The sequence below is a fragment of the Equus quagga genome, chromosome 19 (genome assembly GCF_021613505.1).
Source record: "Equus quagga isolate Etosha38 chromosome 19, UCLA_HA_Equagga_1.0, whole genome shotgun sequence".
Lineage (NCBI taxonomy): Eukaryota > Metazoa > Chordata > Mammalia > Perissodactyla > Equidae > Equus > Equus quagga.
In genome coordinates, this window is record NC_060285.1 from 10171399 (window position 1) to 10241126 (window position 69728).

Sequence of the window (69728 nt, forward strand, 5' to 3'; positions counted from 1 at the left end):
TCTTACTAAGTCATTTCCCATAGTATGGATGTCCCACCGTTTATGTAACCATTCGTTGAAGGACATCTGGGTTGGTTCCAGCTTTCGGCTATTACGAATAAAGTTGCTCTAAACATCCTGGTGCAGGTGTGTGTGAACAGAAGTCTTTGTTTCTCTGGGATAAATGCTCAGGAGTGCAATTGCTGGGTTGTGTGGTAGTTGCGTGTTTAATTTTTAAAGAAACCGCCCAACTGTTTTCCAGAGTGGCTGTACCACGTTATGTTCCCACCAGCTGTGCATAAGTGATCCAGTTTCTCTGCATCCTCACCAACGTTTGGTGTTTTGACTCTTTTTTTTATTTTAGCCATTCTCTTAGGTGTGTGATAATACCTCATTGTGGAAATCTGCATTTCACTGATGGTTAATGATGTTGAACATATTTCCATGTGCTTATCTACCATCTGTAGATCCTCTTTGATGAAATGTCTCTCCATGTGTTTTGCCCATTTTCTAATTGGATTTTTTTTCTTTTTTGACTGTTGAATTTTGAGAGTTCTTTATATGTTCTAGACACTGGTTCTTTGTCAGATAAGTGGTTTGCAAATATTTCCTCCCAGTCTGTGTACGTCTTTTCATCCTCTTAACAAGCTCTTTCACAAAGGAAAAGTTCTAAATTTTAATGAGGCCCAATTTATCAATCTCTCATTCTGTGGATCATGTTTTTGGTGTCAAGTGTAAGAACTGTATGCTGAGCCCTAGATCTTAAAAATTTTCTCCGGGGTTTTTACCAAAAGTTTTATAGTTTTATGTTTTACATTTAGGCCCATGGTTCATTTTGAATTAACTTTTGTATAAGGTGTGAGACTTAGGTTGAGGGTTTTTTTGTTTTTTGTTTTTGCCTATTGGTGTCCAATTGCTCCAACAACATTTATTTAAATGTCTGTCTTCCTTCATTGAATTGCTTTTGCATTCTTGTAAAAGCTCAGTCAGGCATATTTTTGTCGTCCAAATCTGGGTTCTCTAATCTATTCAGTAGACCTGTGTGTCATTTGCTCTGCCGATACTATAGTCTTGATTATGTAGGTAAATAATACGTCTTATATAACTTATATGAAAGATTTACAATAGATCAAGTAGACTGATTCCTCTTGTTTGTTCTTCTTTTTCAAAGCCGTTTCAATGATTCTATTCCTTTGCCTTTCCATGTATATTTTAGAATAATCTTGTCTTTATCAACAAGAAATCTCGCTGGGGTTTTTGTAGGAATTGCATTAAATCTGTTCATCAATTTTCGGAGAATTTACATCTTTATTATGCTGAGTCTTCCAATTCATGAACATAGTATGTCTCTCCATTTATTTCTCTTCTTTGACTTCTTTCATCAGCATTTTGTAGGTTTCAGCCTACAAGTCCTGTGTATGTGTTTTGTTAGATTTACATCTAAGCATTTTATTATTATTTTTTTTAGCAATTGTAAATGGTGTTTTAAATTTTGGTGACAACATGCTCATTGCTAGGCTATAGAAATGCGGTTGATTTTTGCACATTTATCTTGTATTCTGCCACCTTGCTGAACTCACTTACTAGTTCTAGGAGTTTTTTTGGTAGATTCTTTGGGATTTTCCATGTAGACAATCATGTCATCTGTAAAAATAGGGACAGTTTTATTTCTTCCTTTCTAAACTGTATGTCTTTTATTTCTTTTTCTTGCCTTATTGCACAGGTTAGAACTGCTACCACTATGTTGAATAAGAGTGTGAAAGTGCATATCCTTGCCTATTTCCTGATCTCAGGGGAAAAGCATTTAGTCTTTTATCATTAAGTATGAAGTTGCCTATAGGGTTTTTGTAGATACTCTATCAATTTAAGGAAGTTCCCCCATCTATTTCTATTTTTATCTAAGCATTTTATTCATAAATTGGATTTTGTCAAATGATTTTCTCCACTGATTGATATGATCATGTGATTTTTCTTCTTTAGCCTGTTAGCATAGTGGATTATATTGGTTGTTTTTCAAATATTGAATTGGTCTCGCATCCCTGGTATAAATCTCACTTGGTCATGGTGTATAATTCTTTTCATTTATTGCTGAATTCTATTTTCTCATATTTTGTTAAGAATTTTTGCACCTATATTCATGAAAGAAATTAGCTCAGAGTTTTCCTTTTTTGTGCTCTCTTTGTCTGGTTTTGGTATAAGGATAATACCAGCTTCATAAAATAAATTGGGAAGTGTTTCCTTCTCTTCTATTTTCTAGAAGAGATCGTGGAGAGTTGGTATTAATTTTCTGTTAAACATTTGGTAGAATTCTCTGGTGAAACCATCTGGGCTTGAAGACTTCTTTTCAGGGAGTTTTAAAATTACAAATTCAATTTCCTTAGTAGTTATAGGATTATTCAAATTATTTATTTCATATTGAGGGATTGTGGTAGTTTGTGTTTTTCTAGAATTTGGTACATTTTATGTGAGTTGTCAAATTGATGTGTGTAAGTTGTTCATAGAATTTCCTTATTATCCTTTTGATGTTTGTAGGGTCTGTAGTGCTATCAGCTGTTTCATTCCTGATATTGGTAATTTGTGTCTTTTTTATTTCTGTTTTTTCTTTCTTTCTTTGTCCGTCTTGCTAGAAGGCTGTCAATTTTATTGAACTTTTCAAAGAACTAGCTCTTTATTTCATTTATTTTTCTCTCTCTCTTTTTTTTTTTAATTTCATTGATTTCTGCTTTTATCTCTGTTACTCCCCTGCTTTTTTTTTTAGTTTATTTTATTCCTCTTTTTCTGGGTTCTTGAGATGAGAAATTTCCCTCTTTTCTGATGTGTGCATCTAGTGCTATAAGTTTCCCTCTCGGCATTGCCTTCGCCATGCCCTACAAATTTTGTGATGCTGTATTTTTATTTTCATTCAGTTTGATGCGTTTTGGGAATTCCTTTGAGATTTCGTTGGTCTGGGGATTATGTAGAAGTGTTTTGCTTAGTTTCCAAGTGTTTGGAAATTTTTCTGTTACTTTTCTGTTATTGATTTCTAGTTCAATTCCATTGTATTCAGAGATCAACTCTGTATGATTTCAATCATTTAAAATTTACTGAGGGGTTTTTTTTCCTTTATGGTCTGGGGTATGGTCTATCTTGGTGTTTGTTCCAAAGGCACTTGAAAAGAATGTGTCTTCTGTTGTCACTGGGTGGAGTGTCTCATAATGTTTATCAGACCGTGTTGGGTGACGGTGTTGTCAAGTCCTTCTGTATCCTTGCTGGTATTCTGTGTATTTGTTCTATGACTTTATTGAGAGAGGGCGTTGAAGTCTCCAGCTATAACTGGGGATTTGTCTCTTTCTCCTTTTAGTTCTTTAAGTTCTGCTTCACATATTTTGCAGTCCTATTGTTTGGTGCATGCATCTTTAGGATTGCTATGACTTCTTGGCGGATTCACCCTTTTATATATATAATGTTTCTTTCTGCATCCAGTAGTTCTCTTTGCTTTGAAATCTACTTTTATCTGGTATTAATGTAGTTACCTCTGCTTTATTTTGATGAATGTTTACATGATATATCGTTTTCCATCCTTTTACTTTTGACCTGCCTATATTATTATATTTGAAGCAAATTTCTTGTAGACAGCATACAGCTGGGTAATATTTTTATTTATTTATTTAGCTTTTTTTTTTTGAGGAAGATTAGCCCTGAGCTAACATCTGCTGCCAATCCTCCTCTTTTTTTTTGCAGAGGAAGACTGGCCCTGAGCTAACATCCGTGCCTATCTTCCTCTACTTTATATGTGGGACGCCTGCCACAGCATGGCCTGCCAAGCAGTGCCATGTCTGCACCTGGCATCTGAACTGGTGAACCCCTGTCAGCCGAAGTGGAACGTGTGAACTTAACCACTGTGCCACCAGGCTGGCCCCTGGATTATAATTTTTAATCCACTCTACCAATATTTTCTTTAATTTGTATATTTAGACCATTAACATTTAATATAATTATTGAGATCTTGGGGCTTAATTTTGTCATTTTATTTTTTGGTTTTCTGTTTGTTCTGTCTTTCATTTCTCTGTTTTCTTTTCCTGCATTCCTGTGGGTTACTTGAATATTCTTTAGAATTCAACTTTGATTTATCTATGGCATTTTAAAGTGTATATCTCTGCATAGCTTTTTAGTAGTTTCTCTAAGTATTACATTATATATAAATAATATATCACGGTACACTGGTGTCATCATTTTACCAGTTTCAATGAAGTGTAGAAATCTTGCGTCTCTTTAAGTCTCCTTACTTTCTCCCACTTACCATATAATTATCTTAAATATTTCCTCTATGTACATTTAGAGTCCCAGCAGACAGTGTTAGAATTTTTGCTTCAGCTGTCAAATACAAGAATAGAAGGAAAGTCTAATGTATTTATCTCATATTTTTTGCTTGCTGTGTTCTTCTTCCTTTTTCACGTTCCAAGATAACTTCTTTTATCAGTTCCTTTCTGTTTAGGTAACTTCCTTTAGCTATTCTTTTGGAATAAGCTTGCTGGTGACAAATTCTCCTAGTTTTTCTTCCACTGAGGATGTCTGGATTTCTCCTTCATTCTCAAAGGATAGTCTCTGGATACAGGATTCTGAGTTGACAGTTCTTTTCTTTCAGCACTTGAAGAATCTTCTGGATTCCCTCGTTCCTGAAAGATAATCCACTGCCTTTCGAATTGTTTTCCCCCTGTAGGTAACACGTCAGTTCTCTTTTGCTGGCTTCAATACTTTGTTCTTTGTTTTCAGTTTTTCAAAAAGTTTGACCATGAAGTGTCTGTGTGTGAATTTCTTTGGATTTACCCTGTTTGAGGTTTGCTCACCCTCTTGAATCTGTAGACTTATGTCTTTTGCCAAATTTGAGACAGATTTTCAGTCCTTATTTCTCTGAGTACTTTTTCAGCCCTGATCTCCCTTTCTTCTCCTTCTGGGACTCCAGTGACACAAATGTTAGATCTTTTGTTATAGGCCCACAGCTCCCTGAGGCTCTTTTCATTTTTTTTCAGTCCATTTTCTCTTTGTTGTTCAGGTTAGGGAATTTCTATTGTTCTATATTCCAGTTTACTGATTCTTTCCTCTGTCCCCTCCATTCTGTAGTGGGGGTTCTTTTTTTATATCTTCTATTTCTTTGCTGAGACTTTCAATTTTTTCATTTGTTTCAAGTGTGTTTGTACCATTTCTGTTATCTTGGTGTTGGCATTTATTGATTTTCTTTTTTTCATTCAGTTAGAGATCTTCGTGGTTCTTGGCATGAGGAGTGATTTTCTGCTGAAAGCTGGACATTTAGGGTACAATGTTATGAGACTAATTTATTGAACCTTCTGCTTTATCTGGTTTCCTCTGACTTGGCTCCAGCAGGGGAAGCACGGGTGCCACCTCATTGCTGCCCGATAGGGTTAGAAGTCCAAGTTCCCCACCTGGCCTTTGTTGGTACACAAGGTGGTGGGCCCCTTATTATCGCTTAGGTGTGGAGGAAAGTCCCAGCTCCCTGCTCGGCCTTCCTGCTGGCAGAGAGACTGGAGCACCTTGTTATAACCTGTTGAGGGTGGAAGTCTGGGTTCCTCACATCAGTCTTGCTGGCACGCGTGGGGTCACAATTTGCTAAGGTGTCTGGCTGAAGTGGAGCAGTTATTGTCTAAAATTTTCCTGTCTTGCTAGGCTGCCTCTTTTCTGGGTCTTTGGCTGGAGAGAGTGGGCTTGGGGGGGACTTTTAATGTCTGGGCCTCTTGGTGTTTCCAGGATGTGGGCATCTTCAGCTCCAAGTCTGGGACAGGTGAGGCAAATTTTAAAAAAACTAAATCACCAGGCACCTCATGACTGTGCTGTCCTTGGGTCCTGGGACCCCTCGTTAATCTTCCTCCTCCTCCGTCCTTTCAGTCCCCTTACGGTTGTCTTCTATGTTATGTCCACAGTTTTTATGGTACTTAGTGAAAGAATAGGAAAAAGAGTATGTCTATTGCATCTTCCAGAAGCCGTAAACTTTTAAAATTTAAATTTTATTTTACTTTTTACCTCTAGTGGAGATTGTTGAGTTAATTCAAATCCATGGTTCTTAGTACACTTTCATCGTCCCTGCAAGGCCCTCTCTTGTTTCATATAAAGCATGTATGTGTGTGTGTATAAGAAATTTCCCCTTCATCACTGAACCAACCCCTGCCACCTTCCCCGCAGAGCCTCCCCTCTAACGTACTCAGGATGCGCCCTTAAACACATATGTACCCTCAACAAGTATATAGCTTGTGTGTGTGTGTTTTGAGGAAGATTAGCCCTGAGCTAACTGCCACCAATCCTCCTCTTTTTGCTGAGGAAGACTGGCTCTGAGCTAACATCCGTGCCCATCTTCTTCTCCTTTATATGTGGGACGCCTACCACAGCATGGCTTGTCAAGCGGTGCCATGTCCACACCCGGGATCTGAACCAGCGAAGCCGGGGCCACTAAAGCAGAACATGCGAACTTAACCGCTGTGCCACTGGACCGACCCCTGTGTGTGTGTTTTAAGCCAACACAAATGGTATCCTATCAGACATCCCATTTTATTTCTTTCTCTTTTTACTAAAAAGTAGATCTTTGGGCCTGAGCCGTGTTGTCCTACAGGTGGGCGACTTCTTTTCATCAGCACAGGCATCCACCACCTTTTCCTCACACATGTCCCCAGTGGGGGACGTCCGCGTTGCCTCCGCTCCGCAGCCGCTGCGAGCAGTGCTCCAGGAACAGCCTGGGCAGCCCGCCCCCGCATGCAGTGACCTGGGTGGATGGCTCCGAGGTTCACACCACGGAGCGGGGTCTCTGGGTCAGGGACACACGCTGTTGCAAGTGCTCCAAGTCTTGGCGTGTTGCTCCTGGGAGGGCAGTACCTGCTCATGCTCCTGCCAGCAGTGTCTGGGAACTCCTGCGGGGAAGACTAATTAAAACAGCCTCGGGAATTCTCTAGGAAAGCAGACATTATTTTGGCAAAGTGAACAACTGCCCCTAAATCGTGTTTGGGCTTGTAAATAACTAGGCAGTAGGGCCCAAGTTTCCCCTGGATTTCCCCTGGTGAAAGGGGAGACTCCTGCCTGGTCCAGCAGAGTGGAACTGAGGGTGTGGAAACATCCAGAAGCAGGGAGAGATGTGAACCCCCAGAGATCCCAGAAGTTGAAATAGCCGCTGGGAATTTGGCATGAATGGGAGGCAAAGGGGACAGCCGCTAGCACAGAGCCTGACAGGACGTGCTCAATTAATATGCATCAACTGAATGAATGAAGGAGTTACTGGCATGCGCCTCTGCACACTCGCTGGGGGAGGGGTCCGTGCTGCTGGAACCTCAACCTTTATTTCCCACATTGGCTCTGCCAGCTGGGGGTGCATGTTCAGGAAGGGGTAACCTGCATCCTCGAGGCCCCGAAACCCCTGCCTGCGATTGCCCTGCCCACATCTTTCTGCCTCCCATCATTCATTCATTCCTTCACTCATAAAATACTCCAGACACCTGACTGGACCAGGTCCTGTGCTAAAGTCCTGGGGTTGGGAGATGAATGGTGCCTTCAGAGTCTAGCACTCTCAGCCAGCATGGTGCCCTGTCTGGAGACTCTTCCCGCGTACTCTAGGCCCTGGCTCCTATTTGTTCTCTGGGTCTCCTTGCTGGACACCCTTCCTTGATCTTCCAGTATAAGCCAGCCCCTCTCACTCCCTCATCTCCTGCATTGTTCTCCGCTGATCGCCCAGACTTCCCTTTGGGGGCATTTATTGCAGTTTGTCAGAATCTATTTATTTCTGTGATTATTAAAATTTTTTTGTTTATCTAACCTGTTGACTTGTGACTGTTTTATTCACAAGTTTATGTGCCTGACACATAACCAGTGCTCAATAAATACTGTGGCGTGACTGTCAGATGAAATAAAGGTGCCTATGGCTCCCCAAAGAGGGAGTGACCACCTCTGTCTGGGGCCAGGAGGGAGGGCTTCCCGGCAGTGGTGACCTCAAAGCAGAGTGTTTGCCAACTGGATAAGGGAGTTCCAGGCAGAGAGAACTGCATGGCCTGTCCAGGGAACTGAGGACAAGCTGGTGGGAACCACCGCAGAGGGCCATGGGCAATGTGGACAGAGGGTTTTTTTTTAAACTTTTCATTGAAGGGTAATATATGTAAAGAAGAGTGCCCATATCGGAGGTGCCCAGCTAGGTGAATTTTCACAAGCTAAACACGCCTGTGCGACCAGTGCTCAGATCAAGAGACAGGACCTTGCCAGCAGCCAAGAAATCCCCTTGTGCCTCCCCAGGCATCATTCCTTCTTGCCCCCCCAAAGATAAGCCCCATCCTGACTTCCGTGTGGGCTCATCTGATTTTGAAGTCCATGTAAATGGGATCACACGGTGCACGCTCCTCTGTGTCCAGCTTCTTCCTCTCCATGCTGCGTGACTGCGTCCGTGTGGTTGTGGTACTTGGCCCTCATCCTTTCTCCTTCCTGACTACTGATGATGGACACCGGGGTTCTTTCCGGGTTTTGGCTGCTGTGAACAAAACTGGAACAAACGTTCTTGCACGTTCTTTAAGTGGACGTGCATGTGCATTTCTCTTGGGCATATGCCCCAGCATGGAATTGCTGGATGTGGGGCAGGCATACCTTCAGCTTTAGTAGACAATGCCAAACCACTTTCCAAAGTATTTGTCCCAAATTACGCTCCCATCAGCAGCAGTGTTCTGAGAGTTCCAGTTGCTCCAAATTCTCACCAACACTCAATATTTTCTACGACTTTTATTTTAGCCGTTTGGGTAGGTGTGCAGCGGTATCTCACTGTGGTTTTATTTTGTGTTCCCCTCATGACTAATCAAGCTCTCATGGATTTATAGGCCACTTAGAGAACCTCTTTTGTGAAGGGTCTGTTTACAGTCTCTTGCCTCTTCCCTATGGGTTACCTCTCTTTTTTCTTATTGATTTTCAGGAGTTCTTTATATATTCTGGATACGAGTCCCTGGTCAGGTATGTGTCTTACAAATATTCACTGAAGGACTCTAAACCAGGGACTCATGTCGTTGAACTGTGTTTCCCAATGCTCCCTCTGGCTGTGGATGCAGGACAGACTGACTGTGGATGCAGGACAGACTGACTCACTCTGAGACCGGGAAGAAGGGTGTGAGGATGGAGGTAACCAGGGCAGCAGCCGCCGTGCAGCTGGATGGCAGGGGCCAGAGTCTCAAAATACTTCAGCGGCAGAATTAACAAGCAACATCTGTCATGTCATATCATGACAAAAACAAGATGTGTGTGGTGACAGAGAGAGGGGACGACAAGGCTGACTTCCAGGTCTCTGGCTGGCTGACGAGCTGACGCACTCTGCCAGCCTGGCTGCCAGCAGCCAAAGGCGGCTTTGTCCTCCCAGGCCCCACCCAGGCCTGCTGGTCGGAGATGCTCTGGGGTCACCGTCGGGACACTGGAGAGAGTCCCCAGTGTAGAATCTGGGTCTCCCGTGGCAACTGGGTGACAAACACTCCCTCCAATACACACACAGACACACACGCACACACACAGCAGGGCTGGTCCAAGAAGACCCTGTGCCCCAGATGGGTCGGCAGCTGCAGGATCTGGGCCGAGCCAGAACGGACAATGACATGCTGTCTGTGGCCTCCTTGCCCCTGCCAAGCCCAGGCTCAAGGATGAGAGAGCCGCTCTGGTCCCTGGGGAGGGGGTAGACACAGCCCCTGCAGTGTCTGGGCTTCCACTGGGCATTGGGGGCAGACCTGGAATTGGACCCGCGTCCCTCCCAGAAATGGAAGACCCCCTGGTTAATTTCTGGACGATCGTCCCACCCCCGCTCTGTTTCTCTGTGTTTCCTTGGAAGAGCCCCCTACCCTCTCATCAGCGGACCGCAGCGTTTCTGCCACGGGATCATAATTAAACCTTGCACTTTCCTTCCGTTACAGGAGGAATGCGGTTCACCATGTGCTGCGCTGCGCTAGCCGCTTTACACATGTGATGTCAATCACTCCTCCCAGCGACCTCTGAGAGAGTGTTCGTGTCCTCATTTTGTAAGTGAGGACACTGACCTGCCCCAGTTCACACAAACGGGGCGGCAGAGGCAAGATCTGAACCTGAGCCGACCGGACCCTGCAGCCGCTCTCCTCTACCTCCCTGGAATCCCAGATGTTGGGGGCCACGGGGGGACTGGAATGCCCTCCCAGCCAGTGGCCTCATTGCCACGTTCACACGCTCGTCTAGTCCTTTCTCACCAGGTGACATTGGGGAGTCACTTTTCTCAGGGCCTTGGCCTCTGCATCGGAACGACGGGGTATCCACTGCCCAGGCCTGCTCCCGGGGTTCTGGTTCCAGCAAGGCATGGAAGTCCCGGCAGAGTGGAACCGACGGAAGGGGCGACTTGCTCTGTCACATGCTACTTGTTTGCACCCCTCCTGGTGCCTAAGCTGACATTTTCTGTTCCCTTTTTTGGTGTTAGGGAAGTGTCCCATCGCTTCCCCACGCCAGCCCTCTCCGGCCTGCACTTTTCCCAGCTTAATCAGTCTCCAGCTGCCCGAGTGTCCCAGACGGGCCCTGGGTTCCGGCCAGTGGTGGCCGCCCCCATCCCAGGGCTCCAGGCCGGCCAGATGGGCAGCTGGTACTGGAAATAGCCGTGATGGGAGATTCCCCGCTTTCCGGTGCTCAGCCACTTCCTCTCTGACAGCACGCAGTCTCCAGAAGGTTCTGCTGGGCGGACCCTGGAACACGCCTTGGGTCCCTGCCTGTTATTCTCGAGTGTGTCCTGTAGTAGCAGATTTTGGGGGGCTGCCTCCTTGGCATTCATTCCCTTTCCTCCCTCCTGACAGGACCCCATGTTTCCCCCATGCCTGGGTGGGTTGATGCTGCCCCCACTGATTGGTTTAAACCAATTACCATATCCCATCTCATGGCCTCCATGATTGGTTCAGAGATGGACACGTGACCCAAGTCAGGCCAATCAGAGCAAAGACTCTATCTGAAATCTCAGAGGCAGACTTTCTCTCTCCAGTGGATGTGAAGTGGAGGCAGACCCAGAGCTGGTTGGGAGCCATACTGAGACCCCCAGGGGAGGGCCAGTCTAGGAAAGGAGCAAACAAGAGAACACAGAGAAGGGAAGTGGCGGCAGAGAAACCAGGTCCTGTCACCCTGTTTGCATGGTTGGGTCAAGCTTCACCTGAAACCTCAAATGCCCTGTGTTTCTCAGTTATTCCACAGCCCATAGAACTCAGTTTTTAAAGCCACCTTGAGTAGGGTTTTCTGTTACTTGGAACCTGAAAGTCCTGAACAAGGGGAACAGCATAACAAGGGCCAGGCCTGCCGGCCTCTTCCTGCATCTCCAGCTTGCAGGACAGAGCCCAGGGCCCAGCCCAGCATCTGCCCTGACTGCAGGTAACGCTTGTGTGGAAACATGACCAAGAATGTCCCCGTCTGTCCTTAGTCTCAGAGCCAGAAGACCCCTCAGAGGCCTTACATGCAAGGCCCCCGGTTTGTCAGATGGCAGCACCGAGGCTCGCCGCTTTCCACCCCTCTCCTGGTCCACTGGCTGCATGGGCTTCAGGTGGGAAGGGGCTGAGGACCCCTTGTGCCCAGAGTCTCCAGGCCTCTGAGGAGACCCCTCGCCTCCCCCTGCCATAGGTCATCTGAGGATGGGAGCTGTATTCTCTATTGCTAAGCCCCGAGTGGGCCCAAATGTGCATGGAGGGTCAGTAACTCCACTGGGGTTCTCTCAGCGGCCTGCAGGGTCAAGTCCAAGCACCCCAGCCTGACAGCCAAGGCCCAATCCTCTCTACCTTTTCTCCTTCTCCCTCTCTACTCCTCCCTTGAGTCAAGGAAGGGAAACTTGGGGTGACTGCAGCCTTCCATTCCTGAAAATACGTTGGCTATCGCTGGGCCAAAGAGATGTGTCCTTTTAAATCCATGACCATGAATCTCAAGCTGGCCCTTAGTGTTCGTTCCAATTGGCTGTTTCTGCACCATAAAGCAAAGGCTTAAGACAAGAAGGCTTTCATGATCTTTCGTGGATTCCGTGGGCCGCGGATTTGGGAAGGGCTCGGCAGGGTTTTTGAGGGTCTCACAGAGTGGCGGTCGGATGGTGGCTGGGGCTGGAGCATGTGGGCGCTGGCGGGACGTCCTCTCCCTCGCCAGGACTCAGAGCCTCTCCATGCGGTCTCTCTGCAGGGGCTAGCCTGGGCTTCCTCACAGCATGGCGGCCCGGGGTGCGGCATGAGCATCTCCCAAGGTGGAAGCTTTTGTCACATAGCTTCAGACGTGTTACAGGGTCACTTCCGCCACATTCTATCAGCCATGAGTGAGTCCCGAGCTTGCCCAGGTGCAAGGGGAGGGCAATTAGACTCGACTTCTTGGTGGGGGAGTAGAAGGTTCCAGAAGAGCTTCTGGGGTGGGAGATGTTGTTACAGCCATCTTTGGAAAGTGCCATCTGCCAGATGTAGAGCTTTTCTCTGTTCTGGTCCAGTTGACTACTCCTTCTATTTGATGACTTTGGTTTTTGTATTGTCTTTCGTGATGGCATTGATATATTTCTACTAGTGGTCGTAGGACTTGTTTTGTATTGTTTTAGTAATTGATACCAACAAAAACTTTTACCACTTTTTTTTGTTGATCTTTGGAAAATCCAAGCTACTTTCGAAACCAAATGAAGTGTTATGGGGCCATGTCGCTACATTCCCCTGGTCCACTTGCTCCCCCTCCTTTCGAGAGGACACTTTGCCACCTTCTTCCTCTGCAGACCGCCAGAGCCTTCTTCCCTGCTTTGCTGCTTTTTCGCTGGAGTAACAGGAGGAATCCTGGGGGAGCGTCCACACGCTCCCAGCACCTGCCTGCCGGGCCTGCGCCATGTCCCCGCTCTCCTGGGTGGAGCGTCTGGAGTCTGGCTAAGGCGGCATGGGACCCCACGTGCCCTGCAATTCGCACCCGCTCCTGCGCCACCAATTTCCCCTCTCTGGGATCGTTCTTCAGGAGAAAATGCGAGTTCTTCTCCCGTCTTAAAAACAAAACAAAAACGGAACCAAAACTGAAAACAACCCTCTCTTCACCCCACCTCTCAAGCTCTCTGCTCCCAGGTCAGCTGAACCCCCGCACGGCCTGGGACAAGAGGACAGGTGAGGCCCACAGACTCCAAAGCTAAATATCAAAATGGTATAAACACGATAAGTAACTGTGAAACCAAATGCGTCCGCCCTCTCTCCCTGGTGAGTAGATCTTCTTCATGAAGGTCTGGATTCAGAATTGCCCACTCCCGGACCATGGCGGCATGGGGAGAGCCAGTCTCACTGCTGGCCTGGGCCCCAGCCCAGCTCCTTCTGTTCTCTCCCCCGGCTCCACGGCTCCTTGAACAACCTTGAGCAACTGTGTGTGGACACCCAGCCCAGACCAAGCTCTGTCCACCGTCCCCTACGCCCGCGGTGAACAGCTGCCCCTTGGCCACCGCGCGGAGGCAGCAGGCGCAGGCAGCGTGGGGCCTCTGACCTCTTGCCTGGGTTCCGGGGCAGCACGGGGAGAGTTGTCTCAACTCCCCCTTTTAACTCGTTCTCCTCTATTCTTTCCTGGATCCTCTCTCCAACCAGGCTTGTACCCACTGCTCTGCAGGACCTGCAACTGTCGTGTCTCCATCGACCTCCGTGCTGCTGAGGGCCGAGCACCTTGGCTGAGGACTCCCGATCCTCTGCTCCTCCCACCTCCCTGGGTTCTCCCCTCAGGCTCCTCTGCTGGTCCCTCCTCATCCCCCCAATTCCTAAATATTCCCGGGCTCAATCCTTGGACCTCCTCTTTGTCTACACCCATTCCCAGGGTGACCTCATCCTATCTCATGGGTTCATTGCCACTCATAATCCAATGACAAATGTGTGTCCCCAGCTGGGACCTGAGCTTCAGACTCCCGTGCCGGCTGCCTGCTCCGCTGCTCCCTGTGGATGTCTCAGACCTGCCTCTGGGCATCCCAACCCTCAGCTGTCCAACTTCAGCGCCTGCTCTACCTGCTCCCACCCATCCCAAACCTTCGTCGTCACCATTGTCCTCCTCCTCCTCCCGTCCACCCCCCACACCCCATCCCCGATCCAGGCTCCATCCTCCCAAGTGCTGCCCAGACCTTGGCCTTGACCTTCTCTCTCCTCTACCCCTCCCCCATCTAATCCTCTGCCAACACTGTCAGCTCCGCCTTTAAATACATTTAGATTCTCGCTCCTCCTCACCACCTCCATGCAGCCAGCCCAGCCTGGCCTCCACCTCTCCTCAGCCCCTCACTGCCCCCCAACCCCAGGCTGCAGCCACAGTGGGCTTGTTACCAGGTAAATGAGATCACACACTCCCCTGCTCCACCCCCCACAGCTCCCCCTCTTGCTCAGAGTAGATGCTTGGGTCCCCACAATGGCCCACAGGAACCCCCCACCCCACCCTGACCCTACTCTGCACCGCCTTCGGGCTCTTCATTTGTGGTCCCCGCTGCCAGGCTCCCCCTCCTCCAGACCCACAGCTCATTTCCTTTAGTCTCTGAGCAAATGCCGCACCAGGTGAGGCCTTGCTGACTGCTTCACAGGAAACGAACCCACCCGGTCCCCACGGCCTCCTCAGCTCCCCTACCCAGCGTGGTCTTTCCTCATCACGTGTCTTACCCCCCCCCCCCCCCATTTGCATGGAAGCTGCTCTGAGGATCCTCAGACAGTGCGTGACCCACAGTGGGTGCTCAAGCAAAATTTACGAATGAATGAATGAATGAATGAATTGCCAATCAGTCCTTGCATCCTTTCCCCAGGAATGCCCCCTGAGCTTCAGAGTCTCTCTCAACCCAGCACTGCAGACTTCTAGTGGGTTGAAGTTTGTCACACCGCTTGTCTTCCCTGCTCTGTAGTTAATCTGTACTCCAGACAAAGGCAGATCCCTAACCACCCACCGTAATTCCCTCCACTACTGCACGTCCTCCCTGAAACCCTCTTGATTTATCCCTGTCTCTCTTTGGTGCCCTTCGAGGGGGCCCGTATTGCGTTGTGTCTGCGTTATCCGTGACTGGTGACTGTCCTACCCTCCAGATGGACATTACACTCTGCACGGAGGGCTGGGTCCTGGGTATTTCTGTAACTCCGAGCTCAGCAGAGCCTCGACACACAGCAGGTGCTCACTCTGTTTTTGCCAACTCGAGTCCAACATTTGACTCAGGTTTATGTTGAATACCTTCTTTTTTTTTTTTTAAGATTTTATTTTTCCTTTTTCTTCCCAAAGCCCCCCAGTACACAGTTGTATATTTTTAGTTCTGGCTCCTTCTAGTTGTGGCATGTGGGACGCTGCCTCAGCATGGCCTAATGAGCGGTGCCATGTCCTCACCCGGGATCCGAACCAACAAAACCCTGGGCCGCCAAAGCAGAGTGCGCGAACTTAACCACTGGGCCACGGGGCCGGCACTTGGAATATTTTCTATTGGGGCTTTGTTTCTTTTATTTTAAGTCACGTTTATTTGTTTTCTAGTTCATCTTTAAATTTTTTGTGACATTTATTCTCCTTTCTGATTATAAAGCTAACATGTGCTCATTGTGGAAAACATGCAAGCGTATAAAGGAAAGACCAGACTACTCACGATTTAGCAATCCAGAGATAATCAGAGTTAATGATGATTATCTCCGCACTCAAAGTATTCACTTCAACTGCTTCTTCCGGGCGCACAGTTTTTCTTTTACTAAATCTTACGTCATGACCATTTCTTATGTCATCGCTGCTCTTCAGACATCACATTTAATGGCTGCATGATATTCCACTGTGTCAGCTTATCATAACCTATGTATCCGAGCATTCCACCACGAATGATCGTGACACGTGCACCGTTCCCCGTCCTCCACACACTTAAAAACCCCCACCCCCCAAGCACACCCCCACACACTCCCGTGGCCCCTGGTCTCCACGGATGGAGGTGATTGTCCTGCAGAGGGTGGACAGAGCGCTGGTCACGTGGACCCAGCAGCGTGGGTTCCAGCCTGCTCCTCCTCCTGTCCCTCAGACAGACAGATAGTGGGATGGACACAGACAGGACAGGCAGACAGGGAGAGTGTGCGGGAGGTAGAGGGCGCCAGGGGAAGGTGGAGGCGATAGCAGTAGAGGGCAGTGGACGGTCACAGAACTGGAAACTTGAACCTCACAATCCTGGGACCCACAGGGTCTGAGTGGGGCTGGCCCGGGGGGACCATCTTGTCCAGCCCTCCATGGGCGATAGAGGAGCTGAGGTCCAATGGTGGGGGCCTCTTCGGGCTCCTGACTCCAGGAAAGAAACCTTCTGAGTCCCTCTGTGGCCTGGGCCAGGTTCCCCTGGTCTCTGTCCCCAGCAGCAGAGTGAGATCTTGAACTGGGCAATGGGGCATTGAGTACAGACTGCTCTGGGGGGGGGGGGGGTGGTCTCTAGGACTGGGCAGAGGGGCTTGGCATGGTCCTTGAGCTGCAGAAGAGGAGAGGAAGGGAGTCCAGAGACTGGCACCCCAGGCTTGACCTCAGATGTGTCCATCCCAGCAAGCACCTCCTCTTCTCCCCCCTGGGTCCTGTGTGCCTCCTCCAGGCTCCTCGACTACAGAAGGCCGCGGAGAGAGGCAGGGCTGCCAGTGTCAGGGCTTCCCTGTGGAGAGGAGGTCTCTGAGGCAGTCCCCTGGGGAGCCGCCCTGCCCTGGCCCCTCCTCAGTCTGCTCTGGCTCTTGAGGATCTGAAACCAGAGACTCTTTGCAGAAAAACACGGAAAAGAAGGAACTCAGCTCTGGGTGGCTTTGTGGAGGAGCAGCAGATGTGTGGGGTCCGGAGTCAGCTGGACCTGGCTGCTGTGTGGTCCTGGACAAGTCATTTTCCTCCTAGGACCTCCAGGACATGCCGGGCAGGAGGCTCAGGAGCCTGACCCCACCCCCCAGGACTGCATTGTTTCCAGCTCTTTCCCGAGACTCAGAAGTCTGCAGACCATGGCTGCAGATGGAGTTGGCCCTAGACAGACGGTGGAAACCACTACAGCCTGCCTGGACCAGGCCAGGTGCAGAGGGGTCCTGGGTTTCTGCTCTCGGTCAGGGCAAGAGGCTCTGCAAAGGGATGATTACTAGATGGTGACACCACAGTGCAGCCGTGCTGAGGACGGAGACAAGCCTTCCAGTTTGGAGAAACTGAGTCCCAGAGAGGGGAAGAAACTGTCCCAGACACTGCAGACTGGAACCAGGAGCCCTCTGCCTCCCCCAGCCATCCATCCCTGCCCCTGACCACTCTCCAGAGCCTCCCTGGGGTGCGGGGCAGCTGGGGGCCCCCACAAGGTAGAACTGAAGGCAGAAAGCCCTCCCCTCTTGACTGACTGCCCCCCGACCCCCCCCCCCCCCCCCCCCCCCCAACCTCTCCTTCCAGGGTTGGGATTTGTCTGCTTCTGTGATAGCCTGGGGTGAGTGGGACTGGCCCAAGAGGGGTCCCCTGTCACCCCAAGTCCAAGCGGTACCTCAAGTGGGATGCTGTTCTGCCATGCCGGGACAGCGTGGCACGGGGCCAGTGCCCCCGGCAGCGGCAGCGAGAGGCAGCTGGACGGGGCTGCCGCCAAGAATGCCAGGAATGCGGAGCGGCTGTGTGCTTCCCGCTCCTCTTCCTCCCCCACGCCGAGAACAGGATATTCCCTGTCCAGGGAAGCCCGAGCCCGGCCCTCTTATGGGAAAACCGCAGAGCATGTCGTGGGCACCGTTCCTGCCCTGGGACCACACTCGGTACAGGGGAGCCTCGGGGTCTGGCACTGCTGGGCAGGACACAGCGGGTCTGTGTGTGTCCAGTGTGTGTTGAGGACCTACTCTGTGCTAAGTGATCCATATGGATTAACTCACTCAATCACACAGCACCCCTGGGAGGTTCTGTTTTACAGATTAGGAAATTGAGGCTCTGAGGGGCTGAGGGACCTGCCCGAGGGCACCAACTAGCAAGTGGCAAAGCCGGCCTTGATCCAGGCCAGTCTGACGCTGAAGTCCACGCTCGCAGCCACTAGCTGGGTGGCCTTAATGCCACTGTAGCTGCAGGCTGGCATCTCCTGGTGTCCCCCATGGCCCCTGCAGAGGATAGGGGTGCACTGCAGAGAGGCAGCCCCTTCTTGTCGGTAGCTAGTCTGTTTTGCAGCTGGCAAAGGGCCACTATGGGAGGTTTGTCTCTGAGATACAGGGGCTGGACACTCAGCCCCAACACCCACCCTGGCTGTTCCTGCAGAGTCCCAGGACCGGGGAACCCCAGTCTGACCAGGGGTCAGGCCACTGGCCCCAGGAGGGGCTCCTTGGGACCCTCTGTGATGGGCGGTGGGGGCTGTTGCTCCGGGCGGGGGGGGCAGAGTTGGAGGCGAGGCTCCAGGAAGGCTGAAGGGAGATGCAGGTGTGGGGGGAGAGCACTAGCTGCACCCGGATCCAGCCCTGATTCTCGAGGTGTCATCCCCGCAGGCCGTGCCCCCATGTCCTCCCTCCTGAGGGAGCTGGCTCCCAGCTCTTTGGCTAGACTGCGCCTCTGGGGCATCACTGTGTCTGGTTCAGGTGCAGCCCCCCTGCCCCCTGACCCGAGAGTCTACAGGAGGGTTGGGAGGGCCCAGCCCTGGCCCAGGCCCGTTGGCCAGTGGAGGGGACAGAGAGGACTGCAGAACCTTGGCTGTGCTGCAGGGGCTGCCCAGACCCGAAACCAGGCCCCCAGTGAGTGCAGAACAAGGGGCCATCTACACAAGGGGATCAACCCATTTGAAATTGGGGAAACCGAGACTCAGGGCGGCCAGGCGACCTGCCCAAAGTCACAGAGCTGTCACCCAGCAGAGCTGTGATTTGAATCCCGGTCTCTGGCGCCCACCCGCCCGCACGAGGGGGGTCTGGCTGGAGCCGCTGGACACACCTTCCCCTGGCCTTCCCGCCAGGTCCCCTAGCCCCTGAGGTCTGGCTGGTTCTGTTCCAGTGTGTTGTCCTGCACCGGCTCCTGGTCCCCCATGGGGCCGGGGTCAGGTAAACAGGATCCCAGCCGCACTCCTGACCTTGTTTACCTCCCGAAAGAATGTGAGGGCATTCTTCCCCTTCCCAGGCTGTGAGTCAGCCCTCAGCAATGCGCGCCCGCCGCTGCCTGCCCGGCCCGATCAACCCGCGCCGGACCCCGGCCCCTCGCCCGCTCGCCGGTGATGTCAGCCGTGTCACCCCCTCCCCACCCCTGCAGAGCCCACCGGGCCTCGAGTCGCCGTGGCGACAGCTCACAACAGGAAGCAAGGCCCCACGGAGGCCTGAGCCGGGGCAGAAACACAGGAAGCGGCGCTGAGCACTGCGCAGCATTGTCAGCCGTAAAAACAAAACAGGACAAAAAGATTTAATGAGAACAATTAGCCCAAAGAAAAAGGAGAAAAAAAAAAGGGCCCCAAAACCAAACAAAGCCAAACAGCCTGAAGGCAGGAGGCTGGCTGAACTCCAAGGACCCCACGTTCCCCTCCCAACACAATGTCCGTTAAATAATACTTCCTTCTCAGAAGAAGGCTCCTGGGGGGAAGAGGGGTCCTTCCCAGGGGCTCCTCTGCTGCGCCCCCAAACGTTGGCCTGGCTCCCCCCTGCCTCCCCCCGCAGCCCTGACGCAGGCCCAGCTCTGTAACCTCCCCTGAAGGCTGTGGGGGACCAGACTGGCTAGTCCCCCCCCACCCCCCACCCCCAGCATCATTACTCCCAGGTCCTGCAAGGGCGGCATCAGCTCAGTGGAGGAGAGAGCACGGCCCCTAGAGCCCTCCGATGCCCGACCTGAGACGCTGGGCGGTGACATCTCTCTTGAGCCTCAGTTTCTTCACTAGTTTCCCATCATCACCACTGTCACCATGGTCAGCATCACCCACCCCCCGCCCCCGCCCAGCTCACTGAGGTGTTGGGAAGCCTAAATGAGTTGGCATGTCAACCGCCTACAGTAGGCGCTCAATGTTTGTTGAATGAACTAGTGAGAGAACGAATGCACCAGGCAGAAGTTCCATGGAGGCACTTTTCAGCTCAGTGTGAACCAACAGTCGGAGACGGACAGGGTGCCCCATGAGGGACAGAGCTCCCCGTCAGGAGAGGTGGGCGAACAGAGGCTGGCAAGACTTGGCGGGAATTGCAGAGGGGACTGAGCCCTGGGGTTGGGGAGGGTGCAGCAGAGGACCCTCAAGCCTCCCTCCCTCCCGGTGGCTGAGGCCCCCGCCCGCCCAACCCCGTCCGTCCGGATAATGCAGTCTGCTCTGGTATGTGGCTGGTGCCCACGCCACAACTGTGGAGGGGAGCCTGTGGCTGGGGGTGCTGCTGGAGGTGGCGGGACCCCGGGCTCTCTCTCCATTACCTGGAAGGGGATTAGGACCTCAGACAAAGCTAAGCAGGCTCTGGGGCAGAGGAGGCCACCATTCAAATCCTTAGGAACGTGATGAGTATGAATGACAGCAGCTGGACGGTGGCAGAGTGCAGGCCGTCTGCTGCCATGCAGACCATCCAGCGCCTGCTGCTGGCCTAGCAGTGGGAGCAGCGTGGGGCCGAGGCTGGGGCACAGGGGATGGGACACTCAGTGAAGAGGCTGACCGAGCTTCAGAGCCCGGCCCTGGGCAGTCAGCGGGGCCACGCGGAGGAACTGGATCAGAAAAAGCTGACAGTTGTTTGGCAGTGATGAAAGGGGTTAGCTGTTCTACCCAGGGGCACAGCGTGTGCAAAGGTGTATTGATGAGAACGTCCAAAATGTGCTGGGCGTGGGAACCGGGCTCATGTGACCGCAGTGAGATCTGGTGTCGCAAAATAAGGGGAGACCTGATGGGAAAGAGAGGCTGGAGCCAGATTACTAAGGACCTTGAATGCCACACCCAGGAGATGGGGTCTGGTACTCCGGGCACCAGGAGCCAGGGCAGTGAGGTGTGCAATCAGGTAATTTAGGGAGATGCCTCAGGACAGATTAGGATGAGGGATACACCAGGAGAAAGCATAGGAAGATCAGGGCACCTGGGGTCTGCTGACTTAGTTTCTTTTCTTTTGAACTCAATAATAATGACATTTAATAGGTGCTCAATCAGTATTTAATAAAGGAATGAATGATAGCCACCTTATTCTGAGATATTTATTTTGCATACATTGTCTAATTCTCACTACAACCCTAAGAAGTAGGCTTCATTCTTCCCAATTTTTACAAATGAGAAAATGGAGGCTCAGAGAGGTTGAGGGACTTGCCCCAGGCTGCACAGCATGTAATGGCGGAGCCGAATTCCAGGCTGGCTGACTCCACCTGCCATCTCAGGCGTGCCACACTGCAGTATTTGCCCTGTGCCAGCTCCATGCCAGGTCTTGGGGACACACAGATGATCAAGCCTAAGCCATAGCTCTGAGGAGCCCCTGGGTTAATGGCCTCAGTTTCCCCAGCCATAGACTGGGAAGTGGTGGACAAAGGCCCAGGCCCCTCTGAGCTCTGCCACCCCCAGCCCCAGTGAGGAGCTGCAGCCCTGGAGAGCAGGGAGGCTGCCCCGGCCCAGCTGGAGGAAGGCTGAGACGGGGAGGGAAGGAGGGGGTATGAGGAGATCAGATCACTGCGGGGTGTCCCGCAGGAAAAGGAGCGGAGCCCAGGGCTTGGCGAGGGGGAGGAGAGGCAGACGTGGTGAGGGGCAGGAGCAGGTGCGGCCAGGGGCCCGGAGGAAGTGAGTCTTACTCCGGGGCCGTGGCCCTCAGGCCCTGGGCCTGCGCAGCCGGAAGCCAGCCCCAAACACAGCGAACGGTTTCAGGGCTGCACCTGAGGGCCTCAGGTGGGACCCGGAAAGGCCTGGCCTGCCCACACCCGTCCTCCTGCCTCTGCATCCGGCACCCCTCACGCACCTGCCCCAGGGTGGGGAGGGGCAAAGAGCTCTTCCGATCCCGGGGGACATCCTCGTGGGGGCTGGTGAAACGGGCTGCAGGAAAGGCAGGCGTGGGCGTCCTGAGTCTGGAGCAGGTGAGGGAGGCAAGCTGGCCGTGAAGGGTGGGGCTAGAGGGCCTGACGGGAACAGGGAGGGTCTCCCAGGGCAGGATGGGACAAAGGGTCGAGGACGGGGCACTGTCCTTGGAGCCACCAGGCCAGAGTCCTGTCTTGGTTCTGCTCCACACCAGGGGTAGGTCTCTGTAGACTTATTCCCTCTCTGGGCCTCAGTTTCCCCATCTGTGAAATGAGGGGCTCTGACTCTTGGGGAGCAGCAGGCCGACCGTTAGGAGTGTGGGTCAGCAACTGCACCGTCTGGGCTCAGGCCTGGCCCCACAGCCTCGTCAGACAGACCCAATAGTGGGGCGTTTTAATAACACAGGATGCGATATGGTCTGCAGTGTGGAAATGTTCTGGCTCCATCACTCGCTAGCTGTGTGACTTGGGCAAGATGCTCAATGTCTCTGTACCTGTTTTCCCGCCTACAGGAAGAGGATTGTCACAGCACCCTCCTCCTGGGGTGCTGGAGGACCCAGAGAGTTAGTACACCTACTAAGGCAGGCCAGCGCCGAGCAGGCTGTCAGTGCCCCGAGAGCCATCCTAAGATGCTTTCTAACTGGGACCCTGGGACAGCTCCACTTCCAGACCCTGTGCTCGCCTTGACCCCAGGACAGAGATGGGAACAGGCAGAGAAGCAGGGAGGGAAAGTGGGAAACTGTGACCCAGAGGTTGGGACCACTGTCTCCCTGGGCCTCTGTCTGCTGGCCCTGATCATGGTCACTGTGGGCTTGAGCCATTGGGCCTGGCTTTGCGGGTCTCCCTCCCTGGACTGGGCGGGGCTCAGCGCACAGCGGGAGAGGACCTGGCCTGGGCTTCTCAGCCATCACTTACCTGTCAAGCCGTCGGTGTGCTCCTCTGTAGCACGAGTTGGAAGTGCGAGGACCCGGGACACCACACTGCGGAGGTTCCTCACAGCCTGCGTCCAGGAGCGGCTCCTGTTCCTCTCTCCTGCCTGCCCCTTCCAGAATCACCAGCTCCTCCCCTTCCACAAGCCGCCCCTCTGCTGCTTCTCCCCCCACAGTCCAGACTCACCCTCAAGCCTCTGCCCCAAAACCCGACAGACAAGCCCCTTGAACCCCAGCTCCCACCGACCCTTCTCCCCCTCCTTTGTCCACACTGCCTCCCCACCTTCGCCCGGTGCCACACCTCTCAGCTGCCTTCAGCACCTTCCTTATCTCTCTCCCGCTTGGCTCTGTGGTTCTCCTCCTCTGTCTGGTTGGCTTCCCCTGCCAGCCTGGACCCTGGGGCCTCTGCCTCCACCCTCTTCTCTCCTCCTGGCCCCAGGCATTGCATCCACATTGAATCCCCTCCCAACACACACTCCCGGCAGGATCTCAGTGGACCAGGACCCAACCCCTAGCTATGTAACGTTTAGCTTGCTACTTAACTTCTCTGTGCTTCTGGTCCCTCATCTGTAAAATGGGGCTCATAGTGATTCCTGCATCCTAGGGTGGTGGACAGATTAACTGAGTAACAAAGGCAAAAGGCTCAGAAGGTGCCTGCACACAAGCCTCGGAGCCGCCAAGTCGCACAGCCACATGCCAGGGTGTGGACTTGGGCCCACGCCTCCTGGATCCGAGGCCCGCTCTCTTCCGTCTGTCTTGTGACACCCCATCACCAAGGTGCTCTTCCGCGCGGGGTTTTGCAGCCTAGAGCAGGCATCCATCTCTAGTGGCAGAATCTCAGGCACAGAAGAGCAGATGGGGAGGTCCCCTGAGGACCTGAGCTGACACCGGGGGCTGGCCCGAGGGACCCTCTCCCGTTGCTGCTCTGGGTCCTGCAGGTTCCCGCTCTGGCCTCCCTGGGGCTGCATCTCAGAGGAAAATTGGGGAGCCAGGGCAGGGCAGACACCTGGGAGCCTGGCGCCACCTGGTGGTCAGAGCGAGTCCCACGGTCCTCCAGGGCTCAGGCGGGGAGCTCTGGGCGCCCTGCATCCTGTAGTCAGCCCTCTGCAATTACGTTTTCAACCCCGCCTAGCTCTCTAACAGCCCTCCCACCTCCCACTGTGTAGCCTCCATCTTCTGCCCTCTTCGTGCCTTGCTGAAGGCCAGCCTCTCACTGAGCATTTATTTATTCACTCAACAAACACTAAACCTCTACTGCGTGCCTGGCCCTAGGCAGAGCACCAGGATGGTGAGATGAACCAGAAGTGTTCCCTGTCCTGGAGGAGCTCCCAGTATGATGGGGAGACGCACACAGACGACAGCAGGATCAGGGCTGTGACGGAGGGAAGCCCGGAGGTTTTCCCCGGGGCGGGGTGGGGGGGGGGGGCTGCAGACAGGGGGTAGCCCAGGGGGCTTCACAGAGGAGAAGACGCTCGTTCATTTTGAAGGATGGACGCAATCGCGACTGTTAGGGGCCCTTAGCAAATCAGAGGAGGGGTGGGGAGGGACCCCAATGAAGGGTACGGGGAGCAGAGAAAGGAGGCCCTGAGCTGAAGGGTGGTCCGGTGCGTGTTTTTTCCCACACCACCAAGCAATTAACTTAATTCTGACCCTCCCCACCTGGGGATAGTGTCGGATTCCCACATGTTAAGGGCTCAGGCCCGGGAGTCTGCTCCGCTGCCCCGCCCCCGCTTCAGCTGCCAGTTCCAAGTCCAGGTTGTCACCTGTGCTGCTGACCAACTGACCAGTGATCAATCGGAGGTTCCCACGAACTCTTCCTCGGATTCGACTAATTCACTAGAGCGGCTCGCAGAACTAAGGAAAACAGTCTACCTGCTAGATTACCGGTTTATTATAAAAGGATGCAGCTCAGGAACAGCCAGACGGGAGAGAGGGACGCGCTCTCCAGATGCGCCACTCTCCCAAGACCTCCAGGTGTTCCCCAGCCCGGAGGCTCTCTGAACCCCGTCCTTCGGGGTTTTATGGAGGCTTCATTACATGGGCACGATGGATTAAATCACCGGCCATTGGCTATTGATCCAACCTCCAGTCTGTCTCCCCTCCCAGAGGTCATACGGGGGTGGGGGTGGGGTGGGGTGGGGTGGTGGGGGGTGGTGACAGTTGGAACTTTGGACCACCTGGTTGGTTCCCTGGGCAACCAGCCCCCACCCTTCATTGCTTTCAAAGTCCCTTCATTAACATAAACTCAGAGGCGGTTGAAAGGGGTTTGTTGTGAATATCAAGACACCTGTAGAGCTCTGACTGCTTAGGAAATTCCAAGGGTTTTAGGAGTTCTGTGCCGGAAACGGGGAAGAGGACCAAATGTACATCTCTTGTTATAAATCGCAATCTCACAGATGATTACTAGTGACAAATAAAAATGGCAAGTAATAGGATATATTGGAGTATATGAGGAAGCCATTTGGTGTAAACCTAATTCGGCCTGACCTTGTCTTTCCAAGAAGGCCTGACCGAGGCCGTTGAGCATGCATTGTATATCTGCTTTAGATATTCCCTCTGGCAAGAGCAAAGGCCTTTGAGATAAAGGTGCAACTTCCCTCCCCCTCCCAACGTTGGCGTCTCCTTAAAGATTAAGCGTCTTTCTTTAGGCTGGGAACTGATTGCAGCACTCATCTGTGACCCCCCAGCCCAAGGCAACACACCTGCCAGCGTGCGGGGTTCACTGAGACAGCAGGCCTATCTGCTGTTTCCATCAATCGCTGTGCTGACAGAACAGCCTTGTGACTATTGTAAAAGGGACATTTCAATCATATGTGAAACATACTCTTTGAGGGTATGTAACCACCCTGTATACCCCCACTTATTTGGAGTGCTCTGTTTCTTTGTGGAAAGACTCTCCCAGGTTATAATCCTCAGATTTAAGCTCAGAATAAACTCACCCAAATTTTCATTTATAGATTGGTTATGGATTATTTTCATCGACACTAGGGAGTGAGGGGGTCACTCTGGCTGCCAGTGCTGGATGGAGGAAGTGGCAGGGGCCAAAGGGAGAGGTGCCGGTGGCTTGATCTGGGAGGGAGGGTGGTGGTGTGGTGGTGACCACAGGCGATGGGAGAAGTGGATGAAATTGAAAGGTGGGTGGGAGGTGAGCCAGAAGGGGGGTCTGGGACACCCCTCGGGGCCTGAGAGTCTGCATTGTTATGTTAAAAAATCAAACTTTAAAAAATATATTTAAGGGGCTGGCCTGGTGGCATAGTGTTTAAGTTCACGAGCACTCCTTCGGCGGCCCGGGTTTGCGGGTTCCAATCCCAGGAGCAGACCTACACGCTGCTCATCAAGCCATATTCTGGGGGTGACCCACATGCAAAATAGAGGAAGACTGGCACAGATGTTAGCTCAGCGACAATCTTCCTCACCAAAAAAAAAAAAAATTAACTATATTATTGATTTTAAAAATCAAATGTTAATACACCATATTAATTAACTAAAAAGAAAAACCAGATGATCATCCCACTAGATGCAGAAAAAACATTTGGCAAAATGTGGCAGTCTGATATAGTAAAAATTCTCAGCAAACTAGGAACTGAAGGAAACAGTCTAATAAAGGGTGTCTAAAAAAAATCTATAGCTGATATCATAAGTACTGGTAAAAATCTTAGTGTTCTCTCCCTAAGATCAGGAAAAAGGCAGAGATACTTAATACTTTGAGTCAGCATTGTGCTGGAGATCTTTGCCAGTGCAATAAAGCAAGAAAAACAAAGACATACAGGCTAGAAAGGAAGGAAAACTGCCTTTTTTTTTTCTTTTTTGGTGAGGAAGATTGGTCCTGAGCTAACATCTGTGCCCACCTTCCCCTATTTTGTACATGGCATGCCACCACAGCATGGCTTGATGAGCAGTGTGTAGGTCCCCACCCAGGATCCAAACTTGCCAAACCCGGGCCACTGTGCATGAACTTAACCACTACACCACCGGGTCGGCCTGAAGGAAAACTGTCTTTATTCAGAGCCATGATCATCTAACAGTGGATCATCATGGAAAAGTGGATGGAATTTCTAAAAACTGAATAGAGCTAACAAGTGAGTTTAGTGATGTTGAAGGATACAAGGTCAATATAAAAATCAGATTTAGTTCTATGTACTAGTCATGAACAATTGGAAACAAATTTAGAAATCAACTTACAAGAGGAGTGAAACACTTAGGGATAACAGACAAAGAGTGTAGCAACTGAGCATTGCTGAAAGTTTCAACATTGTTGAAAGAAACTGAACAGGAACTAAAGGTTAAATGTTGTTACATGGAGAGTTATAACATTTTCACGGATTGGAAAATTCAATATTGTTAAGATGCCAATCCTTTCCAAACTGGGCTACAGATTCAACATAATCCCAATAAAAATTCCATCACTCTTTTTTTTTTTTGTAGAAATCGACAAGATGGACAAAAATGGACATACGGATAAAAATGAACCTTGATCCTCACCTCACTTCATATGTAAAAATTTACTCATAAAGGATCATATACGTAAACGTAAGAACTTTTGTTCTTTGAAAGACAGCGTTAAGAAAATTAAAATACAAGCTACAGTCTGGGAGAAAATATTTGCAAAACATATATCTGATGAAAGACTTGGAATATATAAAGAATTCTTATAACTCAAAAATAAGAAGAAAATCTGATTTAAAAAATGGGCAAAAGATTTGAAAACACATTCTACCAAAGAGGATATACGAATGGCAATTCAGCACATGACAAGATGCTCAACATCATTAGTCATTAGACAAATGTGAATTCTTTACACTCCATCAATGCACGTGCAATAAACAGTGAAAATGGAAAAGATTGATGATGCCAAGTCTTGGCAAGGATGTGGAGCAACCGGAACTCTCAAACAGTGTTAGTGGGAATGTAAAATAGTCCAGCCATTGTAGGAAACAGTTTGACAGTTTCTTAAAAATGCGCCATTTAGAAGCCAGTGATCCCACTCCTGGGTTTGTACCCATGAGACATGGCAATTGCCTTCTAGGCTCCTGAGATTTCTTTCCAGTGGACTCCTGGATAAATCCCTTTGTTCTTATCACCCATCCCTTCCTCGTGGTTGGTTTCCACCTCTTACAGCGTCTGCAGGCGCTCACCAAGTCTGTGAGCTCCTCTGTTTCCTTGGCGCCGTGGGAGATGACGACCCAATTCCTTGCACCGTGTTGGGTGCGTGACTAGTTCTTGCCATTGAAATGTGCCTGGAGGGTGTGTTACTTCCATGGAAGTGACGGGTGCCTTCTTTCCTCTCTCTCTCTTCCCTTGTCCAGCAGACAGTGTTCCTGTGGGGGACTCTGAGACCCCAGGGGATGGCAGAACCACTAGATGGATGAAGTCTGGGTCCTGAATGACTTGTGTGGAGCAGCCGCCCCTGCCCTGGACCCCACTAGCCCGAACTGGACCCTAAGGTGGTCAAGAAATGAACCTTTAGTGTATTGAACTGCTAAGACTGTGTATGTGTGTGTGTATTTGGTGTAACAGCTAGCACTACTTACCCTGACTAATACATTGCCATTCTTGCTGAAGTGGATTCTCAGATAACTTCCTAAAGAAGGATGTTCAGGAGGTAAATTTTCAGAGCTCTTGCATGTCTGAAAAATGTCTTTATTTAGCCCTCACATTGGAGTTTGTCTAGTGAGTCTAACCTGCTAGTTGCCTACCTGATAGCCACCCCCTCACTTATTTATTGCTCACAGAACCCCTTTCCCATGTATGGGGCAGCAACATCAGCTGGCTAAATACTTGCTTTCTCTTTGGCAGCTGACGCATTTCTGGCAACTGAACCATAAGTACAAGTGTTCCTGGGTAAGCTCTGTTTTCCTGATAAAATCAGGATAAAAGGGAACATTTGTACGTGGCACCACCCTTCCTCCTCCTTCCTGAAAATAACATGGGTGTGATGTCTGGAGCTGTAGCATTTATCTTGTGACCATGTGGCAACAAATATACGGTAAAGTCTGTAGAATCAGAGAGATGCTAGCTCTGATCCACTGAAAAGCAAGCAATGCTTCCTCCAGATATCCGATTAGATGAGTGTCGTCTCCTATTTGTTTAAGGCACTGTAAGTCATATTTTCTGTTACATAGAACATTTTTAACTGGCTCAGAAGATATGTAATTTTAAGTTCAAAGTAGTTTTCCCTTAGAATTTGAAGACCTTTCTCTGCTGTCTTCTGGCCTCTGTTATTGGTGATGCCAGACTGATTCATGTTCCTTTCTCTGCAAATTTTTTTTAAACAGAAAGCTTTTAAATTAATGTTCTTTTTATCCTTGATGATCAGATATTTCTTAGTGTGTATAGGTGTTGGTTTTCTAAAAATCCATCCTGCTCATCACTTAACAAGCCTTTCAATTTGATGGCTGTGTCTCTGCTCAGCTCTGGGAAATTCTCTTCTATTTGCCCGTTTCCACCCCTTAGCTCTCCCCACTTCTCGTTCTGAAACTCCTGATAACAGATCTTGAGCCTGGACAGATCCTTTATATCTTTTCTTTCATATTCTCCATCTTTGTGTCTATGTTCTAGGATCCACTAACTCCTATTAATTTTTTAAATTTCAGCAATATTTTTAATGTTTAAGAATTCTTTCTTATTTTCTGATGGCCCCTCCTCAAAGCATCTTATTTTTGTTTTGCACATGTGGTATCTCCTAAAATATCTCCGAGGAGCTTTCATCCTAAAGTTATCTTTTATATCCTGAATTACTATTATTTTCTGAGTCCGTTTGTTCTATGACTCTTAGTCTTTCTCTTTCCTTCTACTATCTGGTACTTTTAGGAGAAGGACAAAAATCCCTAACACAGCCTAAAATACTCTGTACAGACCACAGCTTTAGAAACTTTGCTTTTCAATTTAATTTAATTTTTGCATTGTGATACATAATACATCCATAAGAGTGTATAAAACACACGGACGCTCGAAGAAGCGTAATCAAGCTAACACCCACATGGACAACTTCCAAATTAAGACAGGGCTCCTCGCCAGGACTGGGTGTCCCTCCGCATTCACGCCCACCTCCCTCCCCATGAGGAGATCTCATTCCGATCTCTGCAATCCTCATCTTCTTTTGCCTCATTAGTTTAACCGTCGACACAAGCATCCCTATGCAAAACAGTGTTTAGCTCTGCCCGGGTTTGAACTGTATAAAAGTGGCACCATGTGGTTTGTGTTCTCATTTCTTTTGCTAAACGTTATTTTGAAAGATTCATCTGAGTTGATGTGTATCACTGTAGCTCCTTCCATTTCAATGTGGGATGATAATCCAGTGTGTGAATATTCTAGACTTTATTAGCCCAGCCCACTGGGACTGGGGGCTGTTTCCAGTTTCCAGTTTTGACAAACATTGTTGCTACGAACATTTAAAAACAGGTTTTCTGGTGCACGTGTGTAAGACCTGCTCTAAGGTGTGTCCCTGGGAGACGGTTGCCGGCTCACAGCTTACGTGCAGGTTTAAATTTACTCAGTAGTGTCAAACTGATGCCAAAGTGGCTGAATCCACTTTTGTTCCTACGAGCAGTATCCGAGTGTTCACGTTGTTCGCATTCTTACCAGGACTTGCTATTATCAGACTTAAAAATTTTGGATAATCAAGTTGCAGTCGTATTTCACTGGGGGCTTGTGTTTGCGTTACTCACGAGGTTGGGCAACTTTTCATTCGATTGATCACTGTGGCTCTCTTCGTCAGGTGCCTGTTCAAGTCTTCTGCCCTTCTTCTCCACTCCTGTATTTTCGCTCCAATTCGTTCTCTATCCTCCTTATTGATTCACAGGAATTGGTCACATATTCTCCTTTGTGACTTTATGAGTGTTTTAAATACTTTCTATATCTTTTCACTCTCTATATCATCTTTTGATAAAGAGAGTTTGTAATTTTAATGTAGCCAAAGTTATCTTTTCCAGGAGACTTATGCTCTTTGTTTCCTGTGTAAGAATATTCCCTGCCTCATGTTAATAAAGATATTTCAAAACACCATCTTCTAAAAGTTTCAGAGTTTTGCCTTTCATGTTTAGGCTTTTAAGTCATGTGGAGTTAATTTTTGTGATGTAGCAGGACTCATTTTATTTTTTTCCCTTATGGATAACTGATAATCCCGGCACCATTTATTGAAAAGTTCATACCTACTGACCAGCAGACTCAGTCTCTCTCTCTCTTTTCTGGGATTTCATTTTTGTTCCGTTGTCCTACTTGCCTGTCTTCGTGTCAGTAACACATTGCCTTATTTGCTGTAGCTTTGTAATGTCTTGCTATCGACCGGGACTGATTCCATCATCACCCTCTCCCCGCCCTCCTCCTTCAAGGGTGCCTTGGCTGGTCTCAGCCCTTTGCACGTGCATGTAAATTTTACATTCAGCTTATCCAGTTCCAAAAAATGCCTGCGGTGATTTTGGTGAGGATTGCCTTGACTCTGTAGAGCAGTGTGGACGGAATCGGCATAGTTCTAGTACTGCGTCTTTCAATCCGTGATAGTGGCTCAACCGTGCAGTTTCAGATCTTCCTTAACGTCTCACAATAAAATTTTATGATTTTATTTCATAAGGACTTTGCACATTTTCATCAGATTTATTCCTAGCTAGTTTACATATTTTTATTATCTTACAAATGATATCTTGCTTTTCTTCATTTCCTAATTGTTTATTGCTTGCACAGAGAAACACAAAACAACAGAGTTTTGTATATTGATGTTTTTAATCCATCAGTTTTGCTAAATTCTTACTAATTCTGATAAACAATTTGAAGAATTTTTTGGATTTTCTGCATAAAATCTGGAAATAATGAGTCTTGTTGATTTATTTCTAATATTTTCACCTTTGTTTCATTAGACACTAGACAGCGCTGTCCAATAGAAAGCTGATGCGAATCACACATGCCAGCCACGGGCAGCATTTGAAATTTTCTAACAACTACATTAAAAACTTAGAAGAAGCAAATGAAATTAACTTTATAATGTATTTCATATAGCCCAATGTATCAAAAATACCATCGTTGCAATATGTAATCAATATATAAATTATTAACGAGACATTTTATGGTGGTTTTATTTTGTACTAAGTTTTTAAAATCCAGTGTGTATTTAACTTTGCTCTTCTATCTCAATTCAGACTAGTCACATTTCAAATTCTCAGTAGGCACAGGTGGCTAGTGGCCACCACATTGGGCAACTCGGCTCTAGGATGTCCCGTGCAGTGTTTAATGGAAATGGGAGTCCATTCATCCTTGCTTTGTGACCAGTCTCACGGGGAATGCTTTCAATGTTCACCTTTAATTAGGATATTTGCGGTGCGGTTTTTGCAGATACTTTTATGAGGATAAAGACATTCTCTTGTATTCCTAGTTTGCTACAAGTTTTAAAACATTAACAGATGGCAAATTTTTCCTTCTAAGGAGATGACCATGTCTTCCTCCTTTAACGTTTAATGTGGTGAATTACCTTAACTGATTTTCAAACGTTAAAACAACCTTGCATTTCTGGACAAGACCCGATTTTGTCACAAAGTATTATCATTTTTACATACTGCCAGATGTGGTTTGCTAAAGTTTTGTTTAGGATTTCTGTATCTCTATTCATGAGTGACACTGGCCTATAATTTTTTTATACTGTATTTGTCATAAAAAGAATTGGGAAGTATTCCCTCTTTTTCTATTATGTGGAAAAGTTGGGGTAAGACTGGAATTATTCCTCCGTTAAATAACTTCAAGGTGAAGCCCTCTGGCCTGAGTTTTCTTTGTGGGAACACTACTGATGAACAATTCAATTCCTTTAATGGCTGTGGGGAGGTCTGACATTTAGCCGATGCCACAGGACTTCAGGTTGCTGCAGTACCAAAATAGTTTCATACAAGTTGGTATACACCCACCACTCCCAACCTCCTAAGTGTAATAACCCCATCACGGCTGCCCCAGAGACCCTGGACCTTCCGATGACATATAGATCAAAGAGTTACTGCCTGGCATCGCCAGGGGCCTCTTGGACTCTGCTCAGTGCTAAGGCTGGCACCTGTTACGAATGGTCAGTGCCTGCTTGTTAAATATTTTGGTATTACGACCTGGGCTGGTGCTCATTCAAGTTTTCTCTTGAGTTAATTTTGGTAAATTATATTTTTCTTGGAATTTGTCTATTTCATTAAAAATTTCAAGCTATTGTAATAAAGTTATTCATAATATCCTTTATCTTTTCTTTTTCCAATGTCTGCAGACTCTTCAGCTTTTCATTCTTGATATTGGTTAATCATGCTTTCTCTCTTTTTTCTTGATCAGTTTCACCAGGGGGTTGTCAATACTTTTAGTCTCTTCAAAGAAATAATTTTTGTTTCTGTGGATCCTATTTCATTACTTTCTGCCTTATCTTTATCTCTCTTTTTGTTTTCTTTGGTTTACTTTACTGCTCTTTTTCTGGCTTCTTGAGATGGGCATTTACTTATTACTTTCAGCCTTTCTCTTCTCTAATATAAGTGTTAAAGGCCATAAACTTCCCTTTAAGTCCTGTTGGAGCTGTATGCCACAATTTTTTATATGTAATATTTCCATTCTCATTCAGTTAAAAATATCTTATAATTTCCATAATCATTTTTTGATCCATCAGTTATTTAGAAATGTACTTTTTAATTTCCAGACCTATGGGGCTTTTGAAGTTATCTTTTCGTTATCGATCTCTGGCTTATTTGTGTTGTGGTTGGAGAATGTACTCTATATGATTTCTGACTTTTGAAATTTCTTGATATTTACTGTTTTTTGTAAATATTCCAAATGTCTTGAAAAGGAGAGTATTCTGCAATTGTAGCCGCAGTGTTTCTATAGAGGTCCATTAGTCAAGGTTCTACATCATATCCTTACTGAATATATTTCTGCTTGTTCTATCAATTACAGAGGGACGTGTTTTAAAATCTCCCACTATAATTGTGGATCTATTTTTCTGTGTAGTTCGCTTCATGTTTCTTATATTTTAAGACTATGGTATTTGCAAACACATTTGAAATTGTTCTATCTTTCCAGTAAATTGGACCATTTTCATTATAAAGTGACCTCCTTTATCTCTAGTGAGGTTTTCCGATATTAAAATAGCTTCACTGGCCTTCTTTTCGTTAGCCTTTGCATCCTATATTACTGTCACCCTTTCAGTCCCCTTATGTTTTGGAAAGGTCTCTTGGGGATGTCTCTTGTAAATTGCATGTAGTTGGATTTTTATCTAGTCTGATAATCTTTGTATTATAATTTGGATAAATACACACTGCATTTCCATTCTTTTAGCGTTTACCCTGGTAACGACAGCTTGTACTCTTAACTCATCAAAGTCTACATGTATTTGGTATCTATCTTTACTTTCCTTCTGAACAATATAAGGATCTTAGAATACTTTAACTCCACTCACAATGGCAAGTTATGTGCCATTGTTGTTGTGTGTTTTAATTCCATTTTTATCTGGAAGACATTGTTATTGTTTTATATCATCATCGTCCATTGTTCTTTATTCCCTGTGGCATCAGACCTCTCTGTGATCATCTTCCTCCCGCTTGAAGTTCCTCCCTTGGAATTTCCTTTAGGGAGTGTCTGCTAGTGGCAAAGGCTGAGTTTTTGTCTTTGTAAATGTTATTATTTCACCTCGTTCTGGAAAGATATTTTCACTGGGTACATAATTCTTGAAAGAAATTTTCACTGGATATTTAATTCTAAGATGATGGCTATTTCTTTTTTCGGGACACTGGATAGTCATTCCACTGCCTCTGGCTTCAGTTGTTCCCGACAAAAAGTCAAGTGTAAATCTATCACTTCTTTTTTCTGTGCGCCAGACAGAAGCCTTTGGACTCTACTCCGAGGGAAACAGGGAGGCATGGAAGGTTTTTAAGCACTAGGGTGACCGGTCCTGTCTGCATTTTAGAAAGCGCACTGTGGCCCTGCGTGGACACTGGCTGGGAGGGGATGGCGGCTCAGTGAGAAGGTTGCTGCAATCCAGAGAAAGGACGGGGGATGTGTCGGGGAGATCAGAGAGGCCGAGCTTGGGATCAATGCAGCGAGGCGGTGGGCGCGGGAGAGGCACAGATGGCTCCGGGTTTCCAGCGAGGATGAATGGAGGCGCCGTAGACACGGACGGGGGTCGGGGTAGGTGAGGATGAGTTCGCCTGGGACCTCAAGATCCATTCATTGCACAAATGGTCGAACACCTACTAAGTGTCCAGCCCCAAGCGCGTGTGTGGGGGGACTCGGGGCAGCGCGGCAGCAAACCCCGCGCCGGTGAGCACTTGTCCCCGCCGCCGCCACACCGGCCGAGGATTACTGTCGAGCGGGGGCCCCGGAGGCAGCGGACAGACGGACGGATGGACGTGGAGGCGTCTGCTCCGAACCGGCCAATCCGCGCCGCTCCGCAGCCCGGATCCAGAGAGACCTAGGTCCCCTGACCCCCGACAGGGTGGGAAACCGGGCCGTCCGCGCCCTCCCGCGGCTGGAGGTCCGCGCCCCGGCCCTGGTCGCTCCCTGGTGGGAGGCAGGGCGAGCGGCCTCCCGGCTCTGCCTCTTTCCTTATCTGCCCAGCCCCAGCCATGCCGCTTCCGCCCCGCAGAGTCACCGGGAGGATTTTAGGAAACGCGTCTGGGTGTTGGGATCCGGGATCGTCCCGGCGCAGCGGCGCCCGCGCCAAATAAGTCCCGCGGGCCCGCGGCTCGGCTCCCGGCGGGGGCGGGGCTCCTGGGGGCGGGGCCGAGGCCGGCGGGGGCGGGGCCTGGAGAGGGAGGTCGGGAGGGAGGCGCGTGACCTGCCGGGCGCGAGCCGAGCCCCCGCCCCGCCCCCTCCCGCGCGCCCGCTCGCTCGCTCGCGCCGAGGAAAACGTTGCGCAGGTTCAAAAATGGAACGTCGGCGGCGTGAGGGAGCGCGAGGGGGTGTGCGCGCGTGCGCGTGCGCGTGCGCGCCCGGGCGAGGGTGACGGGGACCCCGCCGGCCCGAGCATCGCGCGCCGCAGCCGCGGCCCCGCAGCTCCGCCCCCGGCCCGGCCCGGCCCCGGGCCCGCTCGCCCGCCGCCCCGCATGGAGCTGTCAGCCATCGGCGAGCAGGTGTTCGCCGTGGAGAGCATCCGGAAGAAGCGCGTGCGGAAGGTGAGGCTGCCCGGGGGCGGCTCCCAGGACCCCTGTGGGGTCCCCTCCTGTTCCCAGCACCGTCCCTTCCACGCTGGGGGCGGGGGAGAAAGTGGGGCGGGGGGCCCCAGGCAGCCCCGCGCTGCTGGGCTCGTCTCCCCAGTCCGTGCCTCAGTTTCCCCCGCCACCTCGTAGGGCGAGTAGAATAAAAGTTGTCGCCCCCGGATGTTGGGGCATCTGAGCCCGCCAGAGCTGGAGATTCGGATCGGACTGTAGGGATCCCAAATGCCTTGCTTCCTCATCCTCCCTTCATTCTAAATTTGGGGAGACTGAGGCCCAAGTTGAGGAAACGGCTTGCCTAGTGTGTTAGCGTCGGACTGGGTCTCGAACTCAGAACTCTGGACTTTTGGTACCAAGACCTGTGAAGATGGAGGCGGAGCTGTGGAACAAGCTCCTGCCTCTGATGTCTAATTGCTGGACTTGGACCTTTTCCGATCCCTTCTACACCCTCACCTCCGTCTTTCTCCCCTTCTTCCAGTGCACACCCCTCCGTCGTCCCCACCCCAGCTCTCAGCCCCGCCCGCCTGGCCGGCTCAGCGAAGCCGCCTACAGCGCTGGGGCATCCTCGAAGCTCCTCCCCCTTCGCCTTCGCCTCCAAAACATACAGCCTGCAATTTAAGGAGGCGTCTGCTCTGCTGAGTTCGGGTCCCCGCGCCTCGGGGCTGGACTTTGGCGGTCCCCACTTCCTGTGCACATGTTTGTAGAGTGAGCTCGCCTCAGACTGGAGGTTGGAGATGGAAGTCCTTGAGGAAAGTTCCTCTCGGGCACTCACCACCATCCTTTTCCCTTATCTCCTCCCTGCAGCCCCTTGGGAGGCCCCAGCCGCAGGGCTGGGAGAGGTCTTAGAGGTCACCTCCTCCCATTTGACAGAGGCAGAAACCGAGGCCAAGGCAGGGGAAGTGACCTGGTCAAGGTCACTCGGCAAGGTAGAGATGGAGGTAGAGCAGGGGCTGAAGCTGGCTGATTGCCAGTGCATCTTCTTTTGGGAGAGAAAACTCAGTCCTGGCATCTTGGGCCAAGGGTGAAGGTCAAGGTGGGCCATGAGCTGCTTTTCTTCCCCCAGCTCTAGGGGGGTTGAACTCTGTCTTCAGGTTGGGGTTGCTCCTCCTCCTCCTTCTCCCTTCCTCCAGGGTTTCCTCGATTTTAATTTCTTCCGCAAAGCCCAGTGCTTTCCATGCTGTGTAGCCTAAGCAGGTCCAGCAATTATATGCCCCTTCTACAAGGGGCCAGGGTGAGGAGCATCTTTCCTTCAGCCATTCTTTTGAAATATGTTTACGGAGGATCTGTTATGTACCAGGCACCATTCTAAGCCCCAGGGAGGGGTACCTCCCTTCCCTCATGGAGCTGGGGTTCTGGCGGAGGAGACACAGTGAAGGAGGAAATAAACACAGATGCCTCACATGGGGCTGTGGTCTATGCAGAAAGAGATGCGTGAGGTGGGAGGTTGGCATTAGAAAGGCTGGCCAGGGCAGGCCTCTTTGAGGAGGTGACATATCTTGGTCTTAGAGCTCCTGGGTGGAGGGGTTTCACTTATTGGATGGGGTTGGACTGGAAACTTTTAAAGGGCCCTGTCAGCTGTGAGGAAGGGAGGCGCCTGGCTCAGTTTTCTAACTACTGGAGGGGTGGCCACCATTTCTGAAGGCGGAGACTTTGTTAGCCTTCTCTGGGTTCCTGCCAGGGCCTTTCGAGTGGAGAGTCCTAAAGTCACTGGTCTGTCACCTCTGGGCCAGAGGCAGCCTCTCCCAGGGAGGGGGCTAGAGGGGCTTAGAGCCATGGGGAAGGCCCCATTGAAGAATTTTCTAGGACATGGAGAGTCTTCTGATCTAAATAGGAAAGAGAGTCCTGGTCTTGGCACTGGGACTCTGGATACTGGATCCTTGGTGATGCACGCCCCTGTGTGGTCTCAGTTTCCCCACATGTGACATGCACTCTGAGCTTCTGCCACAGGAGTCCCAGAGGTGTTTGGGGCCAGATGTACTCCTGCACTCTACTAGGGGGGGTGGTCTGGGGTGGTCACGCAGCAGCCAAAGTCTGGGGGGCTCTGAGTTGGTGGGGATCTGATGGGCGACCCTGGATGGTGTGTATATGTTGTTGGATGTCTGTCTGCAGAGAGGGTGGGCCTGACTGTTCTGAAAGTGGTCGTGGGGCAGCCGTGTATCTCACTGTGTCTGCTTCTCTCTCTTTCTTCCAGGGTAAAGTCGAATATCTGGTGAAGTGGAAAGGATGGCCCCCAAAGTAAGGCTCCTGTGTGTGTGTGTCTGCCTTGAGTCCTTCCAGCCACCTTTTGCGCTCTCTCCTGCCTGGCTTTTAGCTCCAGCTGTTCTAGTAATTGGCTAGCAGACCTTGATTAGATCATCCTCTTCTTTGGGTCTCAGTTTCCCCTCTGCCAGCTGAGGGGCTTGGAGCACATGAGGGTCAAGGTGGGCTCCAGCTTCTCTTCTCACCTGCTCCCCTCTAAACGGAGCTCCATCTTGTCGTTGGAGCCTCCCCTCCCCTCTGTCTGGCTTTTCCTGGTACCTGGGAGGTGAAGGTCCAGCCTCTTGGCTTCAGAGATGACTGCTGGCCAGGTGGAGGGGCCCCCAAGCCGCAGCAGGTACAGTGCAGGGTGGGGGTTTGTGGGGCTGGGTAAAACAAGTGGAGCGAGCAGGGCACGGGTCCTCAGAGCCATAGAGCCAGGGACAGAGCCTGAGGCCGCCTCGCCTTTGGACAGCACTCTCCAGTCTACAGAGCAGGTTCCCAGGCAGCCTTGTGAGGCAGGTGTGGTGTGATCTCTAAAGATGAGGAAACAGGCTCAGAGAAGGTAAGCAGCTTGCCTTAGGTCGCACAGGAAGTGGAGGCAGAGTTGGGAGTTGAAGTAGACCTCCCCGTGTTCGGTGTTCGGGTATCTCCTCTGTGCCTCCTCCATCTGAGAGTTGAGGGGGCAGGGAACTGGGTCCAGGACCTCTCCCTGTGGCTCCACCTCTCCTGCTGAGGCCCAATCAGGAACCTTCCCACCAACCAATCGCCTCCCAGTAGGGAGTTGTTGTAGGGGGAGGGAATGAGCACGTCGTGGGGCCTCCCCATTGGTCTGTGGGTGCCCCACCCCCTGCCCTGCCTCCCAGAGACTGCTGGAAACCCCCTCTGCCCAGAGCCTCTGCTGTCTGTGCCAGGGGCTTTCTGCTGTGCTGGTTTTGGGGGCTGAGCTGGTATTGGGTCCTGGGAGCGTTTTGGGGGCATAGTGGAGTGACAGCAGAGGGGAAGACAGCCCATGCTGCCTCAGCTTCCCTTTCTGCAAAATGGGTTCAATAGTCCAGGCTTTGCCATCCTCTCACAGGCTCCTTCACCTTGTGGGGTGAAAGGCCCGGGCACGTGTTCAGGGTGACCCACAGGCATCCTAATGATTGGGGTCGGTGGCTGGCCCTTCCACTCCTGCTGCCCCTTCCCCAACACCCCGGGACTGAAGGAGGATCCCCTCCTCCACTGGGCAGATGAGAGCTGGACCTCCGGCCTGGGCGAAGGGGTAGTAAGAGGAGCGGGAGAGCTAGAAGAGGAAGATGCCAGGGTGCAGCCCAGCACTGGCTCCTTGGGTCCTCGTTGCTCCCTTAGCTTCAGCACCAGAAAGCATCGTGTTGGAGTGTGGTCACCAGCCTGTTGGCCTTCAAGGCACTGTTGGCCATTTTTCCTCCTCTGTAGACTCCATCTTTTGAAAGATTTCCTTCTCGAAACAGAGGTACTTAGAATTAAAAGTTCCTTCTCCCACTTTGATTAATCCCAAATGAATATGTCTGCCCACTAGAGCGTCCCTCCGGAGGGCAGGACCCAGTGCTCCAGGAGCAGTCCTTCCGTGTTTCTGCTGGCCTGAGACCACCAGATGGGCCCTCATGACTGCCTTTTGTGACCCCTCAAGGGTGTTCTGGGAGCCCTGTTTGACCAGATGACCTGGGACACCTGTGACTCCCCCACGCTTTGGTGCTGGGCTCCTGGCCTGGCTGCCCGCTGGACAGCTGTGAGTCCCTGGCAGTTACCCGACATGGCGAGGCCTCTGCTTCCTCATCGCCAAACTGGAATAATAAAGCCTCTGCCGCAGCACTGTTCTGAGGATTAGATGACAGCTATAAAGTACCTGGCACGTGCTCAGCCCACTCCAGCACTTGGTAAACGTTTGCTGTTAACAGAAAGTTAGACAGCTGGGCTTCTGGGGCACCCCAGGCCGGGAGAGGATCTAGGGGATTCCACTTCTCACAGGAGCTCAAAGCAGCCGTAGAAATCATTTAGATCAGTCTTCTAATTTTTCAGATGGGGAAACTGAGGCCCAGAGAAAGGAGGTCATTACAAGAATAGTACTGCCAACTTGGTGCAGTGTGGTACCCACTTCATGCATCCACTGTGCCACCCCACTTCGCTTGGGGGAAAACAGAGGTTCAGTTGCGGGGGAAGACGGGGGGACCAGGGCTCCTTTGTAACCCACTTGGTCCTCACTCTCCCCTCCTCAGGGGTCTTTGCGTGGAGCAGAGGCTGAGAAAGGCGGGGGAGTCGGGCAGGCTGCTCCCTGCCCGCCTGGGAGCTGGGGCAGTGCCAGCCGCGGCGGAGAGGGAGTCAGAGGCCCCTCTCCGCAGCACCCTCCTCACCCTGGGCAGGGAGGCCTGTAGTAATAACAGAAACATAACAGGAACCACGGTTTCCACAATGATCGCTCTGTGCCAGGCTTCTGTTAAGCCTTTACACGCTTTGTCTATTTTCTCTCCCAGACAGGAGACAAATGACTGCCCTTCCTCCCCAGCAGATGGGGCAGAGGAGCTGTCTTGGTTGTTCTGGAAGGTACAGCAAATGGCACAGGCAGGGGCTGAGGGCACGGAGGGCAGAGGATGCTGAATCATCAGCTACAGGCGCTCTCGGTCCTGCAGCGACCCTCAGCTCTCCCCTTCTCCTTGCAGCCTGCCCGGGACTGCTGTTCTGTCCTTCCCTTCCCACTGGTGAATGCTACCCCATCTTTTAGGAGGACTGCCTCCATGGAGCTTTAGTAATGATATTGTCAGTGGGTAAGCTCATAACCAGGCTGCCAATCAATCAGCCCCTATCATGATCAGGCGATGGCCCATTTAATTGCATCTCGGAAACCCATTTTATAGATGGAGAGAAAAACCCTCAGCAGAATGGTCCTTGCCCAGGGCCATACAGCTGGGACGAGCTGCCAGACGGCAGGGCTTGGGGGCCTAGCCCCAGTGAAACACAGCCAGCTCTACCAACGATGGCCAGTTCAGTAGGAAGTGGTCAGGTTCCGAGCCAGAGCAGACTGCCTTTGAACCCAGGTTCTGTAAATTTACCAGCTGTGTGGCCCAGGGCAAAGCCCTCAGCCTCTCTCTGCCTCCCTTTCCTCACCTGTAAGATGAGGGCCTGGACTCCATGGTCCTGCTGAAGGCTGCCTGAGACCAGAAAAGGTTCCTAACACAGCCACAGGCGGAGGAGGTGCTTCCTCCTCCTCCAAGACGGGTTGGGCAGCGGCAGCAGCAGCAGAGTCTGGGGTTCGGGTCCTGGCAGGTTTCTGCGCTCTCTAGGCTTTTAAAATTTATTTAATTAACGCTTATTTGCATTTATTATGTACCACACTGATGTAAGTGCTTTCCGTGGCTGAACACATCCAGTTGTCACATCAGCCCTAAAAGAGAGGCCTGGGGAGACGAAGGCCCCAGAGACCGAGTCCCTCGCGCGCCGCCGTGCCTGGCAGGCTCTACCCGAGCCCGCCGCGCAGCTGCTCCTGCGGGCGACCGTGAATTGGATGGGCTGCGGCGGGCCGGGCGCTGCTGGGCCCCGTCGCCCCGCCCCCAGCACGGCGGGAGCCTGCGCGGAGGGCCGCGGGCGGGGCGGCCGCCGGCCTGTTTACCGGGCTCGGGGGGCGGGGCGGCGGTCACGTGGCCGTGTTTACCTCCGAGCCGGCGCGCGCCGGCCCCGCCCCGCCCCCGCCCCCGCCCCCGTTCCCGTCCCCCATTGGTTGGCTCGGTAACCCGGCGCGCGACCCCGTGCGTGCGTGCGCGCGCGCGCGCGGTGGCCCGGCTGCGGGATGGGGCGGGGCGAGGGGCCCTCCGCCCCCCACGGCGCGCTCGGTTCCCGCCCAGCTGCGCCGCCTCCCTCTGAGCTCCCGGCAGGAGTCCCGGCCCCGCTCCCCTCCCGCCCGGGCCCCGCCGCTGCGCGCTCCTGTCCTGCCTGCGCCCGGCTCTTCCCAGAGCGGGCTTGCCCTCGCTGTGGCCTCCGGCTCCCCACGCGGCGGGGCGGCGCTAGCGGCCTCCATCTTAGGGGGCCGCGCGCGTCGGGGAGACCCTTGGCAGGCCCCCTCCCCATCCCCCTGCACGAGGCAGGGCCAGGCCTCCCGCCGCCAAGACTAGTCCTGTCTGGTGGCCTCAGACCCCCAGCTGCCCCCGACCAGAACAGTCCCCCGTGAATCCGCTGTGTGCCAGGCCCGGGGTCAGACACCCAGGATGTGGTCAATCAGACCGAGCCCCCTCCCAAGGACGTCGCAGCCTGGGGGAGCCGGATACAGTGACATGTGAGGGACCCGCAGGTAGAGAGAGGGTGGCTGAGATTCAGCTGAGTTCCAGCTACAGACTGGCCACTTAACTAGCTCAGTGACCTTGGCAAGATGCAAACCCTCTGTGCCTCAGTTTCTTCATCTGTAAGATGGGGGTAACCTACCTCATAAGGGTGTTATGAGGAAGGGATGCGTCCCTGGCGGTAGTCATGCTCTCGCACCTCCTGTTACTGTGGTGGTGGCAGTTATTCTTAAGAGGAGGAAATTGAAGTCCAGAGAAGGTTAGGGACTTGCCAGGAACCACACAGCAGCTACATCAGCAGAAAATGGGCAGGGCAGTGGTGAAGTGGGCAGGGCGGAGAGGACTGGAGCGCGGTAGAGACTTTTCAACAGTGAGAGAGAGGGCGAGGCAGACCACACCCGAGGTGCACGGAATCCGCCCTCTCGTTGCTAGTTAGAGTTGAGGAAATTCACCCTTTGTCTTAGGGGAGGAAGGCTTGGAGTCCCTAACAGCCTCTGGTTGGTTATAGATTGGGCTCTACCCAAACTATAAAAACCCCAGTTTCACTTCGAGCATTTCTTCAGGGTTAGCGGAACTGCAGGGCCTTCATTCATTTCCAGAACACCTGGGCGTGCCGGGCTGGGCGCTCTCACGTGGGTGGGTGGACGGTTACCATTTGTGTCTGCGGCCAGGATGCCCGCTGGGTTCATCAATGACCATGGCAGGTGCAAAGTGCAGCAGTAAGAGGGGGGCAAGCGAAGGGAGGGTTCTTTCTGCTTCGAGTGAGACAGTTTGGAGAGAGTCAGGGGAAGCTACAAGGACCTGGCTCTTAAAGGACGAGGGACGGCACTCCGGGAAGAGCACAGAGCATGTGCAAAGCAAGGACGGTGGGACCCTGTCTGGTGCGAGTAGGTGTGCAGCAGTGTCAGGAAGAAGGGAGGGAAGGATGCTGCTCTCGGGGAGCAGGTGGTTCGAACCTAGATCGGACTACTGTCAGGTGTCTCTGTGTTCCAGACAGTGTAAGGTGAAGGCTTTAGCTCGCGCATTAGGAGTCGGCAGGGGCGGGGGCTCTGCCCACCTCTTTCTGCTTCCTGGTCCGGCCCCAATACCCGCTCCCCTCCCTTCTCATCCAGCCCAGCTGGCTGCAGCCTCAGCCAGAGTTGTAGTCCACGGCTTTGTTTCTGCTTGTACACACATGCACACATATATGTGTATTTGTATGTTTGTATGTATATTGTGTATTTGTGTGCATGCATATATATACACATGTATATATTTTAAAGTTTAAATTTTTGTATGCACTAGCATCTGTTTCTGGTGAGTGATAGTGGTTTTTCCATTTATAGAAGTCATAAAGTTTTTTTTTTTTGAGGAAGATTGGCCTTGAGCTAACATCTGCTGCCAAGTCTCCTCTTTTTGCTGAGGAAGACTGGCCCTGAGCTAACATCCATGCCCATCTTCCTCTACTTTATATATGGGATGCCTACCACAGCATGGCTCGATAAGCAGTGCATAGGTTTGCACCCAGGATCCAAACTGGTGAACCCCAGGCCGCCGAAGTGGAACATGTGAACTTAACTGTTCTGCCACCGGGCTGGCCCCTAAAGTTTGCTTTTAAAATAAAATTATTTAAACAAAAAAGTGGGCTGCTTTAAAGGCAGATACTAAGTAAGTACATGTGCAGGTGGAACGAGGATGGCTGAGCTCGGGAACTGCTGAGCTGTCACCGCCCAGGTCTGTCCCATCAGGGGATGCTCTCCAGTCTGGGGGTGGTAGAAGGTCCCCTGTGGAAATACCACAGAGTCTGCCACAGGATTGCTGCACCGTCCGGTCACTGGACATTTACCGAATTCCTGCTGTGGGCCAGGCCCCGAGACCAGGGGACTTCAGAGCACAGAGAGGGAGCGAGCAGCTCAGCCTGGCAGAGGAGGCCCTGCTGGGCTGGGGATGGAGGGGTGGGTAGGGACAGCAACAGTAACAGACACAGAGCACTTCCTGTGATCCAGGCACTGCTCTAACACTTAGACACATGGACGCATTTAATCATGAGTCCTTTACAGATGGGGAAATGGAGGCACAGAGACATTAAGCAAACTGTTCAAGGTCGCACAGCTAGCAAGGCCGGAGCTGGGATGTGAGCCCAGGCAGTCTGGCTCCAGAGCGCCTGCCCTTTAGCACATGCTCTGTGTCTCTCGGGGAGGGAAACTGGGGTTTACGGGGCCTGCCCCTTCCAGGCACCCATTGTTCTGAGATGAACGTGGGGGGTTGACACAGTTATTATAGGGTGTTGTGATCAGTGCTAAGAATGAGGGGAGTTCTGCTGTCATTGGGGCCACAGGAGGCCCCTGACCTGGCCTGGGTAGCCAGGGATGGCTCCTGGGAGTAGGTGACAATTATACTGGATCAGGAAGGGGCACGGGCCTGCAGACAGTGGGTCCAGTGGAGCAGCTGCGGCCCCCGTGAGTGCTGGGGCTAGGGGCAGGGCGACTCTCACCTCTCGTCTCTCTCCCCAGGTACAGCACGTGGGAGCCAGAAGAGCACATCTTGGACCCCCGCCTGGTCATGGCCTACGAGGAGAAGTAAGGGGGCGCAGCCTGCCCCTGGGGCTGGGTAGAAGGCGGGCGCCGAGGTTTCCTAGGGAGCCTGCCGCTGGCTGGGCTCTGAACAAGAGTCATGGGTGTGGGGGTGCGTCTGGCAGGGATACCACGGTCTAGTCTGTAGCTGGGGGAAGGTGATGGCACCGGGTCCCAGGGCAGCCAGGGGCTCTGGTCCCTCTCCTGTTGCTGGGTGATGTTGGCCACTTCCCTTACCTCCCCAGGCCTCGGTCTCTCTGCTGTGAAGTGGGCCACCCTAATAACACCTGCCCTGATTTTCCCATAAGCTGCAGTGCGGAATGTGAAAGTTTCACAGAGATGCCCTGCATGAGAGGGGCAGCAAGATCAGTAATGCCCAGTCATGCCCTTGGTGACAGAGCAGAGAGAGATTCTCCCTGGGGAGTCTCCCACCAAGAGAAGGCAGTCTGATGAGGCTCAAGAAAGGCCGGGGGGAGCGTGGCTTTGGAGCCGGGATATCTGAGTTCTGGTATGTCCCGCTGGGCCACCTCCAAGTGGAGTGGTGTTGGGCACAGCCACACGTGGCCCATCTACTGCAATCCTCAGCTTGGTTACTGCTTGGCAGCTCCTCTGATGGGCGACGAGGCAGAGCCTTTCTCAAAAATGGGGTTTCTCCTGGTCGGAGGCCTTTTGAGCGTAATCTAGCCTTTCCCTTCCGCTGTGTGAGCCCCAGCATTACTGACCGCCCGGCCAGCGGGCAGCCCCAGTCCTTCTGCCCTCCCCGACCCACCGACCCTGTACAGTGCAGGACCGCTTTATAAAGTCGTTTTTATTTGACTCCTTCCAGTAAGCTCCTGAGATAGGGATGTGGGTCTCATTTGACAGATGAGGAAACTGAGGCTCTGAAGAGCTGAGGGACTTGTCCAGGAGCCTCACAGCTGGGAAGTGGCCCCACCAGACCTCAGCCCGGGGCTCCAGCCTCTGTCTTCCTTCCCCCTCTGCTCCCCCAGGAGCTTTCCTGCTGTGCATTCAAAGAAGTTTCCACTGTTCTTTCCTTTAAAAGTCAGGCTCTCCCTGTCCCATGATCTTTCTGGTTCCCGGGTGCTTGGTGGGGCCTTGATCCCAAAAGGCTGTGACACTGGGAGCAGCCTGTGTGCTGTCCTGGACTGTGGTAAGGAGGACGCTGGACGGGTGACAAAGGCCTGATTAGAATCCTGGCTGTGCTGCTCACCAGCTGTGGGGAGTCGGGCATGGCCTTCTCCCCGCCGAGCCTCAGTGTGCCCGTCTGCGAAGTGGGGATGACAGTGCTGACCTCATGTGCTCTTGGGGGGAGCGAAGGTATGTGAGAACACTTTGTGAGTTAGTGAGTGTGGCCCACATGAGAATTATCCTCCTGATGGTAGTCAGGGGCAGCTAGGTCATTCTTTGTTTGACAAGTCTTTATTGAAGTCTTACTATGTACCAGGCACTGTTCCTGGTGATGGGGACACAGCAAGGAATAAAACCAACCAACGTGCCCACCCTCCTGGGGCTCACATTCCAGTGCGGAGACAGGCAATAGAAAGTACCCCACTAAGCAGACATGGTAGCAGATGGTGATAACCACTGCCGAGCCAGTGGGCTCAGGAGAGGGGGTGGGTGGGGGCTGGTTCCAATGGGCTGGTTACCTGGTGGTGTTTGACCAGAGACCCGAATTAAGTGTGGGAATGAGCCCAGTGGGTATTTCAGAGAAGAACAGCCAGGTGAAGAGAAGAGTGAGTGCAAAGGCCCTGGGGTGGAGGCGAGTGTGGCTCTGAGTGTGGCTGACTGGAGTGGTGTGAGCTGGGGAAGGTGTGGGAGATGAGGCGGGGGCAGGGCAGCTGGGGCGGGGGGGTGGCAGCTCAGGGAGGGCTGTGTGAGTCCTGGGAGAGGATGTGGATGTTATTTTGAGTGAGTCAGAAAGTCACTAGTTAAGGAACAACTTGGAGCTTGGGGACTTCTGCAGACCACCGCATGGCTCTTGGCCTACTCTTTCTCCCTCAGTCTGGATGAAAGGGATGGTGGGGACGCCCATCTTAACACCTGCCTCGCAGGGCTTTTGAGAGGCTCAGAACAAGTCAGGCAAAGGGGCTCTAACAGGGAGCCACTGCATGACTGGAGGGGCTGAGAGGGAGCTGAGGGCTTATGGGACCACGACCTGGGGACCTCCACCCTACAGCCCTGGACACTAGTGGGCCAAGTGTCCAGGGCCAACAGAAACCAGGCCCTGGGTAGGTAAGGGCTGGATAGAATAGACCTGCCCACACCTATCGGCCACCCTGCCCCCAACCCCACTCTCCCCCACCCACACTGTGCAGGGCAGGAGCACCCTGCTGGGGACTCCTGCTGGAGCATGTGCCCGGGACTCCTGGCCTGCCCTGCTGGCCCTGACTGTCCTGCAGCCCGGAGCTCAGCATTTTCACCAGTGACAGAAGTTGTCAGAATTTGGTCATCGGGCAAGTGACTTAACCTCTCTGTGCCTCAGTTTCCCCAACTAGAAAGTGAGCACAGTGTGGTTGTGAGGGTTAACGCATCTAGGGCGGTGCCTTGTACAGAGTGTCCAGAAGGTGAGAATGATAATGATAAACAGCACAGACGCATTGTTATCATTATTCTTATTCTTTTTCCCCAGGCCCTTCCCTTCTCCTCTCTGCTTCCTCCTCCTCTTCCTCTCTCTCCTTTCCTCCCTCTCTCCCTCTGCGCTTCCTTATTTTAGCCTTTCTAGCCCCATTTGATACACACCAGGACCTCCCTTGCTGTTCCCAGGATCCCCGTGGCCAGCTGAGAAGGGAGCCTCCTGCTCCAAATGAGGTCCTGTGGCCCAGATGGGAAGCGACAGCCATGGTCCCCGTGGGTCAGGGCAGCGCTGGGCCTGGAACAGGCCTCCTGGCGCCCAGCTCGGGTGCTGAGCTGAGACGCTCACCCCCGAAGGCTGGGAGGTCTGTCCTGGCGAGCCACCTGGGGCTGGCAGCACAGGGCCCACGGGCTTCTTTCACATGCAGGTTCTGCGGCCCATGGGTGACTCCATGGGGAGGGAGGGCCCTCCACAGGGCGCACTTCCCCCAGCGCCCCTGAGACTGATGTCAGTCCCTGAGGGGGGCGAACGTGGAAACAGCCGCCCGGGATCACTGATACAGCTGAGCTCGGCCTGAGACCGGCCTCAGGCCACACAGCCAGTAAGGGAAACAGGGCGAACTCCGACCTGCATGTTCTTCCTGCCGTCCACGTGGCCTCTGCGGTGGAGGCTACAGAAAGTGTGATGGGGTGGAAAGAGGCAGGATGAAACGAAATGACTGAATTTTCCCACCTCTTCCGGCGCTGCTCTTGGAGTCTCTCCCAGTGTGTGTGTCGTGCGTGACTTTGTGGGATCCTCAGGTTGTGCCTGTGTGTCTGTGGGTTTGGGGTGTGGAGAAGGCACCCAGCAGAGAGTCTGGCATCTACTAGAGACTCAACACAGGCTAGTTTTTCTGCCCTTCCCTGACCAGATTATCAAGCAGATCCCAAATGGGGGAGAACCTGGGCAGAGCCTCACTTAGAAAAGACTGTTCCCGTTCGCATCAGCTCCCCCGGACAGTCAAGGCAAATTGGACCGACAGGTTTCTATACAGCTCTGCTACAAGTGGAAACTGGAACTCATTGCTTTGAGGGGATTCCCAGTGGCTTGTAGAGTGGAGCTCTGGCATGACCCTGGAGTCCAGTAAAGACCCACATATTTTTGGAGATGCCACCCGAGTCTCACCTCAGCGATTGGGACCCTTGGCTGTGGCCTCGCCTTTCATCAGAGGGAAGACCGAGGCCCTGGGAGTGGAACACATGAGCCTGTTGTTATGGCCTAAAGAGAACGAGGAGAAGCCCCCACCCTAGGATGGGGGGTAGCCCCACGAGGGTGCCCCCTCCCCAATAGACAGCAGAGGGTGGGTGGAGTGGATGCCTTATAGTCCCTTAAATGTCACCAGTGTTTCCTTTTCTTCTGCCGTCTGCTTTGCACCCCAGGGAGGAGAGAGACCGAGCGTCGGGGTATAGGAAGAGAGGTCCGAAACCCAAGCGGCTTCTGCTGCAGGTAACCCCGCCAGCTTTGGTGCTCACCCACGGGTCCCCCTTGCTCCTCCCACCAGCCCCCCATCTGTGCCTTTGCACCAGCTAGTGGAGCTGAACCACGTACCCTCCTCGGCTCCGCCCGGGGCACTGTGGGTGGGACACCTAGCGGGTAAGTTTCAGTGGGAGGAGTTGGGAAAAGTTGGAATATGGGGCTAGTGCCCCAGGAAGACAGCCTTGCGGGGAGGGACTGTGATGGGAGGGAGGGGATATATGGCTAATGGGATCCTAGAATTCTGAAACCTTAGAACCTTGTAGTTAAGCCCTTTGGATGCTCAAAGTCCCCAAAACACAAAATTGTAATATTTGAGAACCTTAGAAACATAAATGTTAGAACTGAGGAAACATGGGAGCCTGGAATTCTAGAATCTAAGAAAAGGAGACTCTTAAAATTCTGGAACCATAGCCTTGGAATGTCCTAGAAACATGGCATTTTTGAGTGAGAAGAAACCTCCAGGGCCTCCTTTTCCAATCCTCTGCCAGGGGGCGTCTAGACTTGGCAGCACCCCAAGTTGCCCAGGTCTTGGGGGCACTTTGCTGACCTCACTGCTTTGCACCGAAAGGCGGCTGGGTCTGCAGTGGTTTGGTTGTGTGATTTGAGGCAAGTCTTTTAGCTTCTCTGAGCTTGAGTTTTCTCGTCTGTAGGATCAGGATGATAAGAATAGCTCTTCTCCTTAATAAGGTGTTTGGAGCCAAAACATAAGGCTTCCTGGTCCACGTGTAGTGTGAGCCATGGCCAGCCTCCTGCCCACTCTTGGTTCTAGATCACCTGGGGCTTTACCAGAGTAGAGGGGCCTCCCTTGATGTCGTGGGCATTTTCCACGGAGTGGTGTGAACTGGGTCCCAGGAAGGAAAGTAGCATCCGTCAGACGTCTTCTCCCTGCGAATGCTGCTCACAGTGAGCACACTCCCTCCACACTCTCGCCCCGTGGGGATGGTGTAGGAGCTATCTGTTGCTGTGTAATGAGTTACCCCTAACTAAGCAACTTAAAGCAATACAGAGTTCATGTGTCACCCAGCCCCTCAGGTCAGGAACCTGGGAGCCCTTTAGTTGCTTCTTTCGTGATTCTGGCGCCGCTTACAGTCCTGATGTCAGCCAGGGCTGTGCTCCTCTGAAGGCTGGCTGGGGCTGGACCATCTGCTTCCAAGGTGGCTGCGCACATGCCCGGCGAGTCAGTGCTGGATGTTGACAGGAGGCCTGGTTCCTACCACATGGGCCTCTCCAGAGGGCTGCTGAGTGGCCTCACAGTACAGCTACCGGCTTCCCCAGAGTGGGTGATCCGAGAGACAGCAGGGAGGAAGCATAGTGTCTCTAGCGACCCGGCCTCAGGAGCCCCGCAGCACCCCTGCAGAGGGGACCGCATGCGTGCGTTCCTGGAGGCGGGTGTCCCCGGGGCTGTCTTCGGGGCTGGCTACTGCAGGTTCTTCATGGTTTCACTGATGGGGAAACCGAGGCTCAGGGAGGTCACTAGTTTACCAGGGCCCCCAGCTGGGTTATAACCCAGAGCTGACTCCTGGTGCTCCTGGAGCCCTGTTAGTAGCTGTAGTTTTCTCATGGTGAGGTGGAGAAGGACAAAGACGAGTTTACCGTGTAGAATCATGGGAGTGTTACTGGGCTTGTGACGGCCTACGAGCCAGGCTGAAGGAGCGGGTTTTGGTAAAGCTGCGTCTAGGATCAGCCCTCCTAGCTTTGCAGTACGGTCACGCGTAGCTTAATGACAGGGACACGTTCTGAGAAATATATCGTTGGGTGATTTCTAGGTGACAAACCTGGATGGTGTAGCCTACTACGCACTAGGCTCTGTGGTACTAATCTGATGGGACAGCCGTCCTGTACGCGGTCCGTTGTTGACCGAAACGTTATGCGGCGCATGACTATATTTTCCCAATACCCTCTCAGTTCAGCCCTCCTCCCGTCCCAGAACAGCCCGGGCCCCGTGCCTGGTGATGGGCATTGGCAGGCCCAACTGCAAATAGAGCCTGCGCGTGTGATCTCTGCTCCCAACTTGGAGATGTTTGACCTACAAGTTCCATCTGATGGCCTCACTCTCTTCCTAGGAGCTCTTGGCCTCTGGTGACAGGTGGCAGTAGAAGGTACTGTCCCAGAGTGATCCAGGCCCTCCCAACACCTCAACACCAGGAATCTTTCTTGGATTTGTATAAATTTGCCCCAAAGTCAATAAGACAAATCCCCAGATTACAAAACTCCAGCCCTTGAGTGGTGGAAGCATGTGGCTTCCAGCCCCGTTTTAATGAGAGTGAGATGGGGCATCAACAGAGGGCGGGACCCACGAGGGGCCGCACTGTAGCTCAGAGCCGAGGAGCGCCTGGAGGGATGGAGAGGCGCCCCCGGCTGCTGGCAGAGCTCCGTCCTGGTGTCTGTCTGATGTGGTGCACCCCAGTGCTGTGTGTACCCTTTGGCTGACTTGTCCCAAGAAACTTAGCCCTCTGCATCACGCCATCTCCCTAAAAGCTAGCTGTTTCAGCTTTGGGAGTCCTTTAGTAAGCAAAGATTCCTTTCCTGTAATGAGGAATAACTCCTTAATTTATCTGCTTCGTAAATCCAGATTTGTTTTTGTTGGTCAGTTTTCAGTTTGTACCTCTCGTATGCTCCTGTGCTGTGTACCAAAGGAATATGCCCTGGCCCCCATCCCTGAGCCACTTACAGCCCCCGGGGAGATGAGGCTGCACTGTGGGGCCACGATGAGCGGCTGGGCCGGGCTGGGCCTGGGGCTGGGGCTGGTCAGGGGTGGCTCTTGGGGCTGGGGTGGGGTAGGGGTGCTCGCTGGCTGGGGGGGGAGGAACAGCATGAGCAAAGGCGCGGCAGCGGGTGGGAGGGCAGGGCTGACCCGCCGTGCCCTGGCTTGCCCCCGCAGCGGCTGTACAGCATGGACCTGCGGAGCTCCCACAAGGCCAAGGGCAAGGAGAAGCTCTGCTTCTCCCTGACGCGCCCACTCGGCAGCGGGAGCCCCGAGGGGGTGGTCAAGGCGGGGGCGCCCGAGCTGGTGGACAAGGGCCCCTTGGTGCCCGCCCTGCCTTTCTCGCTCCGCAAGCCGCGCAAGGCCCACAAGTACCTGCGGCTCTCACGCAAGAAGTTCCCGCCCCGCGGGCCCAACCTGGAGAGTCACAGCCATCGACGGGAGCTCTTCCTGCAGGAGTCGCCGGCCCCGGATGTCCTGCAGGCGACCGGCGAGTGGGAGCCTGCTGAGCAGCCCCCTGAAGAGGAGGGTAAGGTGGCCCAGGCCCAGAGACCCTCAGCCTGGAAAGGTCCCCGAGTCATCAGTGCCCAGAGAGGGCCCAGGTGCTCCCGAGGCTGCACAGCCTGCAGGGACTCTCGCACCCAGCCCAGAGCTCTTTCTGTGGTCCCACTCCAGATGAGCTCTTGTCCAGCCAGGGAAGATAAATGTAGTGACCCCCTCCGTGTGTCCAGCCTCGAGCCAGGCCCTGATCTGACTGGAGACTCAGAGGAGGACCCGGTGCTGGAGGGGGGCAGTCTGCATGTTGCCACCTGCTCCCACCTTCCCACCTTGTCATCAATGCTGTCCCCTGTCTGTCTGTCTGTCTTTTTCCCATGGCTGCAGCAGATGCAGACCTGGCCGAGGGCCCCCCTCCCTGGACACCCACGCTCCCCCCAAGTGAAGTGACAGTGACCGATATCACCGCCAACTCCATCACCGTCACCTTCCGCGAGGCCCAAGCGGCTGAGGGCTTCTTCCGAGACCGCAGCGGGAAGTTCTGAGTCACCGTTTTTACTCTTCTTAAACTGTTTTCTTTAGGGCTTCGGGTGGGGACTTCCAGAGATGGGGAGGGATTGGGGTGGGGTAATTATTTTATTTAAGAAAATATGGAACAGGAGATGTGGGGGGAGATCCCACCCCCTCCCGCCCCTCTGCCCCGTTCTCTGCGCGTGATGTTTATGGAGAAGCCGTGGGCTCTGTTTCGGGGGCCGGGAGGCCTGGCACTGCTCTGTCAGTTGGGATGTCATCTCCAGGGCAGAGTGGGGACAGACCCGCTCTCCCCTGGACACCTCTGTCACCGTTCCTCTCCACAGACACAGAAGCTGGTCCTAGGAACTAAAGGAGGGTGGGAAGGCCCCAACCCTCCCCTGTGAGCAGCCCACCCCAGCCTTTCTGGTTGGTCCCCCTTTCCTTTTTTGGGGGAGGGGTCTTTACTTTTGACTTGCCACTCCAGCTTTGCGGGGGGATGTGGAGGCTGGCTTTGGCCAAAAGTGACTGGTCAGAGAGGAGGGGAAGAGGAAGGGTTTGAGATTGCTGGGGTGCACCCACGCCCTTCAGCGAGGCCTCTGCCTTCCTGGGGGCAGCTGCCAGCGGAGCCCCTTCTGCCGAGAGCTCTGCCGGCCCGACCTGGCCTGTGAGAAATGCTTCTGTGCACACCCAGCTGCACAGGTGTGCACACACCGCCCCTCGCGCCCTCGTGACTGCGTGCACGTGTCTGCAGATGTGTGCAGTGGGTCTTGCAAACCTCCTGTTTAGAAGCCCTGACCAGATGAACATGCGGTGATTCACAGCGCAAAGGAACTTGCCATGGGCACCCCACACTCACCCCACCGTGCATGGCCCATCACGGGACAGCATCTCTCCTAGCTCATTGTGCTCACAGCTGTCAGTGGAGGGCAGGGTCCAGCTGTGGACGTCCCAGACATGCAGATGTGGTCTTGGGGCTCCACCTGGCCAGCTGCAGCGTGCAGGGGGGCTGGGCGCCAGCACATGCTCCGAGGCTCTCAGGGCCCTGTCCTTCCTCTCCTGGGCTCTTGTCCTCTCTGACTCAGGTGGCTTTTCAGCCCATCCCACTCCCCTCTTTCTCTGCCCTCCCTTCCAACTCGGCCAACCCAGGCGCAGTGTGGGTGGCCAGGAGGAGGGAGTGTCCCACCACCTTCTCAGGGCAGCCTCGACTCCTCATGCCCTTTGCCCTTCCATCCTGTGTCCCTCTCCATCCACCCTAAATGCCACAGCTGGGGCTGACCAACTGTTCTTCTGCGGGGACAGGGGCGGCGGGGGGGGGGGGGGGGCGTACCTTGGCTGTGTCTTTTCGTGGTTGGCTGCAGCAGTGGCTGGTGGGTCAGGCTGTGCACAGCCCCGCGCCCTGGCAAGTGACTGTGTTTGCCAGATGGAAGCTTTCTAGTTTGCACAAATGTGTCCTGTGGGCTAGCAGCCTCCCTGGCATTGAGGAGTGACGTCTCCCCTCTCCCAGCCCTGTGGGGTGACAAAGCCAGAGTGGGGTGGGCGCCGGGGGAGCCAGTACAAGGCTGGCTCCCTGCCCGCCATTGACAGGGTTGGGGCACTGCTGTGCCCCACTCGCCCTCCGCCCAGGGCTGTCCCCCGCCCTCTGCTGTGTCCTGAGGAAGTCAGCAGAACCCCTGCTGAGGCAAGGATGGGGCGACTCTTCCCACAGACCCCTTCCCACGTTCCCAAGCCAAAGACAGCCTGCACCCCATTTCTGTTTGGGGTGCCCTGCTGGCAAGATTCCCAAATCCCTGAGTCTCTCTCCCCTTCCTCGTTAATCCTTCATTGTCCAGGGTCAATTCAGTGCTTCCATTGGGGGATGTCCCCTCAGGGGGCTTGACTCACCCCTAGCCTGAGGAGTGGAATCTAGGGGAGTCTGTGGGGTGTGTCAGGGAAAGGGGGGCAGCAGGGAACCCCACCTTCCCAACTGTGGGGCCCTGGGGGTCAAAGGGCAGCTAGGAGTTGGGGCTCTCCCAGGACGGGGGCTCCTGGCAGAGGCGAGGGGGTGGAGGGGCCTCTCTAACTGCGTGCTGTCGGCCGTGGCTTTGGGACGTGGCTGGCAGCTGCCAATAGAAGTCATCCTCCCCATCCTCGGGGACGTGGGACCTCTCCCGCCTCTGGGCACTCTCAAAGAGCTCTTTGTGCACTTTGTGGGTTTGGGGGCCTTTTTGTGGAATGAGCAGCTGTTTTCTGGCAGCTGCTGCGGAACCTTCTTGCCTCTTAGCCCTTCATGGCCCACAGGGCGCCCTGAGGCTCGGGGGCTGAACCCTCAGCAGACTGGCCCCTGGGGGAAGGGCTGTGGGCGAGAGACCTCTCTGAGGGGCTGGGTGTGGCGGGCAGTCCTCCTCCCAGCCCTCAGCATCCCAGCACAGTGAGGCGAGAGGGAGTGAGGCCGACACTGACCTCCTGACCCCACCACCGCCACCCCAGAAGGCCAGTACTCCCGGGGGTGGGAGGCTCAGAAAGAGTTGGACCACTGGTCTTTCCTACCCCCAGCCCCACCCGTTTTGAATGTAGAGAGACTGGTTGGTACTTTTCTTTTGCCGTGGGCTGGGGCGAGGACAGTGTTCCTCCCCCTGGCATGGCCACTTGGGGCCGAGCCCTTTGGGCGTCCTGAAGATCACCCCTCCTAGGACAGTGATCGATGATCGCATTGCCAACTTTCTCCTCCTCTCCGGCTCGGGGAAGGCACTGTGCTGCCAGGAGGTGGTTTTACTTTTTGCTCTGTAAGTGGCAGCCTGGCCTCCGGGTCCCAGCACGAGAACGCTTCCTTTGCACAGAATGGGCATCGAGCTTTGTTCAGACGAAATGAATGTATTTGGGAGGGTTTGGGGCCGAGTTGATTCCAAGCACATGCCTTTTCTGAGTGAGTGTGTGCTGGGGAGAGCTAGTGTGGATGCAGAGCACGGTTTTATTTTTGTACTGATATTGGTAAGAGACTGTATAGCATCTATTTATTTAGATGATTTATCTGGTAAATGAGGCAAAAAATTATTAAAAATACATTAAAGATGATTTTAAAAAAGCTCTTGCATTCGATCCTTCCTTTTGATGGTGTCACAGTTGTACCAAGGAAAGTGCTTCAGCCCCTGGGACAGCAGCCTGGGATGTAGGTCCCAGCTCGGCCAGTGACTGACCATTTTCTTGGACAGGTCATTCCATTTTCTGAGCCCTCCAGATGTACCGTGAAGATTGATTTGGGTGATGGGTGGAACCGGAAATTGGAGTGTAGATGGGCAGGTGCCCACTGCGGTGGTCCCTGCAGGGCATCATCAGAGGCCAAGCAGAGCTGCTGGTCTCTGCTCCCTGCCACGAGTATTGTGTTCTAGAACCTGGGGTGTCCAGCATCCTAGGCCTCTCCAGTTGCAGGTTCTGGAAGCCAGGACTGTCATGGCCTAACTCTCATCTACCGTTGTGTTCAACCAACCCAGAGAGTGGTGGTCAGAGCAAAAAAGAGTGAGTGAAGGGAGAGTTCTCCAAGTGTGCGTGGGAGTGGGCAGGGCTGGCAGCGTGGAGGACAGGTAAGATGCTGCTGCGGCCCCCCAGGCGGGGATGGTGGTGGCTACAGCCGTGGACGTGTCTGTGAAAGGGGGAGAATGGATAGGCTGGAGGTAGACTTAGGTGGTAGGATTGTCGCGACATGGCATTTTTGCCATCATGTGGTGTGAGGCGCAGGGAGGTGTCACAGTTATGCCCAGGTTTCCAGTTTGGAGAACTGTGTAATGGTGGCTCTTTATCTGGATGGAGACTGAAGAAGGAGAAGCAGGTTTGGAGGTGCCTTGGTCACCCCAAAAAACAGAGCCTAAACAAGGGTTTTATAGGCAGAGGGTGTATTTGGGAAGTGATCCAAAAAGCGGGGATGGGGGATTAGAATGGGTGAGGGAAGGAAGAAAAGTCATGATAAGGAGCATTAATGAGGTCACCATTATGGCGATTGGCATGTCATCCTACCTGAGATCACCCAAGAAGTATACAGATGTCCCCTAGAATTGTCCACTCCCAAAGGATGAGGGATGGGAGCATTATCCATTGAGTGCCATCCATCTTTGTTTGAGGGTTGCCCTTGGGTGTGCTAACCAACACCCCAGCTTCCAAGCTCTGCATATGCCAGCTTCCACCTGTCTGTTAGCCCGTCCATTGTACTGGAAGAGCCTCGGGTAGAAAGTGCAGACGTGCACCCAGTGCAACCCCATGTGGAACTGTCCACCCCATCCACAGCTGCAATCAGAGTTGAGGCCAAGCCACGAGTGCCCAAGGGGGCCACTCAAGGTGTCTGACACAGTCCACCCCTTGCAGCGCTCCACTTTGCGCATTATCCATAATAAATCCACTCTTTTGCTGAGTCTTCAAAGAGGTGGCCAGTTACAATCTCTATAAATGAAGACAATAACTGATGGTTAGTGGGACAAACCACAGTCCTCGGTGCTGCTGCTGGCCCCAAGGCTGTAAGTGATACCCATCGTCTCCCTCCTTCATCACTCTCTGCCCCCCACTCAGCCAGCCTTCCCACTCGTCTAGGTTATTTGCCTGGTGGGGTGACTCAACCTCTCGTCCATGAAGAGTCTGAATTTCGTTGATTGTCCTTGTCCCATCAGGCTGAGGCTGCAGCAAGTGCTGTTTACAGTCACCTGTGGGCACCGAGACATTCTCAGTGACAGACCGAGTCCTCTTTGCCCACAGTACGGAGCAGCGACCCGGCATCTCTTGTAATCACCGTCAGTTAACCTCATCAGTTTAATTTCCACTCTTTCAGCCACAGTGACCCGGTGGTAGTTGCAGCTCCAGTTTCTGGGGAATTCCTTACACTGTCCCCTGGTAGAAGCGTTAGACCTCTGATCTGCCAGGCTCCGAGCTGCAGTGGTGAGGAGGGCCAGTCAGGCTTCCACCCCTTGGCCCTCCCTGGACGTGGCTCCATTGGTTCAGTGCATGCACTAGCCCTGGAGGACCGTGCCCAGCTCCGCAGGTGCTGGTGCTGGTGACGGTGTAGACTCTGGGCTGTGAAGGCAAACCCACGTCCTGAGTGGGCATGCAGTCTGGTAAGTGTGAACTGCTGACCTCTCCAGCCGGAAGGAGTACTGTGCAATCAACTTGCCATGAACTATCCAGCTGATCTCCTTGAGGGATGGTCCTGCATCGAGGGCTCACCATTAGTATCTGCCTCTGACAGGTTGCACGTTCATCAGCTGTGGGCACTAGTCGTGGGACCGGCTTTGTGAAAGGAAGCCCATGCTGTTGGGCCCATGCGTAGCCTCCATTTCATCCACTGTGGCCTGTCGATTGGTGGGCTGATTGTGTAGGCACCGGATGGCAAGGACTGGCCGGCTGCCTCCCACTGTCAGATGGATCATCCTATCCTCCTGTTTCTTGAGTCTTCTCCACAGTGAGTGCTCTCCAGTGGGCACAAATCTGAGATACAGTCTGACCCCTTCAAGAAAACATAGTCAGATATAGTAAATCCATCCCCGAATTTCTACCAACCTGAGCCTTCTGGCTCCTTTCTCAAACCTATGCCAAGGCTGCTTTAGCATCATTATGGTCACCTGCAGAGGCAGATGAAGCCACTCACCCAAAATTTGATTCAGATGTTGAGATTTATGCCACACACACACACACACACACACACACACACACACCAAGAGGGTATGAAAATATCAATTCCATACATCATTGAGGTCTCTGGGGAGAGCAGGGCGGGCCTCTCAAGCAGGTCAGAATGGGCAAAGAGAGCCAGGAAAGGCACTGGTCAGGGTTTCCCGGGGCTGGATGGTGGGCTGGGCTGAGCATTCCTGTGTGAGCAGAGGCCTGCGTGGTTCAAATCTCCTGCCGGTGCCCAAGAAGGCACACCAGGCTTTCTTATCAGCTTGCTCAGATGAGGGCACAAGGGGAAGAGAGAGAAATGAGGCTTAAAAGCTGTCAGCAGTTGAGCATCAAAAAGGGATTCAGACTCCTCATGACAGCATCTCTGTCCTGTAGGAGGCTGTCGTCATGCCCAGGCGCATGGAGCCATCTTGGCAGTGCACTGGGACTGGCGCCAGTGTCCTTGGCAGTTTGTTAAACCCTGACTCGTGGAGAGCACCATCCCGTCAGCCCCTCTCCCTGTCCAGTTTCTTTTCCCCTGCAAGTCTCAAACCCTCAAGTCCAGCCCCACGTGTGCACCCCACCTTCCTTCTTGTGTGTGTTAGTGGGTCTTGCTAGCGGGACTGCCTGGGTCTGTGCTGGGATGAGGAGGGGAGGCAAAGGTGACTCTTGAGAAGGAAAAGTGCCATCTTGAGGGGTATTGGCCTCAGATGAGGCCTTCGCGTGGCCACCAGGCAAGGGGTCTGCTCTTCCCTAGTCAGGGTGACAGGCTTCCAAGGCCAGCCTGAGGACCCAGAGGATTCTGGTGGTCAAGCTTCTCAGACCCTTTATGTCAAATGTCCCCAACCTATGGCTTAGGGTTCTGTTCCTTCCCTGTCAGGGCCCTCAGCTTAGCACAAGGGGCCTGCCGAGGCTGTGCCTTAAGTCTCCATTGCAGCTCTGCACCTCTTATAACCAAATGTCGGGCCTGATGGTCAGCTGGATATGCCCCGTGGCAAGAGAGCATGGCCCTTTGAACACTGTCATATGTCAAGGGTGAAAAAAATATATATATATATGTGGAAAATAACTTTATTTTCCAAAACTCAGAAGAGGCCTGTTTTCACAGCACAGCCTGAGTTGAGAGTGGGCTGACTTGAGGCTGCCATTTTCTTTCTTCAGGGTTTTGCATTGAGCCAGCTCCACCATTCAAGGCCCAGAGCTGTGCGTGTCCCAGGGCTGCATCTCTGCATCCCTTCCTGGTCCACAGGTGGTGAGGCTGCAGCACCTCAGGGATGATCACCTCCCTGTCTTTTCCAGCCTTGGGTCCTTGCTGCTGTCTGACTAGTAGGGGATCCAGTTCCACATCCCACCTGAAGATGCGCTTTTGAGGTCCGTGTCTGTCTTGGCTTTGCTATCTGTCATGGGTTGAATCGTGAGCCCTTTCCCCCCACCTCTCTCTATTGAAGTCCTGACCTCCGGGACTTCCAAATAGGACTTCATTTGGAGACAGAGTCTTTACAGAGATAATCAAGTGAAAACGAGGTCATTAGGATGGGCCCTAATTCAGTGTGACTGGTGTCCTCCTAAAAGGGGAAAATTGGGGCCCAGTGACAGAGACAAAGGGAAGATGAAGTGCAGAGACACCAGGAGTAGATGGCATCTGCAAGCCAAGGGGAGAGGCCTGGACCGTCCTTCCCACACAGGCCTCAGAAACCAGCCCTGCCAACACCGTGATTTTGGACTTGCAGCCTCCAGACTGCGAGACAAGACATTTCCGTCGTTTAAGGCCCTCCGTCTTGGTTACGGCCTCCGCAGCACACTGCTACAGGGTCTGAGAGAACAAAGTCTGACTAGGCTTGGCTCTAGGCACTTTATTTGGGAGGTGGCCCTAGGGAGCAGGAGCGAGGGCTGGGGAGAGAGGGACAGGGAAGGAGGAAAAGCCGAGAGAAGCTGTCTCATTGAGGTGGATGCTGTGGGCAACGGGGACTGGACTCCGTCTGGACTTGCTGAGAAGTTTTCAAACACCTCCTCAAATTGTCTGCCCGGAAGACGGAGTGATTATCCACAGGCTCGCGTCTCTCACTGTCAAGGGCGCCTGGGGCATTGACTCCCTCTACTTAGGAGCTGTGTTCGTGCAGAGGCCAAGGGAGCTCCTGCCGGCATCAGAGGAGCCCCCTGGGCAGGAAGTGAAGAGGGGCCACCCCGGCCACGGCAGCTCAGACGAGGACAGAGGACACGAGGTGCCAAACACAAGTGTCCTGTAGAGCAAGGAAGGCGATGCGGCCAGTTCTCCATTCTGAGTTTAAGCTGTTTGCGAGTGTTCAGGCAGAGAGGTCCCACCAGCACACATGGTTCTGAATCTTGGGGAGAAAAACACACTTGATGCAGTGTCATATTTTTTAAACTTTTTATTATGAGAAAGTTCAAACATAGACGGAAGTAGAGGTGACAGTGTAAGCAGCCCCCGGCCCCCCTCACCCGAACTTGGTCCTCACCAGTGTTATCCCACATTTGCTGGGACGCAGGTGCGCGGTTCGTGGGCCCAGCAGTGGTGGGAGGGGTCCGGGGTCAGGGTTCGGAGGAGAGAGGGCAGTGGGTGGGGTGGGAAACGTGTGCTCTGCCGCCTCTGAGTTCCCACACTGGGGGGCATCTGGCACTCGTCCCGGGCGGCTCCTCATCTCCCTTTCGAAAGCGCAGGACTTAGCATACTTTGCCCTCAGCTTTGAGCTTTGACGCTAATTCTGGGTCCCCCAAAAAGTCACATCAGCACCCTGGGACAAGGGCGCAGCCTGACTCTCAGCCGGTGCCTGAGCGCAGCCTTCCACGGTGGGCACTCTCGTCGCCCCCGTTTCTATGGGCGGAGACAAAGAGCTTGCAGCCAGTTGGTCCAGGCCGCCCAGCTCGGAGAGTGAAGCAGGAGTTGGAACCCGGGTCTCACTAACCTTTACAGCAGCTCTCAATATTTTTGTGTCAGGACCCGTTTACATTGTTAAAAATTATGGAGAATCTCAAAGAGTTTTTATGTATGTGGGTTATATCTGCCAACATTTGCCATATTCGAAATTAGAATGGAAAAAATTTAAAATATTTATTAATTAATTTTTTACAATAATAAACCCATTGCATGTTAATATAAATAACATTTTATGAAAAACAACATTTTCCAAAACAAAAAAATTTAGAGAAGAACTGGCATCGTTTTACCTTTTTTTCCCAAATCTCTTTAATGTCTGGCTTAATAGAACATAGCTGGATTCTCGCACCTGCCTCTGCATTGTCTGTCACAATATCCCATGGCATGCAGCCTCTAGAAAATTCCACCATACACTCGTAACAGTGGGAAAGACAAATAATGTCTTAAGAATTATTATGAAAACCTTTAGGCCTCGAAGACCTCTGAAGGGGTCCTGGGACTCCGGGGCTCCGTGGACCGCACTGGAGAGCACTGCTTTTCTCCTTGTGAGCTCTCTGGCTGGGTTGAGACCTGGTTCCAGCCCTTTCCACAAAGGCGTGTGGCACCCTCATTGGTCTCTCCTGGTTGAGGCCTTAAGAGAGCCCACTGCGGGTGACTTTTCTTGAGGTCAGCTATCAACATCCCAGCTTCACTCTTCACTGCCTCCTAGAAGGAAAAGCCAAAGAACAAGAAAGAAAGTGGAGGAAGTTTCTGTGAAACATTGGAGGGAGGGAGGGAAGGGGAAAGAGGCAGTGGGAGAAAAGATAGACAAGAGAGGAGAGATTTAAGGCAAGTGGACTGACCCCCATCCCGTCACCCCCACCCCAGGTCTGGAGAGGGGGGTTGGGAGGAAAGGAAGGCACCACGCATGAGAAGCCACGTGGAGAACCACAGGGCCAGCTGCGGTGAAAAGGAAGGGAAGAGGACCACCACCCCAGAGGTGGGGGAAGGGAGAGAACACTTTGGAGGGGCAGAGAGGAGGCAGAGGGGCTGGGACAGGGGGACCACCCTTGCTCAGACTATGGGGGGCAGCCAGCAGCCTTCCTGGCTTTCCAAAGGTTCCCAGCTGTCCTTGAAATCTGAGGGGAAAGGGAAAGAAACACCTGGGTCCAGGACTGGGGGCTGCAAGCCCCACATGCCCCGGGCCAGGCCCACCATCTGTCCCCTCGCGCTGCACGACAGGGCCTTTGGTCTTCCCCTGAACCCCACTTTTGAGAGGAAGTCAGACGGTGTCTGAGCCTGGTGTGACCCTAACACCTTCACACCCTGGTCCTCTTTCCTGGAAGTCTGATCTCTCCCGCCCTCCTCTAGTCACTTCTGCTTTCGGTTGTTTCTTCAGCCTCTCTCCCCACTGGGTACATTACGGCTTTGGGAGGATGTGGGCCCTTGCCCACCGCAGACAGGAAGGAGTCCTGCCAAGCAAGCTGTGTGGCCGGGGGAGTCTCAGGGCGGGGCAGAAGGATGGGGCAGGGTTCTGGTTGAATAACCGAGCACGTGGTCAGGCTGACGCCAGCAGCTGTCCACTGCCGGCTCTCAGGTACCGGAGTCCTGTATGCTTTGTCCTCCAGGAGGAGCGCACGTTTTTCGTCTGCTGTTCATTCACTTTCCTCTGCATCCTCTCATCTGTCCACTCATTCAGCTAACACCAACTGCACCTCTGGGTTCAAATGGCGAGCCGAGCCCAAGCGGCCGTCTGTCCTCCCTCCCAAAATCCCGGCGAAATGACCATCAAGCAACCAGTCAGTAAAAGGGGAGCTAAAACAGGGGAAAGATGGAATCAGGATTGGCAAACAGGAAGGGGGGCATCCAATGAGCCAGGAAGGCTGAGCAGTTTCCGGAAGGTGTAAAAGTGGCTGAGGTCAGAGTAGCAGATGGACAGATCGGAGCCAAAGGGGCAGCAGATAGAGGGCGTGTCCAGGAGGACAGGTAGGGGATGGGAGGGGTGCTCTCGAGCTACAAAGAGTCTAGTTTTTCAAACAGACCTGGAGAACGGCCCGGCTCTGGACTTGGTGACCTATTTTAGGGCCTCTGGACTGAACAAAGTGGCCGGCTGAGCCAGGAGCTCCCCAGAAATGACTGGCAGGTGGGCTCCTACAGGCGGTCTTTCCCAATAGGCCTCTGACGTGGACATCAGGGTCAGGGGACACAACATTGAAGAGGGAATAAAGTGGCCCCGATGGCTGCGAACCCCCGGTGTCTTGTACCCCCTTCTCGTTGAAGGAGGCCCCAGCAGGCCGACTCCCCAGCGCCTCGCTGAGGCTGACACTGTTGGTCGCTGTGTTAGCATTAGGGCTGCCCCAACAGAGGACCACACACTGGGGCCCAAACAACTGGACTTATGTCTCACAGTTCTGGAGGCTAGAAGTCCAAGATCAAGCTGCCAGCAGGGTTGTTGCTCCTGAGGCCCCTCTCCTCGGCTTGCAGGCACCGTCTTCCCCCTGTGTCTTCACACGGTCTTCCCTCTGTGTGTCTGTGTCCTAATCTCTTCTTATAAGGACCGCAGTCATATTGGACTAGGGCCCACCTATAGGACCTCGTTGAACCTAATCACCTCTTTAAAGGCCCTCTCTCCAAATGCAGTCACATTCTGAGGTCCTGGGGGTTAGGACTCTGACATATGAATTGGCAGGGGACACAATTCAGCCCTTGACAGTTGCCTATCAACACCCAACTCATCCTTCTGCTAATAGAAACTTCCTATCTGTGGGAGGGGAGGAAGTGGCAATTATCCAATGAAACGCTCACTTCCCCAGCCCCCTCCCCAGCCCCCCACAGCTAGGTGTGCCCGGTGACCAACGACAGGTAAGTGAGCGTGTGTAGTGAGCCCCTGAGCTGGTGCTTCTCCCATGTCCCCTCGTGATCAGATTCAGCTCATGCATCTTCGGCAGGAACAGCACCAAAGTGACACTGTGTTCCTCTCACTGTACCGCATCAGGTGGCACATGATTTTGGTTTGTCCCATCGCTCGTGATGTCCACTTTGATCATTTGACTAAGGGGGCGTCTGCCAGGCTTCCCCGTTGTGAACTTACTCTTTTTCCTGTTGAAATTAATAACTATTTCCCGGAGGAGGTGATTTAAAACTATGTAAATATCCCATTCTTCATCACATTTTCAATGTAGTTATTTACTTACATTAATATGGGTTCATGGTTTCCTATTTTATTCAAGGGTCTATAATCCATTATTATCATTTTTTACTTGAATGCTCAAAATTTCTCAGATTTGGCCAGTGGGAGCCCTTTTAAGCTATTGTAACTACTATAGGTTTAGGGTATGTTTAACATTTAACATTTTAATATTTTAAAAGTTTTTTATGACTTGGTAGGGCAACCCCCTCCCCCAACATTGTTATTCTTTTTCAGAATTATCTTGACTATTCTTCCGATTTTTTATTTCTCTATTGATTTTAGAATTGATTTGTCAAATTATGTAAAAAATTCAAGTGAAATTTTGGTTAAGATTGATTTGAATTTATAGAAGAAAAAGGAAGAAAAGTAAAATATTTTCTCTAGGAACATGAAGGCTTTCTTCACCATGCAGCTTCTTTGTGAGGCCTTTATTAAAGTTGTCAAATCGTATCCATGAAGTGTGCGTATTTCTCCTTAGGGTCTTCCTAGACGGTTCATATTTTTTGCTACAGTTGTGCGTAGCATCCCCCTGAACACAAACAAATATTTTTAAGTTGGTTAGCACTAGTTTATAGGACCACTGTTTATATATGATTGTAACAGTTTCTTAGGACACATAACAAAGTAGCACACACTGGGTGGCTTTATTTTTATTTTTTTATTTTTTGAGGAAGATTAGCCCTGAGCTAACTACTGCCAGTCCTCCTCTCTTTTTTTTTTTTTTTTTTGCTGAGGAAGCCTGGCCCTGAGCTAACATCTGTGCCCATCTTCCTCCACTTTATATGTGGGACGCCTACCACAGCATGGCCTGCCAAGTGGTGCCATGTCCGCACGCGGGATCTGGGCCGGCCCCCACTGCCATAGGAACTGATGTGCTCACAGTTCTGGAGGGAGAAGTCTAAAATCGGGCTGTCGGCAGGCTGTGCTTTCTCTGAAGGCTCCTGGGCAGGATCTTTTCTGTGTCTTCTTGTTACCGGACAAAAACACAGGTTCTTTACCCGCCACACAGGAGGGGCCAAATAAAAACTGGAACGCCAGGCTTATGGCAAGGAATGGGTTTTTATTTCAGCTGATATCAGCTGGGAGACGAGAGTGAGCCCTCAAATTCATCTCGTCTCCCCGAATGATGGGAGGCAAGGGTTTTAAAGGCTGCGAGGAAGGCAGCTGCTTGTAGGGAGGGGAGCCTGTGGCCTTGCAGGTCGGCACCTTCCCACCAGCCTGCGTTTGGCCTTGGGAGGCTGCCTGCAGGATGGAGGGTGGCGAGATAAGGGAATGTGCAGGTGGATGTCCTTGGTTGTCAGCCCCCCTGGTGGATGGTGGATTCTGTGCCAGGAAGCCCAGGAGTTGGGGTCTGGGAAGCTCCAGCTCCTTGATATTCTCTGGACATCAGTTTCCCTGTAACAAAACTTCAAAGGACTGTGACTAGCCAAAATGTTAGCATGAGGCCACCTGGGCTCTAAAAACTTGTAACTTCTATTTGCCTTGTGAAGTTCAGGGATGCAAAGGTTTAAAAGAACCGATATTTACATATGAATGCAACTTAGAGCAGCAGAGGAGGAGTGCTTTTGGTTTTAACCCCACGCATGTTAGGTTTAATGTAGGAGAACTGATATCAGGGCCGGTTTCACTCTTGTCGCCAGGATGTTTGGCCGACTTCAGGCAGATGTGGCTTCCTGTTTGTGCAGACTTGTTTCAACCTAGGGCCCCACCCAGCCCAAGATGCCTGTCTCGCTCTGCGGGTGGGGTCTTTTTCCTTCTGGTGTTGCTGGCAATCCTTGGCTTGTGGACTCATCACTCCAGTCTCTCCCTGTCTTCGCATGGCTTCCCTTTGAGTCTGGGTCTGTGTCTCTCCTCTTCTTATAAGGACACCAGCTGTATTGGAGTGAGGGCCCACCATACTTCAGTACGACCTCATCTTAAATAATTACATCTGCAAGGACTCTATTTCCAAAGAAGGTCACATTCTGAGTTTCTGGGGAGGACATGAATTTTGGGGAGATGCTGTCCAGCCCAGTGACTATATATTTCACACTTGTTATTAAAACCTTTTTCACATCTATGGTAGAGACTACTAATTGTCCCACTCTATTTGTTCTTTTTTTCTTTTCAGTGTATAATCCCTGACTTTTAGCAAGTTACATGGCGGTCCAAAATAAAGGCTACATTTCCCAGACTCCTTTGCTGCTGGTTGTGGTCAAGTGACTAAGTCCTGGTCAGTGGGATGTGAAGATAAATGCCACACAGCAGCTTCTGGGACCCTTCCCTAAGAAGCAGCTAGTGTGATCATTTGCCCCCTTCAACTCCTCTTCTCCTGTCTAGTTGATGGAACACAGATGTTATGACTGGCTCCATGTTGGGCCACAAGGACACAGGCGCCACACATCCTGAGGATGGCACAGCAGAAGGCTGGAAGCAGCCTGGGTCCTGAATGACTTGGAGTCATTGTCCCAGCTCTGCAGCTTACATCTGGACTTTTCTGTTTGAGATAAACGTCCATACTGGGCTGCATGCTGCACGAGCCCAGGGGCACCGCTCACACGGCAGAGGACCTGAGGGAAGACCTTGGAGTTGTGAGGCGAACAGACTGCATGGTCATCCTCAGAGGCCCTGCTTCTGTCTGGTTTAAGCCCCTGGTTTTGGAGTTTCCGTTACTTTCAGGCAATCTTAATTTTAACTAATATAATAGATTTCTGATAGTTTCTTCAATATCCAGGAGGTTTTTGTGCCTGGAGGGGAATACTCAATAGTATTGGTACTTGGCTTATTGTATAATTTATGAAAGTAATATAACTCAGAAAAATCAATTTTCCTTGCGCATTTAAACATTATTATTAATTTGGTTAATTACTGTCACTTAAAACTTCAATGGCAGTTACAAATCTAGTATGACTGATTCTTCGAACCCTGCAGACATCTTAAATAACAGGCCAAACATACACAAATCAAATATTTCAGACTGATCGAGATTGCAGGATCCAAGTAATGTAATGACTGCTTCCTCACTTAGATGTACAAACCAAGCAGATTTAAACTGAAATCTTTGATCATTAGGCTGAGCCTCTTTTTAAATAAAAATAGCTATCCATTTGTGGCATCAGAGACTGTTAAGTTTCTCTTCGTCATAGAGATCTTAATTTTTGCAACTTGGTGTCTTTCCAAGAATTTCTGCATTTTCTAAGTTTGCATGGCAAGTCAGAGTCATTTGGATTTCACATGGATTTTAGGATGGTTTTTCCTATTTCTGCAAAAAGTGAGGTTGAGTTGTTGATAGGGATCGCACTGAAACAAACTGTGGGCACTTCGAGTAATGTGGACATTTCAACAATGTTAAGTTTTCCCATCCATGATCGTGAGAGGTCTCTCCATATTCGTGCCTTTAATTTCTCTCGGCAATGTTTTGTAGTTTTCCACGAATAGGTCTTTCGCCTCTTTGGTTAAGTTTACTACTAAATATTTTATTCTTTTTTATTTTATTATAAATGGGGCTGTTTTCTTAATTTCCTCATTGGAATGTTCATTGTTAGTGTCTAGAAACGCAACTGATTTTTGTATGATTTGGCTTGATAATTTTTATTGCTATTTCAAGTGTGTTTCCCCTTTTCCATTTTCCGATGATTATTGTCAATATAGAAAGAAAAGTTTTCATGTCTTCATTTTGTGTTCGGCCCTTTGATTTACTCGGAGTCTTCCCCTCCCTCCCCAAATTCAAGCCTCTCGGTTTCGGAAGGTATAAAATCGTCAACAACAACGACAGGAGAAAGTGCACGTCTTCTTTTCCAAAACTTCTCTGTCTGCTTACATTCCTTAGACCTCCAGGAGCGCGTGGACTAAATGGTGACGTACACCGTCCCTGTCACATTCTCGATTTAATTGGTTTTACTATCTTGCCATTTAAATATTTCTTGCTATCTTTTTCAGAGCAATCTTTTCCTGTACTTCAGTATTTTCTGTTTTACTTAGTATTTTAACGACGGCTTCAGGCGCGGTTGGTGTGGATGGAGCAAACCGCCACCAGCAATGCTGTCTGCACTAGACAGGCTTTGAGCGCAGCCTGCGGTCTCCTTCCCAGCTTGGTGACCTCCAAATCTAGTCCTCCATCTTTCCCAGAGATTCAGCGAGACACTCAACAGCTGTTTAACAAATCTTTTTTTGTTTTAATTAGCCAGAGTTGGTGTTTGTTGCTTCAGCCAAGAACACTGAATAACACAGTTCCAAGTGGGACTCTATGGGGCAACTCCACATGATAAAGTTTTACCTTATTTATTTAGACACATATTAGATAATGAGAAGGAATAGAGGCTACTTGGACCACAAAATGATCCAACTATTCTAGAATACACAGGGAATTCTCAAATAAATTCTTTTCTTGGTGATGCAGAGTAAAACTCCTTTATACTCATTTTTATGAGAGAAAGACCTGATTTCCCCTTTAAAAAGTAACCCAAGGGGCTGGCCCCGTGGCCGAGTGGTTAAGTTCGCGCGCTCCGCTGCAGGCGGCCCAGTGTTTCATTGGTTCGAATCCTGGGCGCAGACATGGCACTGCTCATCAAGCCACGCTGAGGCAGCGTCCCACATGCCACAGCTAGAAGGACCCACAACAAAGAATATACAACTATGTACCGGGGGGCTTTGGGGAGAAGAAGGAAAAAAAAAATATGTTAAAAAAAAAAGTAACCCAAGTTTTATAGACTTGAAAATTATCTTTATTTTTTCAATTATAAAAATATAAACAGTATTTGCCCCTTATCGCAGTTTCGCTATCCACGGTTTCTGTTACCCGAGGTCAACCGACCCAAGTTTCAGATTTCCCATGGCGTCCTCTAAACCATTCAGCTTCAAGGGCTGCCGAGAGAGAAGGACAGACGTTAGGAAGCATCCACTGGTTGATTGGCAGGAAACCGTGCTGGAGGAAGGGAAGGGGAGGTGACACTGAAAACCTGGGACGAGAAAAGAACTGGGCCAAGGAGGCCTTGAGAGATACAGAAGGCTGACGACAGCCTGAGAAAGGGAGAGAAGGACGGAACCGGATGCCCCCGGCTGGAGAGCGAAAAAGGGCGTGGTGGGAAAAGAGAAAGGAGTGGGGGCAGTCGGGAGAGAGCAAGGAGAGCAGTGACAGGGAAGGGGGGCTGAGGCTGGGAAGGTGGGGTCTGGGAGAGGGAGGCCAGGGGCCCGCAGCAGGGACAGCTTCTCACCTCCAGGATCTTCTGGAGCCGTCGCTTTATGCCTTTACTGTATTCTGTAAGCTTCTCCCAGCTCTGGAAAGGGTTTCCCCTGTTGTCTGC

General features: G+C 52.0%; 2 protein-coding genes across 4 annotated transcripts in view; one reads left to right on the forward strand and one right to left on the reverse strand.

The window, feature by feature from the left end:
- Nucleotides 1–35556: 35556 nt before the first annotated feature.
- Nucleotides 35557–55823, forward strand: CBX7 (chromobox 7). 2 transcript variants are annotated; one of them, XM_046646275.1, is made up of 6 exons: nt 35557–35854; nt 38085–38128; nt 44910–44975; nt 48960–49026; nt 51938–52289; nt 52646–55823. In XM_046646275.1, exons 1-6 carry the CDS (start codon nt 35786–35788, stop codon nt 52798–52800), a joined length of 753 nt encoding a protein of 250 aa, XP_046502231.1. In that variant the 5' UTR covers nt 35557–35785; the 3' UTR covers nt 52801–55823. The 2 variants fall into 2 exon arrangements, with proteins under 2 accessions (XP_046502231.1, XP_046502230.1); XM_046646274.1 differs by having other exon boundaries at nt 35559–35854; nt 52643–55823.
- A 13325-nt stretch (nt 55824–69148) lies between these two features.
- APOBEC3H (apolipoprotein B mRNA editing enzyme catalytic subunit 3H) overlaps nt 69149–69728 on the reverse strand; it is a 4605-nt gene continuing 4025 nt past the window's right edge. For both annotated transcript variants that reach the window (XM_046646519.1, XM_046646520.1), the window contains 2 exons: nt 69639–69728; nt 69149–69288 (listed from right to left, as the gene is read on the reverse strand). The exon at nt 69639–69728 is cut by the window's right edge and continues 26 nt beyond it. In XM_046646519.1, coding sequence (XP_046502475.1) covers nt 69220–69288; nt 69639–69728 — 159 coding nt within the window. In that variant the 3' untranslated portion in view covers nt 69149–69219. The remainder of the gene's footprint in view (nt 69289–69638) is intronic.

What these genes read in the sequence shown, in the direction of transcription:
- CBX7 (XM_046646274.1), top strand. Translation starts at nt 35,786, where the DNA reads ATGGAGCTGTCAGCCATCGGCGAGCAGGTGTTCGCCGTGGAGAGCATC. An exon ending in GTCATGGCCTACGAGGAGAA is followed by an intron (nt 44,976 to 48,959) that starts GTAAGGGGGCGC and finishes TTTGCACCCCAG; the next exon opens with GGAGGAGAGAGACCGAGCGT. An exon ending in GCAGCCCCCTGAAGAGGAGG is followed by an intron (nt 52,290 to 52,642) that starts GTAAGGTGGCCC and finishes CCATGGCTGCAG; the next exon opens with CAGATGCAGACCTGGCCGAG.